Below are 72,089 nucleotides of genomic sequence, written 5' to 3'. Positions count from 1 at the left end.
TTAGTTGAAAGTTCAACTCAATTAGACTCAAGTAAGCTCGTTTAATCTAGGTTATCTTTGATTGAGGTCAGCTCAAAAGGGAGAGTTAGTAAACGAGCTTAAATGAGTCGAGCTTAAGCTCGAGCCACGACTTGGTCTATTGAGTGGAGCTTGAGCTTGAGCTTGAGCCAAGCAAGGTATGAGTTGAGGGTAGCTCGGGCTCGACTTGACTCTAGGTAAAAAACAAAATAAGGGACTCATAAAGTGCAAGAAATCATTTTTTTTTTTAATGAGAGAACATGGCATGAACATGTTATTCAGAAAGTGAAACATTTACCAAGTTTGATACAAACGTCGTAATTTGTGTGTGTGTGTGTGTGTGTTTTTTTTTTTTTTTTGTGGTGTTTCTAATACTTATCGTTGCCTCTAAACTTTTTTGTTGGAGCATCCTAATCACACATCGGGCGTTATCTATATAATGGGCCGGGCTAACTGATACATGTGGCACTAATAAATATATAATTGATAAAACACAAGAACTTAATGTTATTAAAAATCGACATGAATAGGTAAACCGGATTAAGACTAATTCTATTTGGTGGCTGATTTAAAAGTGCCACTTGTCAATTTTTAAATATGTTTTTTTGTATGTTTCCAATTTAATTTTTCAAAGATAATATTTTATTGTTTTTGTTAATTCACCTAATTCATATTTGATATATGTACGTTAATTATAATCTATGTACGCATGCACGCATACACATATAAAAGAATTGAAATCAGCTGCCTGCCAAGTGTTGTTGGATTTAAAAAAAAAAATCCTACCACCAAAAATTATCGCAATAGGTGCGTTGGAGACGGTTTTTGTTTGGCTGTATTATTTCCAGGCATTAAGAATTAGTTTTTGACATTTTTAGCAATGAAAAATAAAGAAAGTTTCACTAGATTTCAAAAATTATATATACATACATACATATATATCAAAATTTGATCATAGTTGGCAAACTAGTCGGTCGGGCTGATTCCGAGCTTGGATTGCCAACAAATTTGGCTCTGAGTCAAGGTTAGCTCGACTTGCCCAATTTAAGCAATAATTTATATTGTGCTTATTTGAATAATGAGTGAACTCGCTGACCCAGTGACTTTGGTCGAATCAAGTTATGGGTTGACCAATTATGCCTTTGATTGGCTAGTACTTAGTAAGACAGTGATATCAATTTTCACGAGCATTATGCTTTGACTCGGCCACGTCAGCCCACTTGGCTCGAGGTCTGTATAAGCGTCAAGGAAACGATGAATATATTCAGTTGGTCTTCGTTGTGTCTGGCTGCGGCTCTACCATGAACGAGACGGGGTTGGTGGAGAATTGGAGAACAGCGGCCGTCCATTTTGTTCGTTTCCATCTGTTGCGGACGGTCCCGATGAGCCGCCATTGTTGATTCAATGCATAAATGTTTCATAGGAATCCAGCAAAGTGGTGCGGCAACTACAACAAAGTTTGTTTTCAAGATCTGGAATTTTATTTTCCTGCTTTCCAATGATGATCAGTAAGCTGTGTAAATACGATGAAGGATTTGAAATTAATTTAGTTGCTTGGGTTATCTCATCGTTATAGTTTGATTTTCATAAGCACTAGCAGCGGAGCCAGACATATTTGCTTGAAGGGCACTGACGTTTCATATTTAATCATGAAAAATAATTTGAAATCAACCAACATGTGTCTTTGCCTTTGGTGGGCACTACTCAGTAGCAGGGCTACCATGAGACTGGAGTGGGCAACTGCCCACCCCAACCTGTGTAAACCTTATAAAAGGTTTATTATCATGTGTTGGACTCAGGTCTAACTATATGTGGTGCCCACACCAAACCTACGGTAGTGTCCTATAGCTCTACATGCACCTAATGCATTGTAATAATAAGATGGATCAATGATCTTCAACTAAAACTTTTTAGGTCAGCGGCTGGCACTACTCCTCTACACCGCAAAAACTAACAAGAACTTTGGAATAAGGTGCCGTACACATGCACCTCCTACATCCCAACAGGCTCGGTTTCTTGGTGGTTTCCCTAGTTACATAAACAAAGAAACGCACAAGAAAGAGTTGAGATCACGTTTTCGTTTTCTTATGTGGAGGGTCGCAGAAAAAAGAGACCCTTTATCATACGACTTCAACTGAACTTTGGTTTCCAGTCAAAATTGTCTTCTCCAAATTCTTGGTGATGTTGTTTGCTTGACCCCTCTCTCTCTCTCTCTCTCTCTCTCTCTCTCTCTCTGGTGCAAAGATTTGGACTGCCATGAGCTTGACAAGAATATTTTGGAGGAAAATGAATGAAAATTACAGACTCCGGGATGGAGTTGTTGAGCCATCCAAGTCGGACCCATGACCAATGCAAATGTCACTTTCCTTTGGAAATTATTATCGTGTCATCTTATCCGGTGATAAAGATGGGTGATAAGCCATCGTAATCCTCTTCGCTTTCAAAGTCCATGACCGGCGTGCTCACCTATCAGCATATGCGGCCCTTCAGTGTCCACCAAAGCCAGGATGACAGGGCCTTCTCACGCTTTTAACCTTTGTGGGATTCCACTCATTCTCAGTCTTTTTCGAGCGAATGTTTTTTAGCTCCTAAGTAGTTTTCTCTATTGAGAAACCACAGGTTGGCAGACTTTTACATGTATGTCAAGAGATGCGACTACTTAGCTGTTCATTTTTTAATATCCATGAGACATATTACCATAGTTCTCATTGGAAGTAATTACAGTTTTGAAATTTAGAGGGAAAGCCAACTATATTTTCGAAATTTTAACACGGGCTGAAATATAATTTTTTAAAAGGATAAGCTTTTAAAAACTCCATGTAATTTTTATTTTTATTTTTAATTTTGAGAGGGGAATCTGCCTAACCCCAGCTTATACCTCAAAGGCTTCGGACTAATATCAGCATATACCTTTGGAGATTTTTAATGTGAAAAAAATAAGTTAAGAAAGATTGACACACACTAATATTTATGGGCTAAGTAGATGCCCTAATAATAGATGAAAACTGGTATATATAACATTTTGAATTCTGCAAGGCCAACAAAACTTAGGGTCTGTTTGTTTGGGTGACACCTCTAATGTTTTGGATGCAAAGCATCATTTATAAAAACTGGATAAAAAACCAGTTTGACACAAAATCTAATTTTTACATATTGTTATTTTTCCAAAATGTCATCCCAACAAAACTTTAAATTCGAGTAAGGCGTGAACAACTTGGATAAATTTGAACTTATTGCCATCCAAAAGTACAAAAATTATTCAAAGTGCATATACCAAATAAAGTTCCTAAAGCCTATGCGGGAAGTGGAAGAGCTAGAAAAAAAATATTTTAATGGGAGACAGTAGCAAATTTAAAAATCTTCCTTACTTAATTTAAGGAGATCCATGTGGGTTGGGCGAAAAAGGATTTGTTTGTTATGTTATTTCACCTGCGACGGTGAAAAAACTCAACCATCAAAACAAAATGCAGTGTTGTCGATGGACCGAGGGTTGTTGGTAATACTAAAATACAAATGCTGACCATCCGAATGTTTCTCCATCAAACTTTGTCATATAATTTTCCCTTCTTCTATCGTGACTTGATTGAGGTGTTTTTCTTTTTTTTTTTTTGCGTATATATTTCCCACTTGTCACATTCACATCAGGGGCAGATCCGTTTTCTTTTCTTGGGGAGGCCTAATAGTCCAGGTCTTTTTTCTATCTTTTAAATGTTCACTTAATTTTTTTTTTCAGGGGTGTGGGGCTACATTTTTGAAATTTTTTTTATATTAACCAAATTAAATGTTTTTAAAATTATAACCAGTGATAATTTTTAAAAAATCATGGTTGGGGATGGGGCCCCTGATCCACACAAGTTTGCTTTAAAGTTTTTTTTGTTTAACCTATATTTAAAACATTTTACCTCTTATGAATAGTAAATGATGGTAAACGTGACCTAATCGATTCGGTGTACTTGCATTGTAGGTTCACTTAAGTCCCATTGGATATTGGAACAAAGGAAAGAAGGTATAGTTTCATTTCTTGGTATACATATGGACGCATGGTAGTGCTCGTGCTCGTATGGGCCTTGGCCCACCTCAAAAACTTTTTTCAAAATAAAAATTACATGTAAATTTTAGAAAACTTTACTTTTTTTTATAAAAAAATCTTGAAAAATGATATTTCAGCCATAATCGAAATTTAGAAACTTTAATTCAATCCCTCTTATGAAAAATTTATAGCTCCACCCGTGCATTATTTCATCCTACCACCCAGCTAATATCCGAAAAGCTTACTCTCCCGTGCCAAATGACATGGGACCCTCTTGATATACCTCAAATCTAATCTTTTTAACTTTCTCAATGGAAGGGGCTGAAGTAAAATGCAGACGAAATGGTTAAAGTTTTTTTGTTTGTGGCCAATATGGCAGCCATTTTCTTGGATCAGACTCGTGACTTGGAGTCTCAATTATGCTTGTTCTTTTCTGGATAATGTTTTTTATTGGGAAAAGTTGGTGAGTGGGCATCGCATACAAAATAGACGACGGCAAGAAAGGACAACATCAACCATTTCTTCGATGAAAGGAAGAGACCCGGGAAAGCGTGGAAACCGTAAAAATGAGAAAGGTGGGACTCAAAATCAGTTTTTGTTTCTGCTTCGCAGTCACACCACAGGCAGCCAGCAGCTTCTTCCTTTTGATTTTCCTTCAAAACCCCATCTTTTTCTCCTTGTTGTCCAAAGAGGACCCCATTAACTTTTCGCAGACCTGTTTTCACCAGAAATTGACCTTAAAATCAAGATGTCATATCCATGAAAGAGCCTAAATAAATTCCGAAAGACATTAACGTTCCTTATAGTTTTTCATTATAGAGAAGAAAATCAAGTTTGATCGATCAGAATACCCGCATAGATTTTTGAATATCCTTGATAAGAGATTAGATGACGATTCTTTTGTGTGCATGCAGAGTTATATATATATATATATATGTATCCATTCATTGGCAGCTTCTATGTGTTCATGGAGAGAGAGAGAGAGAGATTTGGCTGGTGTATTTATAGTTTTGAAAGAGTTACTCGTATACTTAAATCTTCTAGATTGAAAGGGTCTGCATTCCTTTTGGTACAACGAAATCTAATTAATTTATAAATGATACGGCTCTTATTGTTTAGATCTTTTCTACATAGGGTCGAATTTACCTCATTAATTCGGTGCAGTTGGTGGACGGAGAATATGAAGTGGGATATTTGTAGCTATAACATTCATAGAATGGATTTAACTACTTTTAGAACTGTTGTGAGCAGGTTTTTACTTTCGAAATAAAAAGCTCACATTTTCAGGCATGTTATAAAGAGGCTTTTGTCCTCGTTCAAACAAATCTCCACAAAACTTTAATGGTTAAACAGGCTTCAAAAACTTTTGGATCTCATTGTATTGATTACATTTCATACAGCTTTACAAGTTTTTCTTTTCTTTGTAAGGTATCCAATGGAATTTGATTCCAACATACCGACATCGGAAGTTAATATCTATACACAATGGGGACCATGCTTTGATTGATGACACCCTCACTAATTTTACATTTTCCAAATTCCACATATGCATGTCCCACTGTCCTTACTCCCACTGCTTTTCCACAATGCAGCCTTTTTAATCTTTATGTTTTGTCTCCAGTTGGCCACTGACATGGATGCTCAATAAGGAAAGGGGAGAAAAGAAAAAGATAGAATATATGAGTGGATTTGGATCCATCTCTTTGATTGCAAGCAATGGCACTCATAAAGCTTTTTTTTATGTACGAGTATGGTAGCAATAATTAAAAAAAAAAACCCACTATGTTGAAGTACCTAAGCTGCATTTAGAGACATGTTTCATATCAAATTCCCCATTACCAAACTTGCTTGGTTAAATGTCATTTTTTGTCCAAACAGCTACTTTTAACTAGATTCAGACTCTATAATTTGATTTTTGAATTTCACATTTAAGATCTGTTAGTTCTGGATTATGTGTGTGTGTATGTCTCTGTATATGTGTGTATGTCATCTGTTAGTGATTACAATCTATTAGTGCTTTTGTTTGTGTATGTGCACATGTCTATGTATACATGTGTGTGTGTGTGTGTGTGTGTGAGAGCGAGAGAGAGAGAGAGAGAGATCAGAAGCTCCTTCAATACTCCTCTCAATGGAGGAAGTTCTTCACCTAAGTTGTTTCAATTAGGGCTAAACAATCCACCCTTATAAACCATATCTTTAGCTTCACCTTTGCTTAACAGAGTTCCTCATTTTACTCTCATCATTGTCATTTAAGATGTGATTGACAGCCTCAGATCTCATATTTAACTAATCTAACAACCATTTATCTGGGACTCACAATATAAACAAACAATGAATTTTACTATTATATGAAAAAAATATTTCAAATCCTCAATTTATGGCCAAAACCTCACATTTGTGGTTGAATTGAGGGTGTCTTACCTTAAAATCCATGGATTTAAGATCCTTACTGTCTCAAATCACTTTACATCTCAAATTTGAGGCTACCAAAGACTTACATAGTGTCTTGTTAATAGTTTAAAGAATGTTCCACCACTAGCGACCTGGAAACAACAACCCTCCATGCATCACATAATACCCTTCCTTCATATTGTAAAAGCAGCTCAAATAATCATTTTAATGCTAATCACAAAGTTCCACATTGACCAACAACCATAATAACAAGGTCTTTTATAGAGTATACTTTACATTATCACATTTTTGAGCGATAAGAGAATACGCAAATGAAGTTTTTCACTTGTTCCCATATCGGGTCTTTGCTCACCAAACTTTTTACTAGACCCTATGTTCAAACAATATTTACTTTATTGAATGAGATCAGTTTGCATGATACTCATGATTGAAGCTTTATTTTGTTGATTTGGTCTTTGATAGGTTTTGTGGTTCTATGGGTTGTTTTTCTATATAGCGCTCTATTGGAAGTTCTAGTTATGAAGTGTAGTTGATTTTGCATGAAATCCTTTATGGTTTTTGCCCCACTTCGTATGCTTTTCTTCTTTTGTAGCAAAAAGAAGCGCCATGTCCGGCTCTTTAGATCTCATCAACTACCAACTTTGTGGTAAGAACTCTTCTCATAGATATCCATGTTTCAAAATTTCTCATTCTCTCCAACTGATCTCTAATCCCATTTGATCATCTTTTATTCCCTCATATTATCTATCAGTGGTTCATGGTCTCTAAATGAACCTTTCATGGTGGAGGTTTCAAAAGCCATCTAGGTGAAGCCCCATTCTACATAAGCATTATTAATGAGGAATTTCTACCCAGATTTGGTTGCCCTTTTTCATCTACCATGACAGACGTGAAAGACTCAAATATAAACATATGAAATATAAATTTAATTGAAATATACACCCAAAATTCCTGAGCAACTTTGGTGTTAAGTGTCTCCTGCTCACAAGTAGATAACTCCCACTCTACTGGTCATGCAAGAGATTAATAAGAGATCCAAGATTAACATATTCATAGAAGAGTATGAGTGGATGTTCAAGGCCTTTCCATGGTTAGCCATTGGATGTTTCCAAGTCTGTCAACCAAGGTAAGCGCAAATCATTTGGTGTTTCTCATGAATCCAGAAAGTGCAGTTGAAAATGGTAAATTACTATTTCACAATTCTTAGAAGAGGCAATTTCATATCAAGGTAGGAAGTAAAGAAGAACTCAAATATGTTCCATTCAAGAGGGCTTAGTTAGTTACCAATAACCTATTTATTGCTTGTCAATAGTGAGCATGCCCTTGAAAATAGATCCTCTGATCTATGTAAGTTTGTGGGTAAAACTTTTGTCCATAAGACTAAACTTTGGAACCCTTATTTTAGTTTTAATTTGGCATTAATGCTGCTACCAAAAGCCTATCGAGACACAAGGATTCAGGTGAGTATTCCCTATGTTCAAAAGTCTTAGTAGAGATAACCATGATTATTAGAGTTACCATGACGATCCACCAATCGTTGATATCAAAGTTATATTCAAGAGTGACTTCTACTATTGCATCTATCTCAACTAAGTATTCTAATTCAAGTTACATTCTATATTTTCATGAATGAGAAATAACAAAAGCAAACATCTATTGTACATATTTCCTTTTGTTGAAGTCAATGACATTAACTCCAATGTATCAGTTATTTTATCTCATATGAGCCAAAACTGAATGAATTTTCAATAGTTGGAACATTAGAGCTTGAGGCTTAAGTAGTGACCAAACATGATCTTTCCACTCATTATAAAAGTGGTGCCTTATTGACTTCTCTCCATTAGCGTGTTCAAAAATTTGTGTCCAAGGGACACTAAAGGTTTAGCTTTAAAATTTAATGGGCCATTATAATGTAAATAAGTAAAAAGCTATGAAGGTATCAATATGAAATAAAAGCAATTTGGTAGACTGGTGTGGGCAATTGCATACACCAGCCCACATGTGTCCCTATCACTATTCTTTTCCATGAATTTGATGTTATCAAATAATTGTACATTGCTTAGAGGCAATAAATTTAAAATTATGTAGTTATATGTAATTCCACTTACATGGAAAGTAGGCAGAATATTATATGTAGTTAGGAGTTAGAGGAAATTTTAGTTAAGATCCATCTTGTGCACATATGATGATCTTGTTGGGGTGCAATTGTCGTCATTGTAGTTTAGATTTATTATTAGTAGTATCTATATGCCCAATAATTCTATGTGAAATAGAGAACCATAAAAAGTCTATAGCTAACAACACTACAGTTTACTCTTTCCCCCACTTTCTTCTTGGTGATCTTAATACTATTTTAAGGCTTCAAGATATGACTAATAAAATACCAAGTTTTGTTTTCTACGTCATGTTGAATCAATTCAAAGTTCATTGCAACTTCCTCAGTTGATAAAATAAATGGTTCTTCAGATGCTCAAATAATCATTTGAGAGTGAATTAATTTTTGTGTAGGTTATGTTTCATCAACATTGTTTACAAGGATGTATGGAGTTACTAAAGTTGGTACAAAGTATTTCAACCTCTTTAGGTAAGCCAATTGGATCGCCACATAATTGTCAAGATTATAGACTAATAGCTATGGTGGGATGCCTCATAATTCAAATGTTACTTCAGCTACATATATAAAGTAGAGTTTATAGATCATGAGTAATCTAGGGGGAATTATGCTCCAAGTTAAGAGTATTCAGGTGAACTCGGGCAAGGTCAAGCTCAAGGAGATGAGGTCATATTTCTTGAGACACCATGAAAGTTTACTGCGACAAGAGCCCTAAGCTTCCTTTTAGGAGGAAGAAAGCTTGTGGCAACAAAAAACTCGAGTGAAATGGTTGTCAAAGCCTTGAAGAAGAAGAAAGCATGTGGTGATAGAGAGCTCAAGTGAAATGGTTGTCAAGGGTAACTGTAACACTAGATTCTTCTAAGCCTTGGTGAAACGTAGAAACATAAAAACTTTATATGAGCTCTTGAGCAAAAAGTGTCATATATGCTGCTCGTATTTGAAGGGCTCACAAAAATTCTTTTAAGATTGCAACAACTTCATTTTTCACTATTTGCTTGATCACTAAGAATGTATCAACAACTTATTTCCTATTTGATGGGTAGGCCAATTCTCTATGCTTAGGAAAATAGGGAGTTCCTCAAACTCTACTTTAGAGAATGTTCATGTTGTCATTTTCTTCCTAGATGTTGCTAGTACCCTAGGTCATGATATGTTCTTGACTAATTTTTACAAACAAAACTAAAACATGGTTAGCAAAGATATTCTTAGTGCAATTAGAAGTTTTCTCATGTGTAGGCATTTGTTGAAGAAGGTGAATTAAAATCTCATTACTTGTATTGCCAAGTGCTTTATGAAGCACAATATCATGTAAAAATTGTCAATCCCTTCTAAGGTGCCAAATGAGGATCATGTTGTATCAAAGTAGGTTTTTTTTTTTTAAGAAATGATAATAGATATTGTTTGAAATGCATTCTTATATTTGGTTTTAATAGTGTCTAAACTAGCAAGTTATATGGTATTGAGTATGTGATCACAATATTCATGGATGTCCTTAACGAAGTTCATAGAGACTATTTCACATTAAGGTGTGGGCACGAGTCTTCTTATCTTTATTTAGTGGCTATGAATTTTTTTCCTACAATATTGAGCAAGATAGTTTCAAAAATCAATGGTCCTTAAATTCCTAACGAGAGAGGAAGCCCCACATTTCTTACTTTTGTAAACAACACATTGAGTTTAACAAGGAATGTGAACTTCCTAATAGAAATCTATGGCACCATTGAAAGCTTGCAAGTTTGCATATAAGCACCCTATCAAAACTGAGCAAGTCCACTATTATGATATTTTAAACTCTTGCAACATTACCTTAATTATATCTTAAAGTGGCCATTATCACAACTGCATACAACTTAATTGTTGTTGTTATTATTCCATGGTAGGGTCATTGAAAAATGGTGTGAAGAACTTATTAGTAAAGTAGACAAATGACTAGTGGCTTGAAAGGTGACTGCTCTCTCATGTTTCAGTTGCTTTTGCTTGATAAGGCATGTGCTAAAAGCATGATTGGATTCTAAAACTATATATTTATTCTTCCCAAACAAACTTGCCAAAAATTAGACTCAACCATGATTTTTTTTTTTGTAAGAATGCATCTCTCATGTGAGAGACAAACATGTTTTGTTTTAGGAGAGGATGTGTAGAAACACCCTTAAGGGAGGTACAAACTAGAAGAACTTGCATGGACAGAGTTGAGTACATGTCACTTAAGTCATTTTACAGCCTATCACAAAGACTTTTCAAAGGAGCATTGACAACCCAAAGCCTTTCATCTCTCTAAATTAGTAAAAAATTTGCTTGATTTTTCAAGGATAAGAAAAGAGAGTGAATTTTTGGTCAATCACTAAAGTAATACCTACTTGCATCGTCTTCTTAACTTTGCAGACCATGTTTTATTTGAAGACTATGTCATTCTAGATAAATCAAGCAATGCACTAAACTACATTCTGGAACCAAAATTCTTAAAACTTCTACAATAACCCGAGGTTGACAGGCCCATCTATCAAAAGTTCCCTTGATATGCTTAGTTGAACGACTGCAACATTGACTCTACCTCTACCTCTTAATCAAGATTTTCGATAGCACTCTTGATGCATGTAATATCTAAAAAACACATAGAGAAAGTGGGTCTGAGTTGAGGCTATGGCACATTCTCAGGTCAGATTGTTTAGGTTTGTTACATATGACTTGAGGTTCCCAACTTTATACCGATTATAGAAGGCTAACAACTATCCGACTAGTAGGTCATTCATACGTAGGAAATAGTGAGAAAATACAAACCATCTACTCTTATCCTACAATCGTGTATCTTGTATTTGGAAATTGGTGTCAAGACTATTGAAAGATAAGTTTGATCTTCATTCTACCATAATCATTAGGCTTAAATGATAGTTTGCATGTAACTTTAAGAGAAGATGAGTAATTAAATGTTGGTGGTAGTGTCTTCATGTAATAATATGTGAACTTTTCAATTCTAAGAATAACAAACAATATGGTAGCACCAAGATCTTACTAAAAGTTAAAGATCAAAGAATGTAGAGTAGATGTGAGGCGGAGTTCACATTGTTTCCTAAAAGCGCCCCTATAGACCTAACTGACAAGAGGATTTGACTCGCTATAAGCATAATTCTATTATGTCTTATTAGGGTTAACATGGTAAGTTCACCATTTTCCTTGTTTGCAACCAATAAGTTGTATTGGATAGATTTTCTACTCGAAGGAGAAAGTACATTTCTGGACTTTTTCATAGTTCAGAAATAAGTCAACCAATAAGCTCGACTCATGGCTCACACCAGCCTACATGTGGCTCCTCTATTAAACATTACCTATTAGCATGTATCATCCATCATTAAAATAGTTATTTTTATTTTACTCTTCAAAATAAATTTGTAAAAAATCTCAAAAAATCATTATAATCCTCAATATGGGGTGATACATGCAACATTTATCAACTACATATCGACCCATAAACTTAAGGGCCTACAACTTGTTATGGCTACAATACATATTGGCCTACATGGGCAGCTGATACATACCCAACACTGGATAGAGCTCTGCTACTCTTTGCTTGCATGATATTTGTTGTGGCTTAAAAGTCACCAGTTGTAGAGTTGCACTATTAAAAGGCAATCAATAAGTTGGCCAAACAATCACTTTGAAATGATCTCATTGGTATCAAGAGTTAACCAAATCATATAGTTTTTACAATCTTTCTTGACTTGCTCTTATAATGAGATCAAGAAGATTGAGAAAGTTAGCTATTCATGAACTACTAAAGTTTTATTCAAAAAATTAATCAGGATTAACATACATATCTTCTTAAATTTTTTAAAAAATTTATCTTATATGGTATAGGTGCAGCCCCAAGAATAACAAATAAAGAGGCTGCCGAACCCTAGACAAGTTGGCCTAAACACATTACAAGAAGGGTTTGATAGGTTCAAGTTTGAAACTTTTAGTGATATGTTCAAGTTACAAATATGTTGAACAAATTACAGAAAAAGCGCCCAACCTTGCAGTGTTTTTTATAACTATTAAATATTTGGGAATCTGCATATGACTGCCCAAATTCTGAAAGTAATACACAAGCAGCTGCTGCTGCTCACACCTTTACCAAAATCCAGCTCCAGCCTAGCAGCCTTTGAGTTTGTGTAAACTTCTCACGAAATAGTTTATTTTCTTACTTTCGTTTCACCTATGACAGTGGAATGCTTCAACCACTTGACGAAAGGTAGCAAGTTTGCTACTTATCATCTAACGATTTATATATTTTATCGTCATAGTTGAAATGTCATAATAAATAACTTGTTTTGTTTTTTCGCTCATCATTGGTTGCTGTCTTTTGAGTGGGGCACGCTATATGTAATGCCATAAGATAGGACACACACGAAGAATGGCCCTCTCATGTGAACGGTTGTTGGAGAGATATTTGCATAATCTAATGGTTAAGTATAAAATTTGAAGCATTGAACAGTTATCTGTAAAATGATTAAAAGTTAGGCACCTTGATGAAATTATTTCATAAGTACTCCGGGACTTAAAAATGTTCAAATAAAATAGTTTTTTTTTGTTAGTCCTTTGAAATTCATGTCTGTCTTTTACATTTGTAAAAGCCGAAAAAAAAAAATTTATTGGTCAGACAAAAAAGTATTTTGTTTTTGGAATTAGTAAATGAAACTTAAAATTTTGATCCGTTTTAATTTGAGGAGAAATTATGATTCCGAGATGCCTATTTTCGAATCAAACTTTCAACCTAAAGAAGCCATATCCAAAAATTCTAAAAGTGCGAGGATTGTTTCTGGATTTAGAGCAAAAGAAGTTAATAGCTTTTAAATAAAAAATTACCCCGACCGAAAGAAGTGGCTTATCAGATGCCGTGGAATTTTAAAAGTTGTCAAATTTTCAAAACACAAGGGTGTTTTGGTCAATTTACGACACTGATAATTCTCGTGTAATCCCTACTTTCCGTAGTTCGTGAAGGTTGAATATCTCCCTCCTCTCTCTCCACCCCCACCCTCCATTTCTCTCTCTCTCCCTTATTTTTCCTTCTTCGGCTGCGGCAGCCATTGACGAGCTATCTTGAACTTCCTCTCACCAACCCCTGTGGCTTCTCTAGTTCCTCTGTCCATAAATCCTGGAATTCAATTCAATCTGTCTCCCGTTGCTTGTCCCTTTTTCACCGTCCCCATCAGTATCACCTCGGATATTCAGGGCGGCCTTTTAAAGATCCTTCCGCGAGGCCTTTTTCTTGCTGTGGCGACCTCACTGAACACTCCCAACCTTCATTTCTCCTGCCTATTTCATGATTTAAGCTCAGACCACAATCACAGGACCCTAAAAGAGGTTTTAGTTTCTCGCTTTTTTGCACTCCTGTTCTTGTTCGAGAGGGGAGAGGGAGAAGGAGAAGTGAAGCCATCATGGGTAGCAGATGTTTTCCTCCTCCGTCCGTTCTGACGATTCCTACGAGCAATTCCTACAAATCTGATAAGCCCTGTATCTTCTTCTACTCAAAGAAGCACTCCAGGTTTCTTAAGAAACCTCTTCGAGTTGCCTTGCCCGCCTGCTCGGCCGGCGGCGCGAGGGAACCGAACTCGGGAAGCGAAAATGGGGTGGGATTCAACCTTCCCACGAGCGAGAGTGCGGCCTTCCGGACCTTTGAGTTCGTCGGTGATGGAGCTCGAAGGGGCAGGAGGAATGACATCAAGAAGATTTTGATTCTTGGTGCTGGGCCGATCGTCATCGGTCAAGCTTGCGAGTTCGATTACTCGGGAACTCAGGCCTGCAAGGCTTTGAAGGAAGAAGGGTACGATGTCGTTCTGATTAATTCGAATCCGGCGACGATCATGACCGATCCGGAGACGGCTGACAGAACCTACATTACTCCGATGACACCGGAGTTGGTCGAACAGGTGATCGAGAAGGAGCGCCCCGACGCAATTCTGCCCACGATGGGCGGACAGACTGCTCTGAATTTAGCAGTGGCGTTGGCGGAGAGTGGGGTTCTGGACAAGTACGGCGTTGAGTTGATCGGGGCGAAGCTCGGCGCCATCAAGAAGGCGGAAGACAGGGACTTGTTCAAGCAAGCCATGGAGAACATTGGCATCAAGACGCCACCTTCTGGGATTGGAACCACTCTGGAAGAGTGTCTGGAGATAGCCGATTGGATTGGAGAGTTTCCACTTATAATCCGGCCGGCTTTTACGTTAGGTGGTACTGGTGGCGGGATCGCTTACAACAGAGAGGAGTTTGAGACGATATGCAAGGCAGGGCTTGCAGCAAGCTTGACGTCTCAGGTTCTCGTGGAAAAATCGTTGCTGGGATGGAAGGAATATGAGCTTGAGGTGATGAGAGATTTGGCTGACAATGTGGTGATCATCTGCTCCATTGAGAATATTGATCCCATGGGTGTCCATACAGGCGACTCGATCACGGTCGCCCCTGCTCAGACGCTCACAGATAAGGAGTACCAGAGGTTGAGGGACTATTCAGTTGCGATCATTCGGGAAATTGGTGTGGAGTGTGGAGGATCGAACGTCCAGTTTGCTGTTAATCCTGCAGATGGTGAAGTCATGGTGATTGAGATGAATCCTAGAGTGTCGAGGTCGTCGGCGTTGGCTTCCAAGGCCACCGGCTTTCCAATAGCCAAGATGGCAGCGAAGTTATCCGTTGGGTACTCGCTGGACCAGATTGCTAATGACATTACCAAGAAAACTCCTGCTAGTTTCGAGCCATCCATTGATTATGTGGTGACAAAGGCAAGTTTTTTTTTTTTTTTCTTCTAAATGTGTTGGCTTTTGATATGTTCATTTTGTCTTTGCTGAGAGTTCGTGCTGTCCGTTCTCGATTGGTTTAGTCGTCTAATCATCTTTCATTCTCTTTGCTTTTGTTTATCTTTTGTGTATCCGAGTGGCTGTGTCAATGATATGAGTACCTAATACCACTTTCTAAGTTGGAATCCTCCATCGAAATTTATATGTGAAGATATGTTTTCTGGAATATCCCATGGACCATGAGACTGTTTTCTCCAAGCTTACGGGGCACGTGCTTCAGAATTTTGGAACATAACTTCTGAACTTTTTTGGTTCTGCAGTTTGTATCGAGATGCAGACTGTTATAAAGGATAAACATATGAGGTTCTCAAATGTTCATACGAAGTCCTCTGTCGTTCAAATATTTAAAGTTTATCTGTATTTATGATTTGTCTGTTATGCTGTGTATCTATACATTTTGTGATTAGTAGCTTATATCTCTGTCGAAGAGTTACATTATTTTGGTGATAGGTCTTCCATCTTTGGATGATTTTGGTAGTCCAACCAGAAGATCTAGCCATGATCGCCAAACTAAACAACTAAAGTTGGCTTTATGTTTACCATTGGCTATTCAAATATGATGAGTTAATCTCATGTGGTTTTGCAATTGTCAATTACTTCCTTATGTTTGGGATTTGAACTCATGATTTGTATGTTTTACATGGACAAAAGTACAATGTAAGCTTTTATTTATCAAAGTTAAATTTTTTGGCTAATCTTTGCATGTATAAATAAGCATGCATATACATTTGTTGGTAATTTGTCTTTAATGATTTGGTGCCTCTTTTAACTTTAAGACTACTGGATGTTGTATAGCTGTTGATGCAGTTCTAATTTGATTTCATTGTTTAACTTGCATGTTTCAGATACCACGATTTGCATTTGAGAAATTTCCTGGCTCTCAACCAGTTCTGACAACACAAATGAAGTCTGTTGGTGAAGCTATGGCCTTGGGCCGAACTTTCCAGGAGTCATTCCAGAAAGCAGTTCGTTCCTTGGAAGCTGGTTATGCTGGTTGGGGTTGTTCAAATGCCAAGGAACTGGACTGGGACTATGAGCAATTGAAATACAGCCTTCGTGTACCTAGTCCCGACCGCATTCATGCTTTATATGTTGCGATGAAAAAGGGAATGCAAATTCAAGAAATTCATGAAATTAGTTTCATAGATACATGGTTCCTTACCCAGCTAAAAGAATTAGTAGACGTGGAGCAGTTTTTGTTGGGAACAAGCTTGGAACGTCTAACAAAGCAGGACTTCTATGAAGTGAAGAGGAGAGGTTTCAGTGATAAGCAAATTGCGTATGCAACATCATCTACAGAGAAAGAAGTACGCGCAAGGCGTCTGTCACTTGGTGTGTTGCCTTCATACAAAAGGGTTGACACTTGTGCTGCAGAGTTTGAGGCTCATACACCATATATGTACTCTTCATATGAGCACGAATGTGAATCGGATCCAAGTCAAAAGAAAAAGGTGTTGATACTGGGTGGAGGACCAAATAGGATTGGCCAGGGTATTGAGTTTGATTATTGTTGCTGCCACACCTCATTTGCTCTTCAGGTTGATAGCTAAGTTCACCATTACTTTTGTCCTGTTTGATTAGTTAATGATTGTTAACTTCCTTTCTTAGACCATAGTAAAAGAAATATCAACGATAGTTTCAAAACACTGTGACGTTTCTGGCATTTTGTTCTAGATGATTCATCAGAAAAATATTGTGATATTTTCAAGATATCGTTATATTGTAAATATTACAGTCTTTTCCACTTTCTGAAAAAAGAAATATAAATTCTAGATGTATGACTTTTGTCATATTTTTTGTAACTTTAGAGAAACTGTTCTGATTGTTAATAAAAATAGTTGAAAACTCATATTTCTTAATTTTTTTTCTGTTATCTTCTATATTGTTTACTTCTTTTGAATTTCTGAGGTTTTCTGAAGGAAACAAAATAAAAAGTACTCCAAAAGAAAGCTCCTTAATATCATGACCACTGAAGACATGGCTGTTTTGCTAATGGTATTGAAAATTTAGGTGTCTTTCTGATTATCCCACAATTTTTAGGTGTCTTTTGAAAACTTCCCTTGTAACTAATTCAAGGATCAGCTCAACTGTCTGACCTTAATGATATATATATGTTGATTGTTTATATAATTTTGGTGTTTTTCAGTTGATGACTGGTACACTTCGTTCATAGGTAGACTACTTTGGGTGTGTCTACTTGCGCATGTTTTACCTGTGTTACACATTCTGTCTTGATTGCTATTGCTAATTTTGTTAGGATCAAATCTTTAGCATGACAGGATGTTTTTCATCCATGACACTTTTTATGCTGATCTTACTTTATGGAAATCCTGCTACAGTTTATATGTTTGGTTTCTCCAGAAGTTCATTTTTATCTGATTTTCATTTTTCTTTTTAGAAGTTTGCAAGTCGATGAATTCTCTCTCTCTCTCTCTGAACTATGTAATCGGTCTGATCTTTCTATGCCAAGTATGTTTACCCATTCCATTTGTTCAGTCAGCCTACCTTTTGTGTTTTCCTTCAGAAACCGGATGCTTAATTTTAGCAACTGAGTACTAAAATACTCCTTGTGGTTTGCTTCAGGATGCCGGATATGAAACTATTATGATGAACTCAAATCCAGAAACTGTGTCTACGGACTATGATACAAGTGACCGTCTTTACTTTGAACCACTCACAGCGGAAGATGTTATGAATGTCATTGACTTGGAACGTCCAGATGGCATTATTGTTCAGTTTGGTGGTCAGACACCACTAAAGCTGGCCCTGCCAATCCAGCATTACCTTGATGAATTTAAGCCCATGTCAGCAAGTGGTAGTGGACCAGTGCGTATTTGGGGCACCTCTCCTGATTCCATAGATGCTGCTGAAGACAGAGAAAGGTTCAATGCAATTTTGAATGAACTTGGTATTGAACAACCACAAGGGGGTATAGCAAAAAGTGAAGCTGATGCACTAGCCATTGCTGAGCAAATAGGATACCCGGTTGTTGTGAGACCATCATATGTTTTAGGTGGACGGGCAATGGAAATTGTGTACAGTGATGAGAAGCTAGTTAGGTACCTAGAGAATGCTGTTGAAGTTGATCCTTCACGGCCTGTTTTGGTTGACAGATATCTTTCAGATGCATGTGAAATAGATGTAGATGCTCTTGCTGATTCCCAAAAGAATGTGGTTATTGGTGGTATAATGGAGCACATAGAGCAGGCTGGAGTACATTCTGGTGATTCGGCATGCTCACTACCAACTAAAACTGTCCCAGCCTCCTGCTTGGAGACAATTCGTACTTGGACAGTGAAGCTAGCAAAGCGGCTTAATGTATGCGGGCTGATGAATTGCCAGTATGCCATCACAGCATCAGGTGATGTTTTCCTCTTGGAGGCCAATCCTCGTGCTTCTCGTACAGTTCCGTTTGTGTCAAAGGCTATTGGTCATCCACTTGCAAAGTATGCTTCTCTTGTAATGTCAGGCAAGTCTGTGTATGATCTTGGTTTCACGAAGGAGGTTATCCCTGGCCATGTTTCTGTGAAGGAGGCAGTGCTGCCATTTGAGAAGTTTCAAGGCTGTGATGTGCTGCTTGGTCCAGAAATGCGTAGTACTGGGGAAGTCATGGGAATTGATTTCCAATTCCCAATGGCTTTTGCAAAGGCTCAAATAGCTGCAGGTCAGAGGCTTCCACTGTCTGGCACTGTTTTCATTAGCTTGAATGAGTTGACGAAAGTCCACTTGCTAGCAATTGCTCGTGGATTTTCCAGCTTGGGATTTAGGATAGTTGCTACTTCTGGTACAGCCACCAGACTTGAGTTGGAAGGGATCCCAGTGGAGCGGGTCCTCAAGTTGCATGAGGGGAGGCCACATGCAGGTGATATGGTAGCAAACGGTCAAATTCAAGTGATGGTGATAACTAGCTCTGATGATTCGCTTGATCAGATTGATGGGCGGCAACTGAGGAGAATGGCATTAGCATATAAAGTCCCTATCATCACAACCGTAGCCGGAGCATTGGCTACTGTGGAGGCAATACGCAGCATGAAGCAAAGTCCTGTCAATATGCTGGCTTTGCAAGATTATTTTAGTGTCCAAGGAATAACTGGAATTTCCGGTGAAGAACTGCAGCGGACTTCATCTCTTGACCTTTGAAAACAATGGCAACATTTTCCTTATTCCTCTTTACTTTAATGTAATGTGGTCCCTCCTTTTCAGCTTAAATTTTGAGACCTTTATATATTTTTATATGTTGTTCTCTATAGATAAGATCTTGGGGCCTCATTTTGCTATTTGATCATCAAAATATCAAATTTTTCGTGTAAAAACTTTTCTCCATAAGCTATAAGGTGACAAAGAGGAAGCTTTTAGGACATGTTTATGAGTCTTTGAATCCGTGCGATGGTCTCTTCTCCAATCCGAGCATAAGAAGTTGAATTTCATAAAGGTGTCTTTTAGCCTCAGATTTCATGGTTAGACTTCACTTCTGTTCTATTATTAGCGTGGACTTCAACACTTGGTGAATGCTTGAACTGGCAAACATGCTTTGGATGGCGACTTCTAAGTGAAAAGATTCTAAAACCTGCCGGTCTGTTCTGAGCCTAGTAAATTTCCTTCAAAGATGTTCAGGATCTTGCTCTCCTTTGGCTTCCATATATGAACCATCAGTTGGCAGGGTTTCCTTCCAATGTTCTAATACTTCATTGGTGGTAATTTTATTCCCGAAAGATGTCAGAGCGAGATGAAGCTTAGCTTTCTAGGGAAAACCCCATTCAATTATCGATGGAAACTTTTTTTTGCGAATTCTCCCCGGAACTGGAAGATCATTTCGAGATCTTCGAGCATATTCGAGGGTTGTTTTGTTCCTCGGTTGAAAAGAGATGTCTTGAGCAGATTTTTAACTTTTTTCCTACCATTTTCACCAAACCTGCACTTGCCTTTACCAGGCTTCTCCTATGCATGCGATGCAAGGAAAGTGCATCATATATGCTGTGTCTATTACTAACAGTATCTTTTGATGTCTTTAATCTGCAGATGTTTACCAAACTCTGATCAATTTGATCTGCACCAACATTGCCAAATCAGACTTCGTGCAACCAAGCACGGCGAAGTCCCAAATCTGAAGCAGAACCGTTCTTAACCCGATTAGTTCCTTAATTAAACCTGGAGTCTGTAGTAGGCTTCACATTTATTCATCTCATATCGGTGGCCTTTCCCTGTTGTCTCATTGTCGCCGTTCCTGTTGTCTCATTGTCGCCGTTCCTTTGTGAAGAGTTCCTTCTCGATGGAGGGTGGAACAAATTCCTGCACTGCCAAAAAAGTGGTGGAGTTCACCCCTTCTCTAAGTGAAGGTCGTTGTGTCCTGAAAATGTTATTATCCTTTCTGCTTATGTATATAACTTGAAAGGAGTTTGAAGAATAAGAATAATATATATATATATAAAGCAAGTAGCTCTTTTGCTCAAGCTGAAACTGAGAGTTTATAGCACAAGGAGATTTAGGTCTTAATTAGAATCACCGGAATATTTGCCGAATCTCATTTTCTCCTTAATACGGTCCCCAAAACCAGAGAAGTGAGGCATATTTTGAATAAAAGAAACTTTAAGAAACTCGTTCTTAACGAACACAGCCTCTCTAACCTAATTGGTGTCTCATATAAACTTAAAGAAGCTCTTATTATAGCCATACGCACTTCAAATTCTTATACTTCTCTCAAACAAAGCGACAGTATTTGTTTAGGTGGATTCCAAATAACAAACATAGACACACAAAAATTTCGTTTAAAGCTATGTTACAGAGGTACCTGGGATATGTCCAGGTACCATTACCAGTAGCAATATGGGCGGTACGCTGGTACTGATCCAAACCATACTATTTTTTCATTTTTTCTTACTTTTCAAACATATTTTTGTTAGTTTATTGGCGTTTTATGACATTAAATATATAAATTTTGAAAGAAGCTACTAAAAATTGTCTTACTAATGTGTTCATGTTTATATATATACATTTCTTTATTGTATCCTTGTACAAGTTTTTTCTAAAATTGCCATACTCGCACCCTCCTCCCCATACCCATACCCATGCCTATGTGATGTGACAGTTTTTAAACTATCAAATATAAAAAGTTTCTTATAATATGCATGACAAAAAAAAAACAATTCGACTGTTCATTTCAAAAAGTTAAATAAAAAAGGGTTTTTCAAGAAACATCAATCACAAGAATACCAATCATATCCTGCCGCATGGACCCAAATATACTTGTTAGAGTTATTTTATCATCTCCTCACAAACACACCTTTTTTTTTTTTTTTGTTAAACTTTCAACGACGGAGAACGTTTCACACGTTTCAAAATATTATGTAACTTGTTTTAAGAAATACAATGTGAATATGAAACATAACAAACAAATGTTGGATATAAGCAGGCTATATTTTTGGAAGAAGAATATACTGTTCTACAAACGTATGTTTTAAGTAAATGTATCCTGAAAACACAATATTCTTTTTACCAAATACTCATGCAGCAGGTTTATTATTATTTTTCCAACTCCAAACAAACAAGAGGAATATTTCATTCTACAGTTCAACCGAGAGCTGAAGCACTCACATTCCCTATATCCAGGAATGGAGCCAAAGGGGGCCCCGCATGGGCTCTGACCCTACCTTAATTTTTTTAAAAAAAATTACATGTAAATTTTAAACAAGTTTATTTGTCCTATATAAAAATTTTGAAAAATGATATTTTGGTCTCTATCAAAATTTAGATCTCATGAAAAATTTCTACTGCACCCCTACCCGTACCTCCAAGATACTAGACGTACATTAATTTTTGGTGCCTTGGGGTGACAAGATGCCACAAAAGTTCGAAACAAAGACTGGCCACCTATTGACCATCGGCCTGTCCATTGAAGCAAACCCTTAGACTAAAAAATAAACCCTTCTCTTTAGAGGAAGAGCCCTTACTTGCGAGAAACTATGAACTGTGTTGCCATTGCTTTGTATTAGACTATATGCATTGGCCCATCAACACACTAGGGCAAGCGCTATGTTCCTTTCTTCCTGAAAAAATGGAAAAGGGTTTTGATTTCTGATGATGGCCTTTGAAATTGAACTTAAATCTCAGAAAAAATGAAGGATAAGGAGCAGCAGAATCACGGAGGCACATTGAGTCAGCCGATTCAGGAGAAAATCGGTTGGTTCACGGATCCCATGAACTGAAGATGCATAAGATCCGTTTTGCCTGAAGATGCATAAGATCGTTTTACCATCGATTCCATTCAATTTGAATGGCAGCTTTGGTTTGGATTCAATAACCTAATTGAAGAAGACTGAGATTTTTTGCCACGCCACTATGTCAAGTAAGTTGGTATTGGCGTCTAAAACAATACAACTAATTAAGGATGTCAAGGGATTCGAATTCATGTTCAAATATGAAAGAAAAAAAAGTTTATATACCATATCCAGATCCCAACTTTAAATCCACAATGCAATTCTAGCTTTTATTGTCATATTGAAATCCGAATCTGAGTTTGAAATACACAACTGAATCCAAAGCGCATTATGACATAGAACCAACTTCCAGAATGTATGCACACTAAATATAAGATGCTTATTTGAAACTAAAATAAAACATGAATCCAATCTGATATTTATTTGAAAACTCAATATGAATCCGAACTCGATCAGATGTCATTTTAAATATACATCAATTTCTTATCAGATGTTTTTCTTCTTGTGGAAGCAATTTGATTGGACATCTCAACTAAATCCGTATCATTGGCATCCCCGGAATTAACAAGTAAGCCTAACTTGTTGAAGAGGAACATGTGCCAATATGGATTCAGTTGCCTAAACTTTCGGCTATATGCTGGAGTGACTAGAGGTTCAAGGAGATAGCCAAGGAGCCTGGAGCTTCCTTCATTAAAACTTATGCCTGCACTAATCAAATGGAACGGCTAGTGTTTGCATCGATGCCCTCCTTAACTTCAAACCAGTCCCTATAATCGGCCGGGAATTCCAAGGCAATGCACAAGCACCATGAAGACGTTCAGTGTAAATCTCACGTCCAATACTACAAAAAGTGTGGTACAACGATGCACTACGAAGACTCGTGCAAACTAAAGGCTTGTCTGAGTCAGGAGCTTGGAAATGACTTGGCATAAAGTAGGCGGTGTATCCAAGGGGAAGTGTGTGGAAGCTCACAGGAATGCTCTGAAGGGCAGCTCGAAAAAGGAAGAGAAACACGATGTCGCCGCTACCTTAGCCTCCAAAAGCGAGAGCTCCTGCCCTTCATCCAAAAGCACACCCATTATTCTTAACCCTGTTCTTGCTCTTATTAGTTCAGAGGGGACAAAAACTGAGGTGGATGAACAGCCCCCCCTGGTTTTGTTTTTTCTGCTGTTCGACCTCCCCAAAATCTAACTATAAGACAAGAGGCGGTAGTCCAGGCAAAATCACGCCAATTGCAACTAGAGAAGGGGCGAGTTGTGTTTCGAAAAACAACACGCTTTGCTAGCAAGAGCAAGAGGAGAAGACACCCTTTGCAGCCCCTGAGCTCGAGCAAGGCATTAAACATCAAGGACAAGGGATCCAAGAAAAGAAAAACTTGTAGTCAGACGCTAGACTGTGCTTTTGACATAAAGGCATAGCACACCACTAGGGAAATGGAGAAGAATGATGAGAACGGCATTCAGATCACTCAAAGCGTAACTTCATGTTGCTAACATCATTGCCTTTCTTGATGAAATTTTGTTGCTGAAATATTAAGGGCCTCTTTAAGAGGTCTGCTCAGGGCGAGTCGAGTTGGCTCCTGCAGAAGTTTAATCTTTCGATCTTTTTTTTTGTTCTTGACTCTCTTCTTAGATCTTCTAAAATAGAGGAGGTCATGAAGAGGTTTTCGAATTTTCAGTACCTGGCCAATGATGAGAAGGCTGATGGTCTCAGCAGAATTATCTGTGGGTTGAATCCAGAGGATGTAGACCTGATTGGTTTTGAGCCATCTCAGTGTTGGATTGGAGGTCGCTTCTTTAGCAGGTGCTTAGCATCAACTTTACATCTTTCAGGCTTTACCTTCCACCCCGGCTCACTGAGCGTTTGAGCAGTCTTCTTCAACTTGAAAGCCTATAAGAGAACCAGTAATGCTAGTCAGAGATTTTAATACGACGCATGGCGGATGGAATAAGACTGAAGCGGCCCTAATCCACATCTCTTGTTTTGCCTTCAACAAGTTCAGCCGCACCTGCAGGCTGACTGAAGTCCAAGACCCATCCAGAAGTTTTATGTGGTCAAATCACAGAGGAGGTAGGGAGTTGGTGCAATGTAAGTTAGACTGGTGTTTTCTTAATGATAGATGGACTGAAGCTTTTGTTAGAAATTTCTATAAGGGAATCTAGTGCGCCAAGATAGGAGAACAGATCACGCAGAGCAGATCACGCAAAAAATCAGGAAAGGAGATCAAGTCAAGCTTAAGTCAAGAGCAGATTAAGATTCTTTGAAAAGAAATAAGAGTTTAGCTTAATCCCTTTTTTCTTGCTGTGAAGATCTTGCTGTTCCTGTTTCTGTGCTCCCATCTTCTATATATAGAGTTGTGCCGTGGTTCTGAAATATCAATGAAAAACAGTCCTTTCCCTTCTCGTGGATGTAGGCTTAAAATTGCCACCGTAAGTCCCTCTTCTCTCTGTCTTCTGTTTTTTATCTAGCTATCTTTGCTCTTGGATACAGTGTTTTTCAACATGGTATCAGAGCAGGTTCTTGAGAGGGAGTGCTTCATGCTGTCTACCTCAAGATAGTGTATACTGTTCCTAAAGAACGCTAGTCACCGGAGGTAACGCCAGCAAGTGGAAATTATTCCAGAAGTGTCGCCCTGATCAGAGGATTGTTCATTAGTCTTCTGAGTCTGATTGAAGACAAATTACTGAAGAAACCAGTGCTTCGCCTGAGAACAGCAATTCTTCTTTCAAGGTCCTGCCTTTACGGCGACAATTTTTTCCTAATATCAAAATTGGGGATTTTCTCTGGTTCGGTGATGTATTATCATCATCGTCTGGATTAATTTCACCATTCATTGATTCTCGCTGGAGGAAGAGAATTTCTGTTGAAGAAGAAAACAGAGACCACGCGAGGAAGTTCGTTCAATCGTTTTTTGGCGACGTCGGTTTTCTTTTGGAATTTCAGTTGTCGAGCAGAATCCTCTTCAATCCCAGGTATTTCTTGATCACTCCTACACAATTCCAGTTTTTTGGTGCTCTGGAGAAAGCGATAGACGCTCCAAGTTTCGCAGTCCCTTTGGTAGTCGTTATAGGGATTTCTCTCCTCATGCATATACAAAACCAAACGTATATACCCTAAAACAGGATCATGCTCATGCTAAATTATTGAAATAAACAAAACCTTAAACTGAAGCGAAAGCGTACCTGAATCCATCTGAAGAACTGGACGGTAGATCGCGGTAGGATCTTCCAGTGTCTTTGCGGCGCGCTTGAGGTCTCTCTCAGATGGGGAAGAGGAAAACCCTAGAAACCAATGTTTCAGGCAACCATTGCACGACCCCAGGGACCACTACCATTTTATAATGAGGACAATTACGAATTCCGCCCATCAAAGAGTCCGTAATTGCGTACTGGTATTTATACATTTCAAAATTACCCCACACCATCTAAAATAACGTAATATCCAAAAATGCAATCACTTAAGCAGATATTTATTTTAAGACAGCCATAATGTCTGAAATTCCTCATAGACATATGCTGGCCCACCAAATGATCTTACAGTCGTCTGTGACTGAACGACTGTAATTTATCACCCATGCCCAAAGTTGTTTGCGCTCGGTGTTTTTTTTGGATCTTGTTCAGCTTGATCTCCTGCGTATTTAATTTTTTGCTCTGCTATTTGTCGAGTCGGTGCGGTTTTCTCCAGTCTTCATCATGGAAGAATCTAATCAAAGCAGCAAAATTTCAAAGACAATCCAAGAAACAACGATCATAACATCAACACGTTGAAGATTACATCTACGCTTCTCAATGGCAAAAATTATTTAAGCTGTCGTCTGTTTCTCAATGGACGATCAAAACTTGAATTCATCAATGGTTCTATAAGACAGCCTAACAAAGATGATCCAAAATACCAAGAGTGGGAGTCAGAAAACGACATGATTATGTCGTGGTTAATCAATTCCATATGGAGCAGCCAATTGCAAATTTGTTTATTTACCAAGAAACAACTAAAGAGGTATGGGATACCTTAAAAGAGTTGTATGGAGAACAAAACAATTTGGCTCGTATTTATGAAATTCAAATGGAAATTTGTAAGCTTACTATGGGAGATAAGCCAATTCAACTTTATCTTGGTCAGTTACGAAGTCTCTATGATGAACTTTTACAATACCGACCAGCCACTTCTAATCCTGATGTTTATAAACATAGATTTGAATAAAATAAGATCTTCAAAGTTCTTGCTGGCCTAGCTGATGATTACGAAGCTGTCCAAAGTCAGATTTTGATGACGTCTCCTCTTCCAACATTTAACAATGTATGTCAGACCATACAAAGAGAGGTAGCTCGTCGAAAAGTTATGAACATGCCCTCAAAAATTAGTAGTGAAGAAAGTCTTGAGAAAATGACGTGTTATGTTAACAATAAAAAGGGAGGTTCCAAACTACCCAATGATAGCAACAATGGCTAGAGAATCTCAAGCAAATTCAAATGCAATCACTGCAAGAAGATTGGACACACACGTGATAGATGTTGGGAGTTAATTGGTCGTCCAACCAAAGAGAAATCATCATCCAAGCAATCAGATCTAGCCAACTTTGTGACCAAGGAAGATCTTGAAAAATTCTTTCAAAATTTTTCGAAGACGAATCTAGTTTCATCTCAACTAGTTGAATCTGAAGGTAAGAATCATGCTCTTATTTTTGTTTCTGCTGCTTCCACTTGGATTGTTGACCCTGGGGCCACCGATCACATGACTGGAAATTCTTTTAAGATTACTAGTTTAGACAAAAAACAAAAACAACATGTCTTTACTGCAGATGGGTCACCTATAGCAGTTGAAGGAGTTGGTAGAACTACATTCCTTGAAAAAGATATTAAATCTAGTGTTCTCTATGTTCCCAAGATATCTGCCAGTCTAATGTCTATGAGCAAATTAACAAAAACTCATAATTGTTTGGCTATTTTTTCTTCAACGGAGGTGATTTTTGAGGATCAAAACTCGAAGAAAGTGATTAATAGAGGACGCGAGCAGGGAGGTCTTTATATGATTGATACGTGTGATGCTAGTGTTCTTACATACAGAAAAAAAGAATCTGAGTACCAAAAGTAGCATGCTCGCCTTGGATATGTCTCTGATAGAAGTCTAAAGCGGCTAGTTCCTAATCTCACCATTGAAAGCAGGGCGTGCAATGCTTGTGAGTTTTCCAAATCAACAAGGTTGCCGTTCCAACCTAACAGTGAGAGATCTTCTAATTTTTTCAGTTTAGTACATTCTGATGTGTGGGGCCCTGCCCCTGAGGAATCTTATGCTGGTTTTAAGTATTATGTTTCATTTATTGATGATAAGTCTAGAATGACATGGATCTATTTTCTCAAAAATAAAAGTGAAGTTCCCACATTGTTTGAGGAATTTTATAACATGGTTCTCAATCAATACGGTTCTAAGATCCAAAAGCTTCGATCAGACAATGGAGGAGAATATGTCAATGACATTCTAAAAAGTTTCTTAAAAGAAAAAGGCATCCAACCTCAGTATACATGTGCAGGAACTCATCAACAAAATAGAGTTGCAGAACGAAAAAATCGTCAGTTACTCAATATTGCTCGATCTGTTATGATGCATATGAATGTTCACATTTTTGGACTGATGTTGTTCTTACAACTTGCTATTTAAGCAATAGAACTCCCAATTCGAGCATAGATGATAAAATTCATGTTGAATTTATTTTAGCAAGGACAGTTTCAATTCAATATCTCAAAGTTTTTGGGTGCAAATGTTATGTGCATGTTCAAGAAAATTTTAGGAACAAGTTTCAGAAACGAGCTACAAAATGTATTTTTTTGGATTATTCTAGTAGAAAAAGAGGATACAAGTGTTATGATCCTATTTCTAGAAAACTTCTTATTGCTCGTAATGTTAAGTTTTTTGAGCAAGAACCATACTTTGGTGTCTCAATTCAGGGGGAGCAAGTAAGTAATGAAGATTTGCAGCACAGTGAACAGGTCCGGCCTCTTATCGATGTTTTTAATAACACCTCTGTTGTTGATCTCCAGTCTATAGAATCCAATCCCATAGATCATAGAGAGGGATCTATCATGGAAGAACCTGAACAAATATTTCCAGAGATCGATGTATTTGAATCAACCCAAAGCCAAGGTCCCAAGCTACTTATTCGTCATTCCACTCGTAATACCAGACCACCAATAAAATTGAGTGACTACTACATCTACTTGATTGCAGACAAAATTCATTCAATAGAAAAATATGTAACATTTCAGACCCTATCTCTTCCTTACCAAACCTATGTATTAAACACTTACTCCCAAGCCGAACCAAAAACCTTTGATGAGGCCAATAGGGACAGTAGGTGGAGAGAAGCTATGAAAGAAGAACTTACTGCGTTGCACAAAAATCAAACTTGGGATCTTGTTCCTCTCCCTGAAGGAAAGAAATTGGTTGGATGCAAGTGAGTGTATAAACTAAAGTTTAAAAGTGGTGGGACTGTGGAACGGTTCAAGGGTCGTCTAGTAGGAAAGGGTTTTATGCAGACAAAAGGAATAGATTACAATGAAACATTCTCTCTAGTCGCCAAAATGAACACCATCAGGATTTTACTTTTTGTTGCAGCTAATAAAAGGTGGGAACTAATGCAGCTTGATGTTAAAAATGTTTTCTTGCATGGAGAACTTTATGAAGAAGTTTATATTGGAAGTTCCATAGGGTGTTCCAAATCCAAATGGTAAGTTAAAAAAGGCTTTATATGAGCTAAAACAGTTTCCTCGTGCTTGGTTCTCTCGCTTAAGCTATGTTCTTACTCAGACTGGTTTTAAAAGGAGTTCAGCAGATTATACCATGTTTACCTATACTAGAGGATTGAAAATTGTTATCTTACTTGTTTATGTAGATGACATTATTTTGAAAGGTGATGACACATAATTCATGGCGCAAGTCAAACAACTCCTTAATAAGCAGTTCAAAATCAAAGATCTAGGTTTTTTAAGGTATTTTTTAGGTATTGAAGTTGCGCACTCTGACAAAGGTATTTTTATTTACCAACGAAAATATATTCTTGACTTATTAAAAGAGACGAGATACATTGGAGCTAAGGTTGTTGACACTCCTTTGGAACTATACTGCAAACTGCGCAAAGAAGATGGAGACATTGTTGAGAATGTTCAAGGTTTTCAGCAACTCGTTGGTAAACTCATATATTTAACTGTGATGAAACCTAATATTGCTTATGTTGTTAGTTTAATAAATCAATTCATGCATAAACCAAGATCCACACATGTCGAACCTGCTCATAGAGTATTGAGGTATCTAAAAGGGACTCCAAGAAAAGGAATACTCATGAAACGTGATCAACAACTTGAAGTAATCAGATAAGCAGATGCTGATTGGGCAGGAGATTCAAATGATCACAGATCTACGTCTAGCTACTGCACATTTGTCAAAGGAAATTTGGCAACATGGAAAAGCATAAACAAACTGTTGTGGCCAGATCAAGTGCTGAAGCTGAATAAAAAGCAATGGCAGCTTGCACTTGTGAACTTATGTGGGTCAAAGCAATACTAAAAGACATGAACATTGAAATAAAGAAAGCTATGAACTTATTGTGCGACAACATCGCTGCAATATATATTGGAGCTAATCCTGTCTTTCATGAGTGCACCAAACATATTGAAGTTGATTGTCACTTTATTAGGGAGAAAATTCAAGATGGTACCATCACTACTCTGCACGTTAAAAGCGAAAGACAACTAGCTGATATCTTCACTAAGAGTCTTGCAAAGGACAAACATCTTTACATATCAAACAAGTTGGGGTAGATTGATATCTGCTCACCAACTTGAGGGGGAGATTGTTGGAAGGAGAACAGATCACGCAGAGCAAATCACACAAAAAATCAGGAAAGGAGATCAAGTCAAGCTAAAGTCAAGAGCAGATTAAGATTCCTTGAAAAGAAATAAGGGTTTAGCTTAATCCCTTTTTTCTTGTTGTGAAGATCTTGCTTATCAAGTTCCTGTTTCTGTGCTCTCATCTTCTATATATAGAGTTGTACCATGGTTCTGAAATATCAATGAAAAGCAGTCCTTTCCCTTCTCGTGGATGTAGGCTTAAAATTGCCGAACCACGTAAATCCTTGTTCTCTCTGTCTTCTGTTTTTTATCTAGCTATCTTTGCTCTTGGATACAATGTTTTTCAACAGCTTTTGCATGGCAGGGCAGCCTGCAGTCAGTAGTGGTTGCTAGCTCTGATCATGTTGACCTTCTATTTCAGTCTGCTGCACAGGGTCATGTTTTGCAGGGAAATGAAGCCTTTCTGTTTTACAAGCCTTGGCTTATGGAAGGGGAAGCTATTTAACTCATTAGGCATGTATGGCCGACCCCTGTAATAGGATGCCCAATGATTCACTTTGTTACAAAACTCTCTACTGTGAAGTCTGAGCTGTTAAGGTGGAACAATGATCATTTTGGCATATTAGAAGATAAGAAGACCTTGCCTTAAGAACTGTTGCACGGTTCTTAACAGTCTGTTTGGTTGGAGGGAAAGGGAGGGAAAAAAAAGAAAGTGTGTTTGGCTGCGAGGAGAGGGAAAGGAAAGGAAAGGAAAGGGAGGAATTGTGTAGTGTAAATCCCTTCCCTCTCACATCAGACGGATTGAAAAGGAAAGGAAATGAAGGAAGTGGAAGAGTCTTTTTATTTCCACACTACCTCTCCCATTCTTTTCACGTCTTCAACAAGCAAGGAAGAGGGAGGCCTCCTCCCCTGCGCAAGAAGTCTCTTCCTCACATCTGCTGCTTCTTCTCCAGGAGTGAAGGGATGCTTTCCTCTCTCGTCTTCAACAAGCAAGGAACACGGTGCATCACTCACTCTCTCGTCTTCTTCTTCTTCTTTTTCATTGTTGTTTTTTCTACTTTTTCTCTCATACTCTGCCCACCAACGTCTGATGTTTCTCTCTCTCTCGCCTTCTTTTTCTTCTTCTTCTTCTTCTTCTTCTTCTTCTTCTTCTTCTTCTTCTTCTGCTTATAGATTTTTTTTTCTGCTTTTTGGCACTCTTCATACTCTGCCCACCAACGTCCGATGCTTCTCTATCTCTCTCGTCTTCTTCTTCTTCTTCTTCTTCTTCTTCTTCCATACTTTTAGGTAATAAAACAATTAATTTAGCTTTTATGATTTATAATCAATATTGCATTAACACTGAATTGTATTCTAGAATTGTGTTGGTGCAATTGATGGAATGCACGTTCGTGTTACAGTATATTCAGAGGATGCACCGACATACCGTGGTAGAAAAGACTGGCCAACTCAAAATGTGTTGGCTGCATGTTCTTTTGATATGAAATTTACATATTTATTAGCAGGTTGGGAAGGAACTGCTTTTGATTTGAGAATCATAAAAAATGCATTAACGAGAAAAGACAAACTAAAAATTCCTAAAGGTAATTGTAATAAAAAGCATGTATAATTTAAACATTTTTTGAAATATGAACTTAACATGTGATTGTGTTTATTTTTTAGGTAAATATTATCTTGTAGATGCTGGTTTTTCATTAAAGGGTGGACTTATCACACCCTTTAGGGGTGTGAGATATCACTTGAAAGAATACTCCAAGCGAGGCCTGCAAAATGAAAAAGAGTTGTTTAATCTTCAGCATGCTTCTTTGCGAACTGTCATTGAAAGATCATTTGGTGTCTTGAAAAAAAGATTCCCAATTATAGCTAGTTCGACAGAACCATATTCGTGCAATGCACAGTCGGACATCATTTTAGCATGTGGTATATTGCACAACTTTCTCATAGGTGTCGATCTAGATGCTAGCATTATTAAAGATGTTGATGCAGAACTTATGAATCAACCTAGTGAAAATTATTCTGTTCAAGTTGATGTAGATGAAAAGTACATGGTTGGAGAATTCACACGACAAATCATTTCAGAGACTATGTGGCAGAACTATCAACTTCAAACTTCAATAAATTGAATTTTAGTGTATATGAGACATGTTGACTTTTTTTTCCTTATGTTATTTGTAATTACTTGATTTTTTATTATTTCATGTGATTTGTTCTTTTCATTATGAATGTTTTTACTAAACTTATTTTATTTTACATTTAGCTAATAACAATGAAGAAGAATCAAATATATACAGACGGAGGAAAGATTAATAAGATACAATGGAGCCAATCTATGGATGATGTGCTTATTGATGCATTACTGCTGCAACAAGTAATAGGTAATCGAGTGAATGACACTTTTACTACAACTGCATATGATAATGTTGTGACAGAGCTGAACGATAAGTTGGGTAAAATGCTCACTAAGGATTACATAAAAAATCGAATGAAAACGTTGAAGTCTAATTTCAGTAGTTGTCATGATATCATTAAAAGTGATTTGAGTGGATTTAACATTGATTCAAGGGCAAATATGTGGACGGCTGAACCCGAAGGAAGCCACTAATAGAGGTACCTAATTTTCTTTTTAGTAATTTAATATTATTTTTTAATAATTTACTTTTTATGTTAAATATGAGTTTCTTTGACGTTGTTATATTTTTTGTGTGTTTTTTATAGGCAAATCCAATGGCAAAAAAGTAGATGACGGCACCTGTTCCGAACTATGAGAAGCTGGTAAGTTTATTTGGTAATGATAGAGCAACAAGGGAAGGATTGATGATAGCGAAAGAGAGGTGCAGCCGAATGACTTTAGCGTGTGAGGGTACTGGCAACATAATCCAGCTTATTGAGGAAATGGTTTCTCAAAATCAAATAGTATTAGAACCATTTATCAATCTAGGAGACGACTATGACGTCCAAGTGGAGCCCAACGCAGGTTCATTGTTAAAGCGTAAAAGGAGAAGAAGTGCAAATGAAGATGATTTAAAAGAGATTGAAATAATGAAAGAAGCTTTTGAGAAAGTTGCTAATGCAATTGGAAAAAGTAATGTCGTACCAAAGCCAAGACAGTCAAATAAATATTCTAAAGAAGACATATTTCCAACATTTGAAGTTATTGGTCTTGAAGAAGAGTTACAAACCGATGCATATATGTATCATAGTGGTGATAAAGATAGGATGGGAACATTTTTTGCTTGTCCTTATTCTAAACGAAAGAATGTTTTACTTAGGTTGCTCAGCATTGCTGGAATTATGTAAGACATGAATGTTATTTTTTATTTTGCTATGTGATTTTTTTGTCTTTAGACAACTATTTTGTTTATCAACATTTTGTTTGATTGATCTAAAGTTATTACTTAAGAGGATATTTATGTTTTCACTCTTTTTTTTATGTAAGTTTTTGATGACTATTGGTGACTATCTCACATTAAAACCTCTCTCTCACAAATATATATATATATATATATATATATATAGAGAGAGAGAGAGAGAGAGAGAGTGAGGGAGAGAATCCAAAGACCTCTTTCTCTCTTTCTCTCTCTCTCTCTCTATACCAGGGCTTTCATTTTCGAACAATAGAGGATCCCAGCGTCATTCGGCTCGACTATTCCTTTAATTTTTATTTGTTAAGAAAGCTGTGGAAGGATATACCTGTTGTTAAATTTTTGCAGGTGGGGAAAATAACCTTCTCATTAGGGTATTCTCTGAAAGAAGCCCCATCGTCGCCTTCTATGCCTCCTTATAACAAAGAAGATGATGAAAGGCATTCAAGAAACACAACCTTAAATGCAAGGAGGTCAGCTCATTTGAGCTGGATCAAGATTGCTTGGCGAGGAGTTAAAGTGAAATGCAGCAGGACATTGCTGAAATGAGAAGTGTCCATCATGAGTTGGAGAGCCTTAGTCATGACCCTGCTCCACACGAGATAGCAGCTGAAACCCCTGATGACTCTTGAGGATGGGGTAGAGGCTCGCCCATGGAAGCTACCCTAGTGCCTTCATAGATACAAATAGAAGATGTGGAAATCTGGATGGAAGGGGACGCTACACGCATTGCATAAGCTGCAGCCCTCCATTGGTTTCTATGAAGATGATCAGCCGGAATGCCAGCAGTCTCTTGGGTAGAGCCTCCCAACGAGAACTAATGCTGATGTTGGGAGATGAAAAAAACGAAATGTGGTTGCAGTCGTGGACTCTGCTAACTTTCGAGGGTCCGAATAAATTGTTACTCAAGCTTCCGGATTTTCAGCAGTATCTAATTGAAAATGGGAAGGTCTCTATACTAGGGCTTTCATTTCCGGACAATAGAGGATCCACGTGCCATTGGGGTGGGAAACACCCGAGCAAGGTGGGATGGGCATTATCGTGTTTTTTCTGAAACCTCTCATTCTTTTTAAACATTTTGACTATTAGGGGTATTATTGTAAAATATTATAAATTTTATCATTCTCTTTTCTTTATGTAGCCCAAACAAACATGATTTTTTAGTCATTCATTTAATTTCCTTTCTTTTCTATTCAAATAAGCTTTTTAATCAACTTTTTCATTTCTATTCCTTTCCCTTCCCTTCCCTTTCATTTCCCTCGATTTCCTTCCCTTTCCCTCCAACCAAATTCCCTTTCCCTCCAACCAAACAGAACGTAAGGGATGCTCAAGAAGAAGAGAAATCAGTCAGAATGCAACTTAATCATGTCTTTTTCATGGAGGAAGTCATGTGGAGGCTGCGTAAAGGATCAATGGCTTGCCAAGGGAGACAAAAATACGACCATTCTCCATGTTGTAGCTAAGGGGCGCCAAGTTGGGAGACCCATTAGTAGTTTGGGAGAGGAGTTTGTAGGAAGGAGAGGCCCAAGATAGAAGGACCTCCTTTCCCCATACCTCTTCATCATGGTCATGCAAATTTTCAACAGACGTTCTCAAGCATGTGTCTCAGCTAAATTGTACTCATATCATCACTATTCACTCTAAAGCTTGCCCGAACTGACTTCCATCTTCAAACCCTAGCTTTGGTTCATTACACTCCCCAAACTAGGCGTTGATGATCAAAATAATAAAAACAGATTAAGGCAGGCACTTGACTTTCGGAATTGGCTTAGTGGAAGAAAATTTCTATAAATGGTCCATTTTATTTAAGGCTGGGCATCGGGTCGGGCCGAGCGAGGCCCGACATTATAAACGGTCCAGCTCGAGGCCCGGCCCGTTTAGAAACGAGCCGGGCCGGGCCCACCTAATATCGGGCCTCGAGCTTCAACTTATGCCCGAGGCCCGGCCCGGCCCGACCCGATTATTAACTGGCCGGGCCGGGCCGAGCTTTTTCGGGTTAAAGGAGTTGAAGAACATGGGGAGGGAGACAAGTGAGTTTGGCACCGGCGACCCATAGAAACGGAGGCTTAAGTTGTAGCGGTTTTCAGATGACAGGGGTGAAGAGATATAGGGGAATGGTCATGTTCTGGCAGACCTCGGGCAATGCGCGTTGCTCGTCTACCTCAACATTCAATTTTTTGAAAAAAAAAAATAATGATGTCGGGCTTCTCGGGCCGTCGACGATCACAACGGCAGGCCCGAGCCCGACCCGTTAATTACCGGGCCGGGCTGAGCCCGTTAACCTCAGCCCGAAAATCATTATTTCAAGGCCCGGGCCCAGGCCCGTAACGGGTCGGGTACTGGGTACCCGGCGGTGGCCCGGCCGGTTGCCCAGGCTTAATTTTATTAAACAATTCCCATAGCTTTTTTTTTTAATTTAAATTACAAATTTAAGCATTACTTTTTCCTTGACAAATCTATCATTCAAATGAATATTTAAGCAATCCTCCGTTTAAAATTAATATCACTTAAATAGAGCGGCAGATTTAAGATTGAAAGCTGCCCACTTCAGATGAGACATAGTTTTTCTTATTCATCTAAGAAGGATTTGAAATTTAATATGAAAGGGAATGGATCATCCTATGTACTAATATAAAAGTCTTTGCATAAGTGTTTAAACTTGAAGAATGCCTCGTCCCTTTTACGAAAAGTTTTTGTACATAGGCAATGGGATAACTTTTATAAAATCTAAAACTTAATGGAATACCTTAAAAAAATATTTACCTTTGTAATAGGAATCAGGTAAGCTCTAACCTTGGAAACGAAATTTCTCGCTCAATTTTTTGAACAACTTATTGCATAAATATGATTGAAAGAAAACAGTATTGGACGATACGCTATGCAAGTCTTTTCCCCTGCCAGGCCAGACAGCCTAGTTATTTCCTGTGCGGCGTTGTCTGGAACAGCGGCAGTGAACGAAGGGGGTAAGGAAACATGGGTTTCTCTGCAATAGGCAGAGCGATGGTGAGGTTGGAGACCAAAGTAGCAGAGAGGATGCGGCCACCTCTGGCCCTTCCTAGGGCCGTCGTCGCATCAACAGCGATGGATCACCAGCCTTTCCGAGGCTTCGATGGTTATCCTACTAATGCTCCGATGACAGTCGACGGCGAAGCAGAGGCCCGGCGAAGCATAGAGGACTGGTTCCCCTATTCTTCTTCCTCCCCCTCTGGTTGGTCGATGCAGCTCATGGCTGTCCCCAAGAAGAAGGTAAGCGCCTTCCACCACCATCCATCCGTTTGCTTTTTCCGGCCGTTCTTTTCCCATCCTCAAACCCCCATGTATTTGGACCTTTGATCTTGTACTGAGGTAGCATTCTCATTTTGTATACTTTTCTTCCTTGGTGAATCATTTGTTGGATTTCCTTCACATTTGGACAGAGTATTTGGATAGTACGTGCATCGAATGCTTAAAAGTGGCCAAAGAATTCTGTGCCTTCTAAAACTCATGATGGCTCCTGCTTTTTTCCTTCCACCAAAGGCAGTGAAATTAGGAACTAGAATGAGCTTGTTGTTTTCAATTTAAGTACTAACGACACAAGCAGCAGTAAATGGGAGAGAAAGACGGTATATGGATTTCTAGCGATAGTTTTCATTATTCGTAATATATCGAGTTCGGATGGTGCTGATTTCTCATACTATTTTTAAGGCACCAGTGAATCTGTGATCCAAAACTTATTTATTGGAAAACAAAAATCAAGGGAAAACGCATGCCTATAGATGAACATGTGAAAAGTAAATCAGGTACACCGTGGGTGGAAGTTGAAAATAAACTACTTCAAATTGCCTTGTTTGATCCGTTAGCGACAAGAGCTCAGCCTACAAGAGCGTCAAGTTTAAAGCATGTCTTGACTTCGATATCCTAGGTGCTTCTTGGCAAAATGTCGTGAGCTTTCTCTCTGCTTCAGCTCCCTCCCCTAATTCACTCCCTACCTCAACCAAAAGAAAAAGTAAAGGGAAGGAATTACCATGTAATTTGTCCTTGTCGTGTTTTGGCCCTGAGAATCAAGACATCCGGTGCTTAGCTTTACAAGGTGTAACCTTGCTTGTCGAAAATATTCTTGTCTAACCAAAGTAATCATCCCTTGCTGAACTTTGATTACCTATTATTTTCTTCATTCAAAAGCTGAAGTTACTCTACTCGACCATGATTGTTTAAAATATGTGCTACTCAACTTTAGAACTTAGAAGTTACCTAATGATCTCAATACATATAATCATCATAAAGCATTGGCTACCTTTGACTGCAGTCCGCTTTCTATCTGAAATTCATACCTCAAAACGTTTGTTTGCCTAATTGGTTAGTGGGGTATTGTTGGCCTTGGAAATGGTTAACCCTGTGAGGCAAAACAGGGTGTCTTCAGGCAACCCGAGGAAAATAGATGAGTACTTTAGCCAAAGTGCACTTGAGAGTGAAATTGTACAGGATCAGCTCAAGTTGGATGCGGCAAACTGAATGTAGACAGAACGTTTATGCATCTCAGCTAAACCACATGGCCCAACTACTAGGTGGTCAATGAGCCAAGGATGAGCAAGGGTCCAAGGCATGGCGTCCTTGGCCAACTAGTTATGAGCATCGCTAAGCAGTTACCAAGTCATGGATGTGAGATGGCAGATGGCTACCATTACCAAGCAAACTGGAAATTCAAAGAAGGTATATGTTGGCTAAGCAACAAGGCACCAAAACTCAGGGTAGTTTGACGAGATTTAAGTTATGAGCTGTTACTTGTGCAATGTTGTGGCTCAGCCATGTGGGAAGAAGGAGATGATAGAGGTAGTTACAACTTACAACCTCTATCATCTACTAAGCAGTTAGTGGTTGAGTAGAGATCTTTAAATTCAGGGTAGTTGGACGAGATTTTAGTTACAAACTGTTACTTGTGCAACATTATGGCTCAGCCATGTGGCAAGAAGGAGATGATAGAGGTACTTAGCAAATGAAAGGGCAGTGTGTATCTGTAAAGATTTTATGTCTTGCTTGCTTGCTTCCATAACTTTTATTCAGCCTGAGTGTTTTTTTTTTTTACTTAAAGGGTATCTACTTGTGATTTTTTGCTGTGAGTCCCTTCAGTTGAAGACATGCGAAGGCTAGTAGCCTTTGTAAGGAGCGAGGGAGCTACACTGCATGATCAGGAGACGAAGTTCAAGGTCTATAATTCAAAAATCTAGTACCCGTATTAAATACACACACTCATTCTGAGGAAACAATGCATATCATGGCTTCAATCCAATTGAAAAAAAAAAGAGAAAGAGTTAAAAGGGGAAGGGGGAGAGAGAGAGAGAGAGAGAGAGAGAGAGAGGTGAAATGAATGTAATTCAAAGCATTTATAAAGCAAAGGACAAGATTTGAAATTCAAAAGATCAAAGAAGAGACAGCAACCACAGTGTAATAGTCTTGTATTAGAAAACTTTGTGAAATCTTGAGAGGCTTATAACCTTGAGTCCAGTGCAGCCAATTGCCACACCTAGCTTTTTTAGGGTACATGCTGGCTGCAAAGGGAGTTGGGATCTACCTTACTGATTGCTCAGGTCAATTTTGGGTTGGGTATTTTTGCTGGTACAAGTGCCAAGCCCAACAGTCAATTTGGTTTCCAATATTGGGGACTGTTTTTAAGGGGGTGTAGTTCTCCATATATAAATGAACTTGAGAATAGTCCTGTATTGAAAATCTTAAGAAATCTGAAAAGGCTTATGTACATGCATCTCATACTTTCAGGTGTTTTGGACCTTTGGTTGTTAGTCTTTTTAAGATGCAACTGAAGCTGACCATTAGGTGGGTCAGGATATGTCATATTGAGACTTAAGTCTCTCTCTGTCTCTCTCTCTCTTCCCCCACACCCCCTGCATCCCCTTCTTTCTTCCTCATGGTCTATTCCCTACCTTTAAAAAGAAGAATGGAAAATTTTATTTGTCCTTTAAACACGTTAACTGGCCTGATTCCTTTATCGAATAAAAGCATATTGTTCATATACCTGTGGCTGAAAGACTGAAGCTATTTTTTAACTATCCACACAGGGCCAGTTCCCTCACTTTATTTACCATTATGCATCTAAAGTTGATCTTTACATCCTTCAGACACATGATCGACTAGATTGTGACAAAACAATATGAACTTAAGTCAATTTATTAGCAGGAAGTTCTTTTCTTTATATGTGGACAAAATAATGGGGTACTGGGGTCTAAAACTAAGAGCCTAAGTTCATGAATTGTTTAGTTAGGAAGGTAATACGTATAGAAGTTTTTTACCTTTATCTTGGTTAATAAGAGCACCAAAGGGTTTAGATCAGGTTTTGAATCTTAAAGAGCCTTCCCAGTATACCATTTTTCTTTTAAGAATGATGACTTTAGTAGTTTTTTTAACTGTTGCATATGAATGAATTATCATCTTTTGCTGCAAATAACTGACACCTGTGTTGTTAAAGTTACATTTGCTCCTGAAATATTGAAACATTCAGTTCCTGATTCTCTTTTTTGTTGTGAAATTTGTAGGTTTCACCTTATAAGAGGGGACTAAGAAATGGTCCAAAGGCTTTGAAGCCTGTACCTGTAATAGTCAGATGCAAGTAAGTGTTTGGTGCATAATTTCATCCTCTACCTTTGAAGCTTTCTTTCTTTTAATGTTGGTTTTCTTGAATGAAAATAAGATAAAAAGCTTCTTGAGGGATTCAGAATGAACCTCCACTGTGAGACAGATGAAGGAAGATCACTAGTATGTTGGATTTAGGGCATGTTTGATGAGGTGTGAAACTCATTTGTGGTGCATTTTATCGCAGATGACTTTGCCATATAAAAGTCACACATTCACGGATACAACCATTTTATCCATGTCCTCCTTAAGTTGAAATTGGGAAGTGACCATTAATCTCTTCGCCCCCATATGATGGAATAGTCTCCTCCTCCTTCTCAAGTGAAGAATGTCCCCACCTGTCAAACACTCCCTTAGGGCTCTGCATGGATAATTTACTTTGGTTCATTCAGTATCCTTGTTACACATGAATTTTTCCTATTCCTTCATAGTACCTCTGCCCTCTTAATTTCAATGACATTTTCCTCCATGTATAATCCGTTTTGCTTGGCTTTTGGTGATATTTCCTATTAATAATGTCCTCTATCTCTTTACATGTTCAAATTAAAAAAACATTCTCTAGACTAGTAGACCTATACATCTAATGTATTAAGTATTGTTGGCAGCCCCCATCCTTATCTTGTTCTTTTTCATGACAACGTGGTAGATACTTATGCAGTATGTATACTTCCTACATATTGTGTTTTAATTGCACGAGTTTTAGGCCTTTAATTAAAAGTGCCAACCCATTGGAAAGGAAATTTATTTCTTTCTGTAATGAAGTGGGGATGTAGATCATAAATTTAGCTAGGGTATCAGTACCACATATGTTGAAGAGTGTGTATTTATGTTCTCCTGTGGTGTGTAAATTTGTATATGTAGGTGTACCCTTAGTATATAATTTCATAAAAGTTCATCCTCCAGTTTTATGATGGATATGCTGACAAGTTTGTGAGTCCATCAGTATCCCTAATCTTGTGCATGTGTTTCCTCTTTCTTTCTTTTTAGACTAGTCTTTACCGTTATACGAAAGTCCAGAATTTTAATTGATCCTGAGCTCAGAGGACTCCATAGACTAACAGCCTAGATTCATGGTTCTATGAGATGAATACTAATCCACAAAGTTGGCCAGTTATATTTGTATTATCAAATTCAGATATTTTCACAATGAAGCTGTGTAAATTAGAATAAACTCTGAAAGAATAAGTGACCAGTTGATCCTGAGAAGACTTTAAAATTAAATACTCAAGGCATTCACAAAGTATGAACAAAGGACACAAATATAAATGAATGAAAGACATGAATTATATATGATAAAGCAGTCACAGTGAGCATTACAAATTTAGAGCTGTTACAGTACAAGTTGGGATGTAGCCCCTATATATATGAGAGAGGGCAGAGGCATTACAAGAGAAAGAGAGCAATGGGTTAGCCATTGGCTGGCCCAACTGCTAGAAATCTAGCCGTTGAGATAGCCAATGGCTGGACTTAATCCATGGTTCTGTTATTTCATTAACAGTCAAAATAGTAAACAAAATAAAATTATAGAAATACATAAAATTCTCACACACAATTGTGCATGTGTATGCACGTATATAGGTACACACAGAGAAGGTGGGATTGCTCACAATATAGATGATAATTTTGTTGCTACAGCACAACTTTGCTGGACAACTGAGATGCACTCTTATATCTTCAAGCTACCTCTTTATATGTTATTTGTGCTATTATTGATGGCATAACTCGAACTTGTGCCTTTGTGTGGAAAATCTTATTCTAAAACATGTACATTAAAATTTTCTCCCCAATCTGCATTAGTATAACTAGGAGATCTAAAGATGAATACAAAGACAAAATAATCCTTTTGAAATATTATTTTAATATGTCTAACAATCTTTAGCACAACTTTCGTATGAACAAAAGTTGGAGCCTGTGATATGAACTGCGTATGTAATCTTAGGCTTGTGATGGTGATATATGAAAGTGCCCTAACTTATTTTCAGTAAAGCGTTGAGTTATGTGGAAATTTTCCCATTATCAATGTTCATCTTTATGCCAAGTTCCTCAGAGTCTCCACAATTTTCTCCTCAATAATATCTGATCAATCTGCAACACTGGAGACAAATTTAGTTTGAGAGAGAAAGTAGCCTATGGGACGGTAGGATAATTTTATAATAAAATATATGTTAGGACATAGTCCAACTTGCATTTAGAAAATGTTTGAGTTTGACGCCTTTATTATCAGTTTATCACTGCCCATAGTAATCATATTTTTCCATATATGAAATTAGAATAACAAATTCTGTTGTCAACATTTTTCATTGGGAGAGCATTATCCGTGTAATAAGTCTTAAACCTAAAACCTTCCATGACATTATTGAATCTATAACTCTAGGCTTTCTTAGTCAGAAAACGTTTCCTTTAGTTAAAGCCATTCATGAAAGAGCCTTTGTATGCACTAATTTTAAAAGACCCTTTTCACATCCATTTGATAAAGAGATCAATTTCTAATGGAGGCAACAGTAATAATTGTTTTGATTGAGGTTATATGAGCATCTGGTGCAAGGGTGTCATTATAATCAGTCCTTTATTGTTGAGCATACCCTTTGGTGTCTAGTTGAGCTGTATGTCTTTCTAGGCTCCCATCGTTTCCTGTTTGAAGAAGCAGGTTCATGTGAGGAACAAATTGGCATGAGACGAGATCTATACCTAGGAGTAAATGGGTCATAGCTAATACGACATAATCTTCTAGGTTGGGTAGGATTCCTCAAGATCTTTTTGAAAGTGTGTTTTTGTTACTCATTTCATCATTTGGAATTTTGGAGAGGAGACATCCCTAGTAAGAGTGGGTCTAAGATTTGATTATGAATAGGATGTCTAGCATTATCGATATCATAGTTATCCTAAAACACAACTTCATCATCACATTCTTTATGATCACATGAAAATGAGTCGGAAAGCGAAACATAATTTTCTTTTCCACTGTCTTCAAAACCTTTTTCATTTTCAAGAACATTACATTTTAAGAAACAAAATGCTTGTTTATGTTCAAATCATAACTTTGATAGCCTTTTTTATTTTTCGAATAACTAAGAAATGTGAAATAGATTCGCTAATGGTGATTGTTTTCAGAATTCAGTAATTATAATTTATGAGCATGGAATACAAATCTCACTTACACAACTACCCAAAAAAAAAGATCAAGTAATGAACAACATCTTACCAAGTAAGAAGGTGTCAAATACAATTGAATGTCACTAATGAGAAACAACTATGAGGTACTAGATATTTCCAACTACAAAAATAACAATTAACAACTAATGAGCAACAACTAATTGCAGACTAGATATTTCCATCAAGAGAAAGCAGATTAAGCAACTTCCCAGTTTAAAGGTACATCAGGGATTAAAGTTGAATTTAGTCTTGATAAAAATGTTTAAGTTTTTATGACATTGATTATGCTCGTGAAGCTGCTTCCTTTCTCAAAAATATGATCAACTCCATGCCCCATGGCACATCGTGAAACCAAAAATGAGAAAACAGTTCTTTCAAGTATGAAATTTATGGGATAGGCAGCTATTTGATCTTTTGGGAGACATATATGGAAACAGCGTATGGTTTTATATGGGCAACTCAAAGTGTAGAAAAATTACATCCTTGCATATTTGTGAGTTCAGCTAAAGCAATGGTGTGACTATTAGAGGAAGTCCCATGTGTCGCCCACTTTTGCTTTAACAAACAAATGCACCTAACAAAAATTAATTTGATTTACAGATAACAAGCCCACTTGATAAAAATTAATTTGATTTACAGAAAACATTGGAATCACACAACGAAAAGGCGGTAGCTAGAGAGAGGAGAGAGAGAGAGTCTCTTGGTGACCCCAAAGGGGATTGTTGTACACTTTGGTCCTGTATGACAGTCTTTGGAGAAGAGAGAGAGAGCATGAGAGTCACCTGATAGTGTTTGCTGAATGCGTTGCTGGTGGACGGCCAGCCCTGATAACCTGCACCACTCTGCCCTTTGGTTAAGCTCTGCCCCTTTGCAGAGAAAGTTTCAACGGGTTGAGAAAAGGGTGGGTTGGCAGCTTATAAGTTGTGCGAGAGTCAACTTCAAATGTAAAACTGGTTCTCTAAAATGGTATGCATTGTGATATCAGTTGAACATCAAATTAAATAATTCTCAAGCGATTCTGACATGATTTGGCAATCTGAACTATCTAGTATCTAAGACTTATTCCTTTAAAACTTGGTTTTATATGGGTCAAGTCATAGATCGTGATCTAGCTTCTAGCCGATCCAAGCTGACTCGGGCGTTTCCTACTCGACTCACTGGGTTTGCCAACTATGACACATCTCACCCTCTTGTTCACAACGGGAAGAGATTAAGGCAATGACCCCTCAAAGGAGGGGTTGCCAGTAACAGTCTAACAGCTTTACCGTTGGCATTGGGAAAATCTATAAACTGACTAAATTGGGTTGCCGAGTCAATTTGCTACCTGTGATGTAGTAGTAAGCTGATCCACGTTATGGTTTGCCAACTAAATGTGGAAGTATTTACATGACTACTGTGGCAATAAATTACCCTGTGAATGAGGGGGCTTTTTAATCTTAAAATTAAAAACGAGGCTTGGCTGCCTTTTCTTTTTTCTGCCTCCCACATTGTATCATTTTTTGTGTGACAGGTTATGATACATATCAGGGGCGGAGCCAGAAATTTTTCATGAGGGGGCTGAATTAAAGTTTTTAAATTTTGATTGGGGCCGAAATATCATTTTTCAAAATTTTTATATAAAACAAGTGAAATTTTTCTAAACTTTACGTTAATTTTTTTATTTTTTATTTTTGAGGTGGGGCCAGGGCCCATGTGGCCCTACTTGGCTCCGCCCCTGATACGTACAACGTTGCCAAAGATTTCCATTGATGGATAGGATGTAACATGGCATTGCTGGGATTTTAGCAAGCAAAATACCCTAAAATAGGTTTTTTTTCTGTGTTCGCGATTTTGCAAGTTTAATTGTAAGGTTGATGTTCAAGTTATTTCTTTTGTAACCTACTGTTTTATATTGTCATTGCAGTCCTGCTTACAAATTTAGTTGTACTGTTCATATTCCAAGGGTTTTCTTTTTTACTGTTGTATATTGTCTTCTGCAGAAGTTGTGGCCGGGTTAAACTGCCACATTTCTTTTGCTGCAGTGGGGATAGAGGGACAAGTGGAAGGACTGATGAATCTGCACAATAAGAAAAGTAAAACTGTTCAAACAGTTGGTTGAATACCATTTAGATCCTTGAATTGGAGGAATAATGACTACTGTTGCAGTTATTTCTCGTGGAAAATGTTAGGCCGTGGATCTTCATACTGCTTTATATTATTTTGTCTTGCTGTTCACTTGGATTACCTGTATAAACTTTTTTCCATTCATTTCTTCCTTCATGTTGTTCTTGGACCTTTGGCGGCTAAATTTCCTGTGGCATGAGTTGTGGTATGCTTGAAAGAAAAAGAAATGGGAATGTGTTGGTCATGGCTAAAGCATAGCTGATGATGAAGAAGAGCGCTTCATATGCCAAGCATGTGCTCACTGGAACTTTATTCACTTCATTGCTATCACTGAACAATTGACTGTAATTTTAGTTGAAAACCTTGGATTATGATCGGCTCTCTGTTCAGCTATGGGAGTACGATTACAGGCATTAATCAAATGCAGCTTGTAAGAGGAGGTCCCAGGAGTTTGGTCAAGTCATTCTGTCTGTTATCATGTCCAGAAGCGCTATTAAATTTAGCAGGGCTTAGTATTAACAAAAATTAATCTTGTTGCCTGCCCAAAGACAAGTTTTGTTCTGTGCCCTTAGAGGTTGTTTGGCATCGGGGACATTATGAATGTGTCCAATGAATTTACCTCAAGAATGAAACTGATTCATGGAACATTGGAACAAGTGTCTCGTGAATATGCCTCAAAATTTAGGGTAGATTCATGGGACACTCTCATGGTGTTCTTGCTGCCAAAATGTTTTGCAGGGTGATTTATTTGTTTCTGGCAGTAGATTGTGATTCAAAAATTGAATTTATTAGGGCTTGGTCGAGTTATGGAGGGAGTTCCAGAATAGATGCTGTTAATGACCAAAGGTATCCTTAAGCCCAACTGAATCAATGACCATGGGCTCGGAGAGAACTGTTCAACGTAAATCTATCAGTTTTCAACATTAAGAATGTGGTTTGAAATCCTAAACCAAGTCAATGGCAAGCTACAGGTCTACTGCGACCAACTTCACATCTACGACTTCTGAATATGCATGAACCTTCCGAAATTTTTGAGCTCACTCGATTGTGACAATAATTTTTCACGACATTTGTGAACTATCAATAGAGTTGATGTGATGGTTAATAATCAGTTTCTTAGTTTTGGTCTATGATTTAAAAAGGGACCCATTTTTGCGATTTTTCAAATAACGGCCACAGTTTAATAAAGCAGTCAAACAAGGGTTTGGACTTTGAACTGAAAGTTAAATTAACAAACAAAAGACATTAGCTGCAACTTTTTTTCTTTTCAAAGGGTTTGCCTCATACAAAAGCACCTAGACTCCCAATATAGGAAACTAAATCCTAACATATAAACTTGGTCATGATGTCCATGTTTCTTAACAAATACACATTTAATGAAGAGAAATAAACACAACTAGTTCCCCAGTATGGGAAACTAAACCCTAAGAAGTAACTGTTAAGAAAAATCATAAGTTATGTCTCTTTTTTCCGTCTCCTCTTTTCTTCTCGTGAGCACACAACACACACACCCCTATATATATATATATGTGTGTGTGTGTGTGTGTGTATAGAGAGAGAGAAAGAGTTACTATATAAACAATCTAACATTTCAATCTTTCTATCTTTTTTCATCTCTTATATTACCTTGCTTTTTTATCTTCCTTTGTTTGTCGTGCCCTAAGTTGACTATCTAGTCTTGCTTTACTCATCTATCATGAATAAATTTCAATCATTTCACAAAACTACACACACACACACACACACACACACACACACACACACACATATATATATATATATATATATATATATATATATGCAATTATTATTCAAGAAATCTCTTGTTGGGAGATCACCGGATTTACTAAGAACGAATGGCTATTTACATGACACAAAATTGGGTCCTAAAGAACTAGGAGAAACAAAATCAGAAATTTTGTCAAAAGACACCAACCTTCCAAAAACCAATCCCATGTTAGAATTCCCTACCAGTTTGGAATGCCAACAAGAAAACAATCTCCAATACCACCTCCCTTTCCAGCACGACCAACTTTGAAGAGAACTTCTAATGTTGTCAAACTCCACTACCACCACAAACGAGTAGCTGTCTATGCTGAACAGCAATCACATCCATAATCCCAGCCAACATTGCAAGCACATGGTTAAACACCTAGCAACCTAATCTCAATGAAGGAACTGAACTCCGTATCAGTACCTTCAGTAGTATTCCATAATTGCAGCCTTGATAATTGACGCCACTCCACTTAGCCAACCCACCTTCACTATTCCCATGTCGATGGCAAGACTAATGATAGTATGCCATATCCAGCCCTCTAGCATATTTCTATTACTATCTTCGAGCTCCAACTTCCTAAAATGTTCCGCACACATCTTCTACACTTCCTGAGCAACATTCTCACTGACAGGCTCCCCAAGTGCCTGACACCTCCTTTTCTTCCATATCCACCAAAAAACCAGAGATAAGAATAATTTCTAGCATTTCAGAACAGCTGAGCAACATTCTCACTGACAGGCTCCCCAAGTGCCTGACACTTCCTTTTCTTCCATATCCACCCAAAAACGAGAGGGAAGAGTAATTTCCAACATTTCAGTACAACTGACTCTTAACAAATAAAGCGTTCACCATTTTAAAACCATTCGCGAGGCTCCTAAAAGGCTGTCCCTTCACCCCTTCACCCACTTTCAATCAATGAATTTCCAGATGCTGTTAACCACCTTAAATTCCATGAAAACATGACTATGAGTCTCCTCCTGAGCAAAACATAGCTAACACATCGATCCAAGAAAATATCTAACTTCTTCAACTTGTAGTCCATAAGGACACAACCTTCACAAGCAATATATAGAACCCATACAGATCCAAGATGTCCAATCCCTATCCATATCCATCTTCTCCATTTTTTAATGACCCTTTTGGTACTTTTCCAAAAGCTATTTTTGGTGATCTCTCAATTAGGGAAACCAACCAGCTCAAGAATATTCACCCTCAGTAAGAACAAGAAAATATACTTAGATCTGATGTCCGATCGATCCACATAAAAAAAATTGGATGTGGAGAATGTTTTGATATGCAATTAAGAATTCAGTCAAATTCAGATATAAGAAATGACATCAGATTGACTTCATATTTGGATTCGGATTTAAGAATATTTACCATGTTCGGTTTTAGGTCAGATATAGTTTACAATAAATATCTATGTCCAATGTCTATGATGTGATTTGGACTTGGATTACGAATTTGGGTTTTAGATTCAGATGCGGTATTAGAATTTTCTTTGTCTGAATTCGAACATGAAGTCAAATCCAACCATACAGATTTCTCAAAAAGTAAAAATGATAAAAAAATACATTTGATTTGAATCTGATCTGTTGACATCCCAAGTCCAGACAATTAAAATTAGCTTCTTTAGATACCATCCAGCTGGTCTCCTGTTGAACTCTCACAAAATCCTCACAAGTCCAAATTATAGGTCTTCTACACCACCAGTCCAACCAAAACCTTACTTTTTCTTCACTTTTCAAATTACATTGAGTCAGTTCTTTCATACCTTTCCATGCAGCAATAAATGACTTCCAACAGAAAGAGGCTTTGGACTTAAGTTTTCGTACTCCAAATGATTTGCTTGCTTAAGTATTTTAATCTAACAAACAATGCTCATATCAAGTCACAGCAATATACAAAATGGATCAAACAGTCCCCTGTTGAACCCTTCTCTTAGGTAAAATTCAGCTACTTGATTAAAATTGTTGTCAAATACAGAACTTATACCTATCATGATTTTTTCAACCCAACTATCTGTAGTTGCGCTTGAAGTAAGGAATTCCTCAGAAAACCAAAAAACACTGTCATATACTTTCCTCAACTCAGCCTTTCAGACACAATTATTTTTCCTTCTAAGTAAGACAGTGACTTTACCAGAAAATCTTGACTACTCCCTTGTAAGAATGTGTGTTGGTTAAAAGAAACAATCTTGCATAAAATTGGTCCCATATGTCTTACCATTATATGGCTTGAGAACTTTACTAATTAACTATTATAGAAATAAATTGGCCTAAAATTTTGAATGTTCAGACCATTCATCACCTTTAGATGACCACCAAATGCATTCTATTTATCTTAGAAACCAACTTCATTGTGAAAAAGTTCATAATTGCACGAGATAAGTCAGCCTTGGACATTTTTGAAAAAGTACATTAGGATATCCATCAGGGCCTGGGCTAAGTTTCTGTTAGCACCCATAACTACCCACTAGATGCCCTCAATTGATATAAATCCTTTAAATGTGGGTTCTCCTTAGGATAATTTTGGGGACATAAACCATATATCATAGTTGGGAGATGAGCAATCCACCTTATAGAACCTAATTCTTCAAAATAAGAATAGTAAGCTTCAAAACTGATTTGCATCCTCAAAACAAGTATCATATATGGTTATTAAACTAGGAAAATGTTTATGGGTATCCACAATTTTAAACATCTCACTTGATTGATTTTAAACTGGGTAGCTCATCGTATTTGAGCAAATATTTGGCCACCTTCTTCGTAAATTGAACAACCATAATCACGTAAGCTTCAATGATTGATGCCACATAAGAAAAAATTCTGGCATTCCACAAGACTATAGGCCGATTGGAAGATGAATAGAAATCCTAACCCTTGTTGATGTTTCCACCTTCATTTCTTGCACTAGACATCATTTGTTAGCCACACTAGAGTTCAACTTCCACACACCAAGCTCCCAGTTGCAAAACTAGATCTAGTTCCTGATGAACAAAAACATTTTCCGTCATCACTAGCAAAAAACAAACATATTGCAAGAAAATTCCATAATCTATCGACCCTTGCCTCATACCAGGGTAGCAATGGTAGTGAATTAAAATGACCTTATCATTGCTTGATATGGCCCTTGAGGAATTATCAAAGGTCTTTTATCATCAACTACATGAGCCTTGTTCCACCATTGCAGCTTAGCTTCTGGGACTTGTTTGACCATTATAATCCACAGGCTAAGTACCACATGCAACAACAATTGGATAAGTGAGATGGACAACGAAGCAGCACCCTCCCCCAATGAATTTTGTAGGCCTCCAGAAACTTCCATGGCACTCTTTAAAGAAAGTAGAGAGCAAGAGAACTGAAAAAAAGAACGAAATTAACGTGGTTGGGTTCTTGAGAACCTACGTCCACGATCAGAGAATCAAAAGCCTTCCTTCCTGTTTTTCTTTTGTTTCTTTACACTGTTCACTTTCTATATACAACGACACTATATGTACAACAATAAGAGGCTACTGAAATCTCCCTGTAACCGGCAAGAGATTGTTGGGCATAATTGTTTCAGCTTGAGAATCTTGAGCCAAATCACCATCTTTATGATCTTTCTTTTTTTTTTTTTTCTTCTTATCTCGTCATCAATGTTACTTTCCTTTTCTCCTTGCGTTTCATTGTGAGAAGCGTGGATCAGATTGGGAACGTTCTGGCTGGTAGAGGATAACTGATGCTTTCCTTTTGAGGCCATTACTAAATGACATTGCATAGAAGATTTTCCGTTTTGTTCCTTGCAGCTGTCAATATCAAGGCTGGACGTTGCATTAGAGTTAGGCGTTGCATTATTTGATTGACGATTCCCTTGCTGGCTTGATTGCTCAGGATTTGCATGAATCAGATTTGAATGTTCGTCTTTAATACGCCCCCTCAAACGAAAACGGCTGGTGACGTTGAGTTTGGCTCGTAAATTTAAAAACTGATCTTTCCCCAAGGCTTTGGTGAATATGTCCGCAATTTGATCAGAAGAAGTCACGTACCTAGTGATGAGATGCCCTGAAGTCGCCATTTCACGCACATAATGATAATCAATCTGAATATGTTTTGACCGATTGTGTAAAACTGGATTTTTAGCTAAATAGAGAGCACTGATATTATCACAAAAAAGAACAGGTGCTTTCATAATGGGAATGCCAATATCTCTAAGGATCTGAAGGAGCCAGGTTAATTCTACAGCGGTTGATGCCATGGAACGATATTCAGCCTCGGTGCTAGATCGAGCGACGGTAGTTTGCTTCTTCGCACTCCAAGAAAGACAATTTGCTCCTAGAAAAGTACAGTACCCTGTTGTGGATCTTCTAGTAAGATGACATCCAGCCCAATCTGCATCAGAAAAAGCATATAAATCGACCGTGCTTTGAGAGAGAAGATGAATTCCATAATCGGTAGTCCCTTTGATGTAACGGAGAATACGCTTGGCAATGTTGAAGTGAGCTCGGGTAGGATTCTGCATAAATTTACTGATGAAATTTACTGAAAAAGATATCTCTGGCCGAGTGATTGTCAGGTACTGTAATGATCCAACTATCGCACGATAAAATGTGGGATCTGGGTATGATGAAGTGTCCAGAAGATCTAACTTAGTTGCCATAGGAGTGTTCATTGGTTTGCAATCAAGCATTTGTGCTCGTTCCAAAATGTCTCGAGCATATTTTGCTTGATTGAGGAAGAGACCATCGCCAGTGTGCAAAACTTCAATCCCAAGAAAATAGCTGAGTTGCCCCATATCTTTCACAGGAAATTCAACTTGAAGTTTAGAGAGAAAATTCTGAATTAAGTTGGAAGAGCTACCTATAAGCACCATATCATCAACATAGATTAAGAGAATAAGACAATTGTTATTCTCATGAAACGTGAACATAGATGGGTCTGAATAGCAGCTCCGAAATCCATTGACGAAGAGGAAATCACTTAGCCGTTGAAACCATTCTCTAGAGGCTTGCTTCAACAATTGGGTTTTCTTGGAACTAATTCCCATGTATTAACATTGTTGATGATAATAGTCGTTTTACATGGTTTTATCCTCTAAGGCGCAAATCTGATTTCTTTGATGCTTTTGTTCATTTTCACAAAATGGTTGAGCGTCAGTTTGACAGGAAAATAAAAATTTTTCAAAGTGATGGAGGCGGCGAATATACTAGCTCTGATACCATAAAGAAAGTAGAGAGCAAGAGAACTGAAAAAAAAGAACGAAATTAACGTGGTTCGGTTCTTGAGAACCTACGTCCACGATCAGAGAATCAAAAGCCTTCCTTCCTGTTTTTCTTTTGTTTCTTTACACTGTTCACTTTCTATGTACAACGACACTATATATACAGCAATAAGAGGCTACTGAAATCTCCCTGTAACCGGCAAGAGATTGTTGGGCATAATTGTTTCAGCTTGAGAATCTTGAGCCAAATCACCATCTTTATGATCTTTCTTTTTTTTTCTTTTCTTCTTATCTCGTCATCAATGTTACTTTCCTTTTCTCCTTGCGTTTCATTGTGAGAAGCGTGGATCAGATTGGGAATGTTCTGGCTAGTAGAGGATAACTGACGCTTTCCTTTTGAGGCCATTACTAAATGACATTGCATAGAAGATTTTCCGTTTTGTTCCTTGCAGCTGTCAATATCAAGGCTGGACGTTGCATTAGAGTTAGGCGTTGCATTATTTGATTGACAATTCCCTTGCTGGCTTGATTGCTCAGGATTTGCATGAATCAGATTTGAATGTTCGTCTTTAATACTCTTTCCTCTCAGATATGTATGAAATTATCATTGAAAGGCTCCATAAATTCCAAGGCATCTGGCAGCATGCAGGGCAAGCGGGAGAGGGGGTGACACGCCCCCTTATTGGTTCGTTTTGGACTACATATTAAAAAATATAAAACTCATTTTTTTTAAATGCATATTTTAAATGGCAAAATGCTCTTTTGTTACAAATGGGACGGACTTTATTTTGGTTGATTCTGAGCTCATTTTAGATCCTGATCGGGTTTGCTTGGTCGCCAATACATTTTAGTTGATGTCTGAGGCTCAGATCGAGGATTAGATGAGTGGTTTAGGTTCAAAACATATTTTTAAAGTTCTTTTTGGTACAAAATTGAGACACAATGCAAAAGAAAGGTCTGAGCATGCATGCGCGGTGCTCGACAATATCAAAATTTGTTATTTTGGCCTTGACTTTTGATTTTGAATTGAAATTATTGATTTGGATCCAAAATTTGGTTTTGAATCCAATTTAGATCCGAGAGCGGCTTTATGGGTCCTTTTCCTAGTTTGGACTTAATTTCATTCATTGGGCTCAATTATGGACTTTGGCTTCGTATTTCGGACCAAGGTGTGTATTTCAAATCTAAGACTTGAATTTGGATCTAAATCTTGATCTAAAGTTGGATTTTGAATTTAAATCTTGCATTTGGATTTAGATATGGGTCTATAGGTCTGTTTTGGGAGTGGTTGAGAATTGGACTTGGTTATGGATATAGAAGTATGTTTTAGGTCTAGGGTCAAGGTTTGAATTTGGGTATGGATTTAGAAGTCTCTTTTGGGTTTGGAGTTCAAAATTAGATTCAAATCACTGTAAAAATGGTTGAAATAACTAAGAACTTTGTTTGAACAAAATGGAATACAATTATTTGGAAAAAAATTAGGGTTGATAATATATGCCCCTCTTTGTTACTAAATCGGCGAACACCACTTTTAGTAGCAAAGATAAGCACCTTAGATTTTTTTTTTTTTTTTTTTAAATGTTTGGAGTAGCATTTTTGGTTTAAGCCCTTAGCTGAATAGGTTATTTGAACATGTCACAGGTTTAATCCTTTACTTATATGAGTTTGGCAAGATTGGGTTCAGGTTTGACCGGCTTGCATCGTAGGTTTAATTCCTTATCTACATAAATTGCTCTTGGGTTGCATTGCAGGCTTAGCCCGTTACTTGCATGGGGTTTGCTCTCGAGCTTTGAGTGATAGTAATAAAAAAAAATGCTTCCATGTAATCATTACTTTTTACAACTAAAGAAAATCTAAATGGATAATAGATAAATGTGTTGAATACAAGTATTTGTCGTCGATTAAAAGGTGGATACAAGAGAATTAAGTATAGAATTTATTGAAATAAAGAGTGTTAACAAGATGGAATCAGTAAGTTCCACCTCATTAGCATCAATCAACCAGTATGAGCTTCCTTTCCAGTTTAGCGCCCACTTGCCACACGGTCGTCCTTTGAGGTATAGCATGGATCGTAGGACCAAGTCATTCACCTTGAAATGTCTTTCAATAACTAATTTGACAAATTGTCTAACCACCTTCTAACGATAGGCTTCAGCATGCTTAGTCGCTTTTAACCTCTTTTCATCTAACAAATCGAGCTGCAATAGTTTCTTCCGCTGATATTGATTTAGAAGAAGTTCTATAAAAGAAGCGAATTTCAGAGTGGGTTTTAATACATGCAATGGTAGTGTTCCCCTGTGTCTGGGAGTCTGTACAGTCCTTTGCTTTGTTTTGCATTGTGCTTCCTTTGCTTATGTTGAGTCATTTGCTTATGCACGTTTACTTGTATGGGAGTACCCTCATACCGGTCTAAGTGTCAAGTATTGGGATTTCTTGTTTTGGGTGGTCGACATGGGAATCCTGTAAGCGACCTCGGCCATCTTATATAAGTAAAGTCGAGATCATTCTCCTTACTTATCTTTCTCGTGATGTACTAATTTTCCAGGCGAATACATTGTGAGATTTCTTTATTCACAAGCATTCTTTATACACTCGTTTTCTCAAACTACTTTTGCGCCCCGTTCAGTGGTTTGAAGGCTTGCGGCAATCAGGTTCTTGCCACGCTGCACGGGCCGAAGTTGTCAGCCCATGACAACTGGTATCAGAGCCCAGGTTCGGCAATCTGAGGAAGCGATTGGATAGTCGGTGTACAAATACACGCCGACGATCGTTGATCGAAAGAGACCTCCGACGATCGTTGATCGAAGAGGAAGAAGCCCTGGCGACTCAATACAATCTGCGAAGTGCCAAGGGCAAGGGGGTAGCCCATTCTGACGAGATGGGTACATATCAGGGTTAGGAAGACCTGACCGAAATGGTGAACAAGCTGGCTACCGATGTAACTACTCATGAAGAAGCGTTGGGTAATGCAGCTGAGTCCTTCGAGAAAATGAAGGACGAGATGAAGGTACTGCGGGAACAAGTGGCCGACCTAGTGGCCATGAATCGGGCACTGACTGACACAGTGACCGCGTTACAGGCTGAAGTCAAGGAACTTCAGGTAAAGAACCGCACACTATAGAGACAAATCTCTGTAGGTGAAGGTGACGATCGGCCAGCGAGGGTCGATGTTCAGAGACCAGCTAAATACAACGAAACTCGATATAGTCGAGTGATCGACAACTTTTTATTTCAAGTGGAGTATTACCTGGACTTGCAAGGCGTTATGAGGGACGACCTTCAAGTCAAGACTGCGGCTATGTTGTTAGAGGGCGATGCTGTGGCATGGTGGAGAAGGAAAAGACTCGACATTCAGAAGGGGATCTGCACAATAGACACTTTCGATGATTTTCAACGAGAGTTAAGAACTTACTTCATGCCCCCGAATGCGACACGCTATGCCTATCAGATGGTTGGTGAACTGAAACATACCGGATCCTTGCGAGATTATGTGAGGGCTTATCAAAGGCTGATGTTAGATCTGCCAGATATGCAAGAACAAGATAAATTGAACTGGTTTATTTTGGGACTTCAGTCGTGGGCACAATCCGAAGTGGAAATGAGTAATCCAGAGACCTTGGAGGATGCTTATGTGGTAGCAGAACGTTTGACTGATACTCAGCGCAAGAGCTACACTAACGCCATAAAGCCGTCGAAGAAGCCTGACCATGGAGGAAAGAAAGATGATCGAAGGGAACGAAAAGATGAACCATCAACTCAGCGCCAAGTCGAAAGAAGAACTTTCTTTCGCAGAAACGACAACTCTCAGAATAGAGTGTTAAAATGTTGGTTTTGCGATGGTAATCACTTAGGGAGGCAATGTCCAAAGCGTGTAAACAGGGACAATCAAGCAAGCTCTTCAAGGCAATCTGCTGATGCGGCATAAGGTGAAAATGGGAAGGACCAAAGATGGGTGCACTTCAACTTCTGAACACCATAAAAATGGAGGAAAAAGTGAAGGTGACAGCGACACCTTCTAACGACTTCATGTACTTGGAAATCCTGGTAAATGGAAGGTCTAACACGGCTATGGTAGACACGGGAGCAGCCACACATAACTTTGTCTCAGTTGAGGAGGCGAGGAGACTAGGCCTAACCCTTGAGATGGGAGAGTTACGTATGAAGGCGGTGAACTCAGAGGCCAAACCCATACACGGAGTGGCCCGTGATGCGGTTGTGAAGATTGAGAGTTGGTCAGGAAGGGCCAACTTCTCGGTGGTCCCGATGGATGATTTCCGGATGATCCTAGACATGGAGCTCCTCAGTACAGCGAAAATGGTCACAATGCCGCACCTACACAGTATTAGTATCATGGACGAGAAGTCTCCTTGTATGGTTCCAGTAACATCGATAAAGAGGGATAAGGGCAAAGCCGCAATGGTATCTGCCCTTCAGTTGAATAAAGGCCTCAATCACGGCGAATAGACGTACTTGGTGGCAATCAGGGAAGTGACTAATGACTCCCCTGGTTTGGTCACAGAGGCGCTTGCACCTGTCTTAACGGAATTCGCAAAAACAATGCCTGCAGAGCTCCCTAGACGGCTGCCACCTCGACGTGAGGTGGATCATGCCATCGAACTCCTTCTTGGTGCCAAACCCCCGGCAATGGCACCATATCGAATGGCCCCTGCAGAATTAAGAGAACTTCAGTGACAGTTGGACGAGATGCTAGCTGAAGGTATAATAAGACCCTCCAAAGCTCCTTTTGGTGCACCAGTGTTATTCCAAGCGAAGCATGACGGCTCCAAAAGGCTATGTGTGGATTATCGGGCGTTGAACAAAGTAACAGTGAAGAACAAGTACCCCTTACCTTTGATTGCAGATCTGTTTGATCAATTGGGCAAAGCTCAAGTGTTTTTCAAGTTAGACCTCAGATCAGGATATTGGCAAGTTCGGATTGTTGACGGCGACGAGCCCAAGACCACTTGCGTCACTCACTACGGTGCCTTTGAATTCTTGGTAATGTCGTTCGGGTTGACGAATGCCCTAGCCACTTTTTCGACTCTAATGAATAAGATATTCTATCCGTACTTAGATAAGTTCGTGGTAGTCTATCTTGATGACATTGTAGTGTACAGCAGTTCCATGAGGGACCATGTCGAACACTTGCGAACAGTGTTCAAGGTATTGGAGGAAAACGAACTCTATGTGAAGCACGAGAAGTGCCTATTCGGCCAACCGGAAATCAGTTTTCTCAGTCACATTGTGGGAAAAGATCAGCTGCGAATGGACACAGAAAAGGTGAGGGCAATTTGAAACTGGAAACCGCCAACCAATGTACCAGAACTACGTTCTTTTCTCAGTTTGGCAAATTACTATCGACGATTCATTGAGGGGTATTCTTTGATAACTGCGTTTCTCACTGATTTGCTAAAGAAAAACCGAACTTGGGCTTAGGAAGTGCTCGAAGAAGATGCCTTCGAGAAGTTGAAGAGGGTCCTGATGCAGGAGCCTGTGCTCAGGTTGCCCGACCACACAAGGAAATTTGAAGTCCACACAGATGCATCAGATTTTGCTATTGGTGGAGTTTTGATGCAGGAAGGTCATCCAGTCGCCTATGAGAGTTGGAAGCTGAAAGACGCTGAGCGACGGTACTCCGTGCACGAAAGAGAAATGATGGTCATTATTCATTGTCTTCGCACATGGAGGCATTACTTATTGGGGTCCCAGTTCGTGGTAAAGACTGATAATGTAGCCACAAGCTACTTCCAGACTCAAAAGAAGTTGAGTCTGAACCAGGCTCGATTGTAGGAATTCCTTGTAGAATTTGATTTCGTCTTGGAGTACAAGGCAGGGAAGACAAACGTCGTAGCCGATGCACTGAGTCGGAAGGCGTAGTTGGCAGCTACCCGGACTGCATCATCCGAAGCACAACTCGAGGGTGCTCTTCTCGGGCGGATTCGAGAAGGCATGAAGCAGGACCCAGTGGCCAAGCACTTGGTCGAAACAACGGAGGCGGGAAAAACGCGACGATTCTGGCTACAAGATGGACTTTTGATGGCAAAGGGCGGACGAGTGTTCGTGCCTAAATGGGGCAATCTCCGACGAGAGTTGCTGAAGGAGTGTCATGACTCATTGTGGGCTGGCCATCCTGGCCAGGAGCAGATAGTGGCACTGCTCGAACGTGGCTACTACTGGCCACAGATGCGCGACGACGTTGAAGCCTATGTGAAAACATGTTTAATCTGTCAGCAGGACAAGAGAACAAACCAGAAGCTTGCCGGTCTCCTCGAACCTCTTCCTATTCCAGAATGTCCGTGGGAATGCATCTCCATTGACTTCATCGTCAGCTTGCCCAAAGTTGACGGCTTCAGCTCCATCCTTGTGGTTGTGGATAGATTTTCAAAGTATGCCACATTCATCCCAGCCTCTAAAGAATGTCCCGCGGAGAAGACGACAGAGTTGTTCGTGAAGCATTCTTGCTTATCTTTCTCGTGATATACTAATTTTCTAAGCGAATACATTGCGAGATTTCTTTATTCACAAGCATTCTTTATACACTCGTTTTATCAAACTACTTTTGTGCCCCGTTCAGTGGTTTGAAGGCTTGTGGCAATCAGGTTCTTGTCGCGCCGCACGGGCCGAAGTTGTTAGCCCGTGACAGGTAGAACCACTTTCATTTTGTAGACTAACTACGCTAGGGTAACATTTGTTGGAGTCATCATAGCGGTGTGATATGCCCACAAGGCATTGTGCATCTTTTTGTGTGTGTTTCATCCATTTGTTCGACTTAATTTTGTTCTTGGGGCTCAATTATGGACTTTGGCTTCGCATTTTAGACCAATGTGTATGTTTTAGATCTAGGACTTGGATTTAGATTCAAATCTTGATCTAAAGTTGGATTTTGGATTTAAATCTTGCATTTGGATTTAGATATGGCTCTAGAGGTGCATTTTGGATCAAGTGGTCGAGTACTAGACTTGAATATGGATACAGTAGTCAGTCCTCGGTGAGGTCAAGATTTGAATGGATTTAGAACTCTGTTTTGGGTTGAGCTTGGGTTTGGGGTCCAAAATTAGAACTAAATCGTAAAAATAGTTGAAATAACGGAGAATCTTGTTTGAATAAAATGAAATACAGTTTTGAAAAAATTTAGAGTGATAACAATAAAACATTATTTTATGCAGAAATTTATGAATTTTGCTCATCCCATAGTCTAAACATATACTATTATCACAAGTATTAGATCTCAAAACAAGTTGGTTGGTGCATAGGCCCTCCATAGAATGGCTAGCAGTAGCTTCAAGAAATTTTGCTTGGAGGATCAATCAGAATCAAGCAGTAAGGAATCTTTTGGATACACCTATCCTGGTGGTGACATCATTATAGTGATATTTTCTTAATTGGCGACACAAATTTTCACATGACTGGTGCAATATTTTACATTGTTGTTTCTCTGTATCCTATACCCGGCTAGACTCGGGCCCAAAAAAAAAAGACCCGAGCTGGCCTGCTAATTTATCGGGCTGGCCCGGGTCAGCCTGATAAGCCTGGGTCGGCCCGATAATGAGGTTTTTAAAATTTTTTATTATTTATATATATTTATAATATTTTATTATGATTAATTATATTTATATAAATTTTTTTATTTAAAACTATATTTTTAAATTTAATCGGGCCGGGCTCGAGCTCGGGTTTTCCAAGTCGGGCCAGGCCCGGGTTTTGGATGTCGGGGCGGCCCGATGCCCAGGCTTAGACGGTAAAGCCAAATTCCAATAACCTTGCCAACTACAATATCCATTTCTTGTACTTGTGATCTCTATTTTTTGGCAATAAAAAGGTTTGGGGGCCCTTTCCCCCGCAAGTTGCATCAGAACCTTGCCAACTAAAATATGATTGAACTGAAAGAAATCGACACTTTACTCAATAGTCTTGCGAGTCTTTTCCAATATAGTTGTCCACTAATCATTCCTCACTACCAACCTTTCTAGATCTTGGTTGGTGAAGTCCTATTACACTGGCAGGAGTTAGTACTTAATATATACCATTTCTAACAGCTAACTAACATACAACAAATGAAGAAAGTTTGTTGGGGGTCGCAACTCTATGAGAAACAATATTTTGGCTGTCCTAAGTTTGTTATGAAAAAAATTATTCAAACAATAAAAAATTTCAGAGTTCATTTGATAGCCTCGGATCTAACATCCCAGGCTGCATGAAAAGGTGTGTTCTAGGAGATCTTCAGTTTAAACAAATTGAGAATCAAATAACATGAATTTCAAATCCATGCTATATGTTAAAAACCATGGATTGAAGGTTAGATGGGGGAGGAGCGACCTTAAATTCATGGATTTAATGTTTTAAGGGATCTGAGATCCACTATGAAACAAACACAACTCATGGTCTTGAAATCATCATTGAACATAAAAGTACATAAGGGTTTAGCTGATTCAAACACCCGAACACTTTCTTTGTGTCGACGTTTCCATCATCATTAAGCACAAAAGGACATGGATTTGGCTAGTTGTGCAACTAACTTGTAAAGAACGCGCTAGACTTAACTGGTTTTTCTTGAGCAAGAAGTGGTACTGCTACAATTTTAAGTCATAGAAATTGGTCTCCTTCTTTAAAAAAGGAAGGTTTGCTCCATTAAGAGCAAAGAGAAAAAAAGAATGAAAAATATTTTTTTCACACAATGACAGAAATATCTTATTTAAAAAAATAATAGAAGTGCCCCTCTCACAAAAAGCGAAAACAAATGCACTAATCAGCCGCATCAAATGTTAATCCAAAACCCTTTTTTTTTAGAGTCTAAGAAACTAGACTGCTTCAAGGCCATTTAACAATGAGAACAGCTTGTAACTACTTGTAACTGTTCCATGAACATGCTCTAAAAATAAGGGTAGATTCATAAAACACTTATTTAAGGTGTTTCATAAATCTGCTTAATTTTTTAAGTATATTTATGATTAAGTTATATATTATTCTCTTTGCCAAACAGGCCCTTCTGCATCCTTGTTGTGCCCACCCTAATACTAATACTATGAATAAACCAAACAAGTAAGTAAGTTGGATGGAGATATCAAGGAATGTTGGTATTGGTACTGCAATGGTTTATATTGTCAATTCAAGAGGACTAAAAATGAGTTTTCTTAAATAACGCAGCATGCAATTTTTGAATTAAAATATATATATATATATATATATCTCCTTATCTATAATGCTTGTCTAATCTTTCTTTATTATGTGTAAGGAATAAGTTATCATAAAGGAGTTTGGTGGGAGATAGACTCCCTACCTTTTATTAGCAGAAATGGGATATGTGCTATGCAAATTGCAAAGCATCAGCAATACAAGTAAACCACCAAGCCACTGATTATAAGTAGCTCATGTTATGCCACAAAAAGGAGGCATCAAAACTTTAGACAGGAGAAAATAAACAACAAATCCGAAAGAATCATTTAATGGAAATTATCATCTCTGCCATCATGTGTAAGGAATAAGTTAATTTCTAGGCTGTTCATTTAATTTTTTCATTGCGTAGCATGTACCTCCTTAGTTTTGACTCTTTTGAGGGTACAAGAGAGCAGTTGAAGCTTTGTTTTCATTTGAAGGCTGAAGGCTCATGCATTGACAATAATTGTTCCACTGCCTAATAGTGGAGCCAAAAAAATTTGCTGGAGGTGCACTTATTTAAAAATACTTAAATCTGGTGGGGCACTTAAATATATATATATATATATATATATATATATATATATATATGTATATATATATATAATTTCCATTTAAAAATAAAGAACTTTTAAGAACTGCCCGCGCCAATCACAATGTGCCTATGCCACGATTCTAATCATAAAATGAATATGACTGTTTGGACTTGTCCTTTTTAAAAGTTAATTGAAACTCATTTTCTTTTTCCAAAAAATATTGTACCATAAATTGCACAATATGGGCACCAAACTTTGTGTGTGCTACCCATGCCTTGGATTGGAAAAAAAAAAAAAGAAAAAAAAAGCAAAGAAAGGGAGGGGGAAAAAATGAAAGGAAATGAGTTATTAAGAAAGTCTGTTTGGATAAGAAGAAAATGAAAGAAAAGAAAAGAAAATACAAGTAATCATGTTTGTTTAACTGTGTAAAGGAATTTCGACTTTAATTTGCATTAGTCGATTTCAATAATAGAATCAAGTAATATCCAATGTCATATTCAGCCCATCGAAAGGTTACCCACCGACAGGGAAAGAGAGGTAGGATACCCAGGGGTGGAGCCAGGATTTTTTTTAGGGACGGGCCGAACCATCCGTGGGTCGGGCCAAGAGGAGCGACGGGTCGGGCCAAACTAAAAAAATTTGATTTTTTACATATAAATTTTTTTTTTCTGAGCTCACCCAGGCGGCCCCCCCTCCCTCCGCCCCTGAGGATACCCACGGCCTCTCCTGCACAGTGGGCTTGCGCCCATGCACCCAAAGCCCAAATCTCTGTTCAAACAGTCACTGGATGACCGTTCGACCATGAGAAAGAGAGAGAGAGAAACAGAGAAAAAAACACCATACTTACGTTTCAATGGAGGAGAATGCAGGACATTGCTACGAAGGTGAACTTGCTCTGCACTGCTGTGGAGTAGAAGCCCAAAGTCGGTGATGCATAGGTGGGATAAAATTTCTCTTGCATGGTTGATTGAGACGAGCGCAAACGTGAGATTTGGTTGAGTGCTCTCTATTTTCTGTCCAAATCTCTCCACTTTTGGAGGGATTCCAAATGATCTATCCTTCCTTTCCTTTGTCTTCCATTTCTTCCCATCAAAACAGCGTGTTTTGTCATCCCTTCATTTCCTTCCTCACCTTCCCTCCATCCAAACATCTTACTTGAATCACTTTCCTTTCTTTTCCTCCCCCTTCTCCTATGCAAACAGGATATTAATCACCACGAGCTGTGGGTGAGGGACTATATCGACTAATTGAAAACTAATACTATGACTCGTCTCAAAGAGTTATTCGATCACATATTGAAACACATGAAAAAAAGAGCAATAATTAGAAAGGGATGCGCAAGAGATATTTCTGGTAGGCAGAAGTCAGGCTGAAGTGAGCCAAGTGACAGGTCCCTTTCCTTATCTTTAGGCTGGGTGACTTATCCTTCCCAACAAGACTCTGGGCATATTCTCTCATATTTGGGTCCTAGTAATATTGTTGAAATACATATACATATATATATATATATATATATATATATATAGGCACACTTTTCTCTCTCTTAAATTGCAACCCCTGCAATTTTTAAAAATTGGATAAAAAAATTAATAGCTATTTGGATGACCCTCAAAACCTAGTTTGGTGGTGTTTGGATGATATGAATATGGCGGTGAAAACCTGGATTCCCTAGGTTTTTCATCCAAAACTCAGTTTTTTTTTTGTCATCCAAACATTCAAAGGAATGCCCCCTTAGGGCGTTGACAGAACAGAAACTCCTTTTTTTTTTTTTTTTTTTTTATATGAACGTTGCGACTAGTCTGGCCTGTATTAGCCACGTCCAACGTTTGATTCTGAAAAACACTATCCTCTTATGAAAAAGACTATCCTCTTATTATTAACGAGCGTTGATTTGTATTTATCTCTCTCTCTATCAAATACTTTTCTTCCTTCCACAATTTTTTGTGCCCGTTTGGGCGGGCCTGACTAAGCCCAATTCTGTTTGATAAGATTTTTTAATATATATTTTATTGATTTATAATATAGAACTATAATATTTTATTATGATTAATTGTATTTATATATTATTTTATATTAAAAATATATATATTTTTAATTTAATTGGTCTAACCTGAGTGAGTTCGAGTTTCAAGTGTCAAGTCCAGCCCGAACCCCGGTTTCAGGTGTCCAGCCAGCCCAAGCACGACTCCTATCGGGCTGGGCCGGCCCCGATGCCCAAACTTACCTATATCGCTCTACTACCAAATGTCGGGGCATGTCTTCACCTAATCCACTGCCTGTTAAGCCATCGCCATTGCTTCCTAGCTGCTCTGCTTATTCCTCCTCCTCCTCTGCCTTTCAATATTGTGCAATAATCATTTGAAAGTAGAAATAGAAAGAGATGAGGTCGGGAACCATGGCTGCCGACTGTAATACCCCGTTTGATGCACAAGAAAAAATTTTACCATGCATTTTTCTTTGAAATGGAAAAAAATTCCCATCCAAAAAAATTCCAACTTGATAAAATCTTTCTGCCGTACAATGGTAATTTTACTGTGGATTTTTCTTCACGTTCATCAAACTGGCCTAAAGGAAGAAAGGGTAAAGATGGATGGGCTGTACTTGAGGCAGTCTGAGAGAGGGAGTCAGTAGCCGCATAAGCAGCGCACCTGTGATGAGGGTGAAAAAGTTGACGTCTCTTGGCTTTCACGAAGAAGGCAAACGGAAAAGGATGGAAGCGACAACTTTAGCAGGAAAAATTGCTAAACAGTAGAAGTATTTCACTTGGTCTTTTCTTCTTTAAGGGTGCGTTTGAATGGAATTTAACCCTCTTTCGATTTGAGGTCATGTTTGATGTAGTGGAAGAATTTACCCTGTTAATTTTAACCCTGTTTGATACACAATAAAGAATTTAACCTGGTAAATTTAACCATGTTTGATGCACATGATAGATAATTTAGGAGACTTTTTTCAGAAATGAAATAAATTATATGACAACATTGCAGCCTTCAAGAATATTGGAAAAATTCATAAATAGACGCCATCAATGTAATGGAAATCCAGCCTATAAACAAGTAGTCAACTTGACAATGATTAACTGATATTCATCCAACACTGCAACCTGTATGAGAGTTTAAAAACATTCACCACAACTTGTTGTCTCATCCAGTACATAAGTTTAACGACTACAACCTGTATAAAAGTTTAACGAGTACAGATCCAACAAAGTTTAAAACATTCACCAAATAACATATGTGTCCCATCCAGTACATAAGTTTAACGAGTACAGATCCAACAAAGAAAACAAGTAGTAGCAAAACAAACAATCATGAAAAGTGGAATGTTGATCCTTCCATTTGTCTTCGTCACTTCTTTCTCTTCCGTTGCGTTGATATCGACAATGTCCAATGGCCTACATAATTGCACACCGTATTTGTTGTGCAGATATTCATTCATGTGATATTCTTGAAGGCCGCAGCCAGGCTACATCCCAAAGCAAAAGTGTACAAATTTGTAGATGAATAAACAATATAAAACATAGATAGAAAAGAACTCTGATGTTTCAGTTTAGTGGCAGCCAAAGTGTACCAATTTGTAGATGAAGAAACAATATAAAACATCTGCTTTCCAATGAAACTAATTATAAAACTACTTAAAATATTTCAGATTCTTTAAAAATGTCAGCATTCCCTTGTGTAAATGACTTAGTTACAGCAGATATAGATCCCAGCAGAGTATTATTATTCAAAGACCTTAGACGCCTGCAGAAAATACAGCTGAAGCCATAAATCCAGTTACAAGAAAATGGCTAAATGCTAAATCCAGTTACAAGTGACTATGCTCAACACAGAAACCAACCAAACACATGCAAAACTATGTCCAAAAATCACATACATATTCGCTAGACAGATCCTGAAAAGGAAAACAGGAACACGTTTAGTTATATGTATGCAAAAACCTGGGAATACAAAATGGCCTGATTTCACACCACCTCCAGGTGGGCTTTCACATTGTTTCTATAGGCGTAGGCTCCATATTAGGGAGGAAAGTTTGAACACCCAAAGGATAAACCAATGCATGATGATATTGGAACAAAACGAGGGCAATAGCAACAGATCATGGAGGAGTTCACTGTCTTCACTATACAGAGGCTAAAATCGCAACAAAGGGGATTTGAGATATACCAGAAGTTGACAAAACGAGGGCAATAGCAACAGCGACCGGCGATCAGAGAATGCAGCCTTCTATGCCTTGTCTTCCCTGCCGGTAAGATGCCATATCAAAATATATTAGGGCAATAGAGAAAGGGAGAAAAGAAGGGCATCAGAGAGTAAGAGAGAAAGGGAGATGCCATATAACCTGCGAGGGAGACGACGATTTCTGAGAAGGCTGTGATTAGGGCACTAATTTGGGAGAAGAAGAGGGCACCAGAGAGCAAGAGAGAAGGGGGGAAAGATCACCAGCAGAGAAGCGGCGACGGTTGGAGCGGCCTCTGGTGCGACAATGGGAAGGCGACAGAGCGAGGAGGAGCTGCAGGTCCTGTTCGAGCGAGGAAGAGCTGCGGGCGCGGGTGATGGGATGAAATGAAAAGTGTCGAGGGGGGGGGGGGGAGGGTGTCGAGCGCGGGGGGAGGGCGTCGAGCGGGTGGAATTCCACCCGCTCTAGTTATGCGTTAAACAGGGTGAATTTCACCCCGTTTGATGCAATTTTCGTCGGGCGGATGAAATTTTACTTGCCCGTACCGTTTTTCCAAAAAAAACACATTTCACCCGGTGCATCAAACGCACCCTAATAAAAGTGTTGGCTACAGTTTTAGCTGCCATGGCTAATGCTACATTTTCTTTCTTATAGTACTTTGGCGAAGCTTGTAGACATAATGGTACAACTGAGAAACGCCTAGCATTTCCTCTACTGCATTGACGCTAACATTATCAGTTGCAACATCAAGGAATGCTCTCACACTTTCCACACATGAATAGTTTTAAAATTGAACTTCGTTGACAAAATATAGGAGATGAGCAGGTCCACAAAGTTTAAGATGCATTTAACAATATTAATGATGAAATGATCCTTCATTTTTTTAAAATATGATTCACTGACAAGAGTAATTGTATATTTTTTAATGATCATAGTTATTTGATTATTTGCTTTTGAGGCAAATATACATATTTGTCCTTGACGAGAGGCGGAACCAGATTGAGTAACTTTGAAAAACTGTATTTTCAATTAATATGTTTAAATATTTGGTTGGGTGCCCATTCAGATATGAAAATCTATCAAGGGTGCTTTCTTTAGATTTTTTTTTGACTCGGCCACTGGCCATGACTATTTGATTTGATTTTTAAGATAATGTTTCTTTTAATTTATAAGGACTTTTTGTTCATTGTATTAACACCCAGAGATTTCTAACTCTACCGCTGGTTGGTGTTAGACTAATTTCTTGTTTTTTTTTGGTTTAATATTTAAGTTTTGATTGTCCATAAAAGCACAAACGATTTCATGTTATATACAACAATACGAGTTTTCAAACACGAGCTAAAGTAACTAGTGTAGCTTGAGCCATGACAATAAAGAGAAGGTTTGAAATATAATTTAAATTTAATTTTTATAAAACAGCACTTCAAATTGTTTAGACATGCTATAAAATGTCAAAATTTTTAGGAGGCAAAGGTAACGCGACAAATGGTGGCGAACGGAGCGTTGAACGATACATGGTAAGTCCACTTATACTTAAGCCTTCCTTAACTTTAGAAGCATGCTGGACTTTGTTTTTTGTCAAAGCTCGTTTCTCCTAAATAAATATAAAAAAATTAAAATTAAATTTAAATATTTTCCCCTAAATAAATATAAAAAAATTAAAATTAAATTTAAATATTAAAATTAAGAAACCCTTTGTTAAAGTAAATTTTAGTTTGAGGAAAGAAAAACTATAAGTAAGCACCCAACAAACGGTCCAAACGGCGGCTAACATTTTAAGCTCATTAAAAACGCCCTCAACTTTTTTCTTAAACTTTCGAATAACAGCTTTTCCAAAAAATATTGAAATAATAAATTAAAATCCAAAACTGCTCATCTTTTCCATAAACTTTTTCTTTTAAAATTTGTTAAGAGAAAAGAGGATTTTGGTATTTTGTTTTATTATTTTAAGAGTTTGAGGTCCTTTTTGATCACTTTTTTTTTAAACGTTAGACTGTTTGGTTGGGCGCCTACTTCGTTGAACCAAAATTCGTCCAGAAAAAATCGACTTTAGAAACTCGTTTCCAGAACGTGGCACGATGGCGGTGCACTAGATCCGTTCTTCCCCAAACCAATCGAAATGAACGGCCGCCATGAAAGGTGGTCCAACCCGCTGGTTCTGTTCTTTTCCTTTGAGAAGGGTCCCAACTTCCTGCGCTCCCATTTTCGGGATTCAGGCGCATCATACACGCTACCATTTGGTCACAGAAGGTTCTAGAAAGGGTCTAGACCCCCTCTGTCGATTTCTTCTCTCATTTTTCTGGACAAAAAATGTTCTATAAGTATCCCATTCGCTGCTCCTCTCTGGGATCCAAAGCACGGGCTCGGTGTCCCACAGGAGAGTGATTGCAGAGCGAGAGAGATGGCGGGAAGCGAGGTGGTGCTGCTGGACTTCTGGGCGAGTCCCTTTGGGATGAGGGCGAGGATAGCACTGGCGGAGAAGGAGGTGGAGTATGAGTATAGGGAAGAAAATCTGGCCAACAAGACCGAGTTCCTGTTGCGCATGAACCCCATCCACAAGAAGATCCCCGTCCTCGTTCACAAGGGCAGGCCCGTCTGCGAGTCCCTCATCATCCTCGAGTATGTGGATGAGGCGTGGAAGAAGTCGCCGCTGCTCCCTGCCGACCCTTATGACAAAGCCACCGCCAGATTCTGGGCGAACTTCGTCGATGCCAAGGTGAGGGCGATCATTCCATTTTCATTTTTTTTATCTATGGTGTTTCTCCCTTCTTTTGTACTTCCCTCTTTTTTCCTTCTTCGATCCCTCTTCTTCTCTTTCCTTGTTTTTGCTTGTTTTGTAGTCATGGTGGTGGTTGGAAGGAGAAAGAGAGAAAGAGGGAGTGAGCGCCTTGGTGACTGGCTTATTTCTCTCTTTCATCCTGTTTCTGCTGCTGCTGCTACTTCTTTATTTGGTTTCTAGATCTACTGACCAATATCTATGATTGTGGAAGCTTAGTCTTGCTGGGGGCCTCTCTTTCTTTCTGAAGCCTTGATATCTGGTCTATTTCTCCTTATTTTCTTTTTCCCTGCTTGTGCTGCTGCTGCTGCTGCTGCTTCTTTATTTTATTTTTAATATCTACTGAGAAATACTTGTGATGGTGAAAGCTTAGTCTTGCTGTGGGGACTCTCTCCCTCTTTCTTTCTCTGGTCTTTCGCTCTCTTTTTTTTTTTTTGAGGGGTCTTTCCTTGGTGGAACTGCTTTGGAAGCTGAGACTTCAGCCTTTTATTAATGTGGAGCAGAGAGTGGCCCTTAATCCATTCGTCTTATTAAACGAATGTTTCTATTATTTTAGGACAGTTGGTAGAATGTTTTCGAGTTCTTTTGGGACAATCTTTGTTCACCAGAGAAAGAGGAAAACACACACAGAGAGAGAGAGAGAGAGAGAGAGAGCCAACATTCCAAGAATGACGGTAACTTAACAAAGCATTTGTTGTTTTTTCTTGACCATGGAACCATGGAGCGCTAGTTTTTTTTGGAGATGAGCCATATGACTGGTTCTTGCTTCCACCTTCTCCTCTTCTTGTTCTTTCTTCCTCAGTTGGACCCTATGCTAACTGATTGCTCTTCATGTTGATAGGTATATGATTGTGGATCGAGGCTGTGGAAGCTCAAGGGAGAAGCGCTTGAGGCAACCAAGAAGGAGTTCATAGATATCCTAAAGCTGCTAGAAGGGGCTCTTGGGGACAAACACTTCTTTGGTGGCGACCACTTTGGTTTCGTAGACGTTGCTTTCATCCCCTTCGCTTCTTGGTTCCTCGTCTACGAGAGCCATGGCAACTTCAAGGTGGAGGAAGTCAGCCCCAAACTTGGGGCATGGGTGAAGAGGTGCAGGGAGAGGGAGAGCGTGTCGAAGTCACTCCCTGACCCTCACAAGGTCCTTGAGTTCGTAAACGTCGTCCTGAAGAAGAAGTACGGGATTGAGTAGGCTGATCACTGATGTATTGACTAGGCCGACGTTTCTGCTTGGAAGAATTAAGTAGATGAATAAGAGCATATGGTCCGTCACCTGTCATTACTATCCTTCCTCTTCAAGTATCTGTTTCTTTGTGTGATTTCTTTGTGGAGTCTCCCTCTCACTTCGGTACTTTCCTATGGCTGTATTCCCTTAACCTCTGGTTAGGGGTTTTTAGTAATGTTGAGTACTTGAGTTAATGTCTGCTCTCTGCTCTTTCTCTTTCTCTCTCTCTCTCTCTCTCTCTCTCTCTCTCTCTCTGTTTTTCCTTGTAATCTTTTACTATCCTCCTTCTTTAGGTGTGTGTGTCTGTGTGTATTCTCTCTCCCTTGTTCTCGTTTTGGGTTTGGTCAGTTGTGGTTGCTGCTTTTGTTGCAATTCTGTGTTCAGGTTTCTCAGGTTTCTGTTTACGTGCTCCTCCCTCTTACTGCACTTGTTTGTCTGCACGTGTTTGTTTATGTGGGGAGGATAGTTAGTATCTAGTTTTCAAATGTTAATTTAAAACAAGAAACAAACTGATTCCACCATATTCCTACCTTTCTGCGTTTCGCTTGTCCAATCCAGCCTATTGTTTGATTGTATTCAAGTTTCATAATATCGATAGAACCCTGAAAAGACAATTGTTATCAAATTGGAAATGTGAGAGCTAAAATATTTTGGTGTTCAATTCTTTTGAGACTTGAGGATGATATACTACTGGTTAATAAAATTAAAAAGAAAACAGGTTACCTTAGCAAGACTAATTGGTAGTTAGATATGATAATAAATTGAATTTGGACCAATTACTTCAAAAAAGTTGGGTTTGAAGAAGAATTTAACATCCCAAGTGTGAAATTAGATCGGATTCAGGTATGACATGGGACTGGATTTGGGTTTAAATAAATATCCAATCATATTCTGATCTAATATTAAATAAATATTCTATGTTTAACCCTTTCATATTTTAACGCATATGGTTCTCAACAGATTGTATATCGTGATACTGTAATGCTGTCCGGATTTGGATTCAGTTTTGAGTTTAAAAATAGAAATTAAATTTGGGTACATTATCAACATTTTTATTTGAATTCAAATCCAAAGATGTGAATATCTGATAAAGCACATGCGATGACAATTAAATTCCATTTCAATAGGATTAGTTGACATCTTTATTTGTACTTATTAACACCAAAGAAAATGACATGGTCTTTGTTGCTCTCTCCATTTAATCTTATCTGTTTGTCTTAATGCTGTCTTGGCCACAAATCATTTGGCTAATTGGCTTGTTTTGGTTTTACACTTTTCAGGTAGTAAAGGGAAAGAGCGAGAGCCGACCTCCCAACATTTCCTGATAGAATGAAAAAGCGTCATCAGATGTCAATTGGTTCGATAGGAGTCAAAGCAAGTAAAAAGAGCTTTTATAATTGCAGCATGTATCACATTTTAAGCAATGAATCAAACAAACAAGAACGAATGACCATCATATATGACAGGCGCAGATCACGACAATTTTGTAATTCACGGAATCGATACAGCTTTTTCTCTTCCAAGCTCACCCAGCTGATCTGTAAAGTTTTTCCTCA

The 72,089-nt window shown here is 38.4% G+C and overlaps 3 protein-coding genes and 1 long non-coding RNA gene across 4 annotated transcripts; 3 read left to right on the top strand and 1 right to left on the bottom strand.

Annotated features, from left to right (window-relative positions):
• The first annotated feature begins 13,562 nt into the window (after positions 1–13,562).
• Positions 13,563–19,760, top strand: LOC116254216 (carbamoyl-phosphate synthase large chain, chloroplastic). Its single transcript, XM_031629432.2, has 3 exons — positions 13,563–15,325; positions 16,246–16,938; positions 17,984–19,760. Exons 1-3 carry the CDS (start codon positions 13,988–13,990, stop codon positions 19,538–19,540), a joined length of 3,588 nt encoding a protein of 1,195 aa, XP_031485292.1. The 5' UTR covers positions 13,563–13,987; the 3' UTR covers positions 19,541–19,760.
• Positions 19,761–36,689: 16,929 nt separating this feature from the next.
• Positions 36,690–45,850, top strand: LOC116254658 (uncharacterized). The gene is made up of 3 exons (XM_031630187.2): positions 36,690–37,063; positions 40,342–40,415; positions 45,571–45,850. Exons 1-3 carry the CDS (start codon positions 36,791–36,793, stop codon positions 45,656–45,658), a joined length of 435 nt encoding a protein of 144 aa, XP_031486047.1. The 5' UTR covers positions 36,690–36,790; the 3' UTR covers positions 45,659–45,850.
• Positions 45,851–65,362: 19,512 nt separating this feature from the next.
• LOC116254898 (uncharacterized) lies at positions 65,363–66,923 on the bottom strand. Its single transcript, XR_004172773.2, has 3 exons — positions 66,698–66,923; positions 66,523–66,598; positions 65,363–65,821 (listed from the first exon to the last, which is right to left on the bottom strand). It is a non-coding gene; the product is annotated as an uncharacterized LOC116254898 (long non-coding RNA).
• A 1,944-nt stretch (positions 66,924–68,867) lies between these two features.
• Positions 68,868–70,731, top strand: LOC116254906 (probable glutathione S-transferase). The gene is made up of 2 exons (XM_031630551.2): positions 68,868–69,251; positions 70,153–70,731. Exons 1-2 carry the CDS (start codon positions 68,937–68,939, stop codon positions 70,498–70,500), a joined length of 663 nt encoding a protein of 220 aa, XP_031486411.1. The 5' UTR covers positions 68,868–68,936; the 3' UTR covers positions 70,501–70,731.
• Positions 70,732–72,089: the final 1,358 nt, after the last annotated feature.

Source organism: Nymphaea colorata, chromosome 5, assembly GCF_008831285.2.
Source record: "Nymphaea colorata isolate Beijing-Zhang1983 chromosome 5, ASM883128v2, whole genome shotgun sequence".
NCBI lineage: Eukaryota > Viridiplantae > Streptophyta > Magnoliopsida > Nymphaeales > Nymphaeaceae > Nymphaea > Nymphaea colorata.
The sequence above is the reverse complement of the archived record's forward strand: the minus strand, read 5'-3'. Positions and strand labels throughout refer to the sequence as shown.

Coding starts and splice junctions, on each gene's coding strand:
- LOC116254658 (XM_031630187.2), top strand. CDS start 36,791: ATGGGTTTCTCTGCAATAGGCAGAGCGATGGTGAGGTTGGAGACCAAA. Junction 37,064..40,341: donor TGGCTGTCCCCAAGAAGAAG/GTAAGCGCCTTC, acceptor TGAAATTTGTAG/GTTTCACCTTATAAGAGGGG. Junction 40,416..45,570: donor CCTGTAATAGTCAGATGCAA/GTAAGTGTTTGG, acceptor TGTCTTCTGCAG/AAGTTGTGGCCGGGTTAAAC.
- LOC116254216 (XM_031629432.2), top strand. CDS start 13,988: ATGGGTAGCAGATGTTTTCCTCCTCCGTCCGTTCTGACGATTCCTACG. Junction 15,326..16,245: donor TTGATTATGTGGTGACAAAG/GCAAGTTTTTTT, acceptor TGCATGTTTCAG/ATACCACGATTTGCATTTGA. Junction 16,939..17,983: donor ACACCTCATTTGCTCTTCAG/GTTGATAGCTAA, acceptor GGTTTGCTTCAG/GATGCCGGATATGAAACTAT.
- LOC116254906 (XM_031630551.2), top strand. CDS start 68,937: ATGGCGGGAAGCGAGGTGGTGCTGCTGGACTTCTGGGCGAGTCCCTTT. Junction 69,252..70,152: donor CGAACTTCGTCGATGCCAAG/GTGAGGGCGATC, acceptor TCATGTTGATAG/GTATATGATTGTGGATCGAG.